Source organism: Heloderma suspectum, chromosome 2 (assembly GCF_057233095.1).
Source record: "Heloderma suspectum isolate Gila_16-S chromosome 2, 16-S_ref, whole genome shotgun sequence".
Lineage (NCBI taxonomy): Eukaryota > Metazoa > Chordata > Lepidosauria > Squamata > Helodermatidae > Heloderma > Heloderma suspectum.
Window position 1 is genome coordinate 87,276,302 of NC_139459.1, and position 72,089 is coordinate 87,348,390.

The following is a 72,089-nucleotide window of genomic DNA, read 5'->3' on the forward strand; positions in this document are numbered from 1 at the left end:
TCATCAGATACAGAAATGTTCTTATCATTCCACTCTTAGATTGGTTCTTGCAATTTTCCCCCTTCAGTGGGGGAAGTCCCCTTCAGCATACCAGAGTATGCTGAAGAGGACTTCCTCCATAGAGGGGGGCAAATCACAAGAACCACCGGACCATCTGTGGGTGGAATGACAAGAACATTTTTGTATCGGATGGGTGGAATGCTATGAGAACTCCTGATACCACTGGGTACAAAATCCTGGGAGCTACGCAAGGCGATCTAATCAGAATTATTAGATTCACTGGCAATCCCAAGTAACTGTGGATTGGACTGTAGTTTCAGTAACTTCTCCAGGATCTGTTTTAGCTCCTAGTGGGTGTAACTATGGATTAAAATAACCTGTGTTTGGCTTAATACCTGGTCTGAGATATTTAAATTCATGCTGTCAACCAACTGCATTTTAAAAAAAGATTAATGTTGGCTTTTTACCAAATTAATGATGCTTAAATAAACTGCACATTAACAGAGTCTCAGTATTGATGCTTTTTAAAAAATGTGTGAGATAGCTTACGATTTAATAGGCATTGCTAGATAGAAGGCCATCTTTAGTTTTATTTTTTGCATTTCTGGTACAGAAAGACACCAATGCCAGCCTCACAAAATAAACGAGTGTGCCCCTAATTACAATTTGCCCTTGGTGGTTGGAACCGATTTCGCTGATTACCAGTAAAAATATGCAGCCTGCATTAAAATGCTCAAGCAGAGTTGGTTCCCATTCCATATGATGGCAGATATCTGGCAATGTCTTTCCACATGGATCTGCATTTTTCTGTGGAAGATGTAAGTAAATCAGCATTGTAACCACTTGGCGTGGCTTCATTACATTGCATGCAGGAGCTAGACAATAGCCTGACCCAATCACAGCTTGAGATTTCTGTTTCATGAGACACAAAATGATCTGCTGCTTCTTTTCAATGGAGGGTAAAGGATTGTAAGTATCTGTTCTCTATCTCCACTGTGATAGACTGGTAGACAAAGGAAGTGTAGAAGCACAACAGGTGCTAATTAGAATGCATGCATGCATAAAGGCAGGGGCGGGTTTGTTTGTTTGTTTTTGCTGTAGGTTGGGATTTTAAGCATACATTCTGGGGTGAGAGGTCCACAGAGGAGTTAGGTTACTTATGAGTTTAACCCCCCGCCCCTATTCCAATGGTACATAATATTGAAGGGCTGCAGAGAGCCAAGCTCTTCTAAGCCATGGTTTTGATACAATGCATGAAGAAGCAGAACAGATCTTTCTTAATGGTGACATCTGCAAACTCCAGAGAATCCCTGGAGCCATTGGCCGCTTCCAGATGTGGCTTTTATTATGCAATTGCCCTGCCTCAAACATGGAGGGTCTGGGGCATGTGTGTCCAGATATCACCCTTTTCCGTTTCTAACCCTCCCATGCTTTCCCACTGCTGTTTCTGTCTTTTTTCTCACCACAGAAAATTAAGGAGCTAAGGAGGAAAAGATAGAATCACTGCAGAATGTTGGTACCGCTAGAACTGTCTGTCTGGGAGCACCCCTCATGTATTTATAGCCTGTGAATCACATCTGAGATGCTGAATCAGCAAATAAATGCCTGGGAATTGTACAGCTTGCCAAGGTCTGTGCTAACATAATGTGCGTGAGAATCCAAGACACATATTATGATCATGGGATGCTTCTACAGACGATAGAACATGAATTCAAACCAGCAGCTGCTATTAAAAGAACTGTATATGAACTATTTCCCAAATCTGGCCCTTCTGCCTGTTCCCTAAAACCAAACATGGCTTTTAGATCATGAAGAGCAAATAAGGAATGCATTCCCCTTTCCAACTCAGAAGCTGTGTTTCAAATGACAGTAGGGTAAGAGTCAATGGTGTGCATTATATCCTTGTGGCTCATGGTTTAGAGTGTGGGGAGCATTCAAAATGTATTGCCCATCCCTTCTACTGGGAGAAGGGGTTGCAGTGACAGGGTCAGGGGCTCAAACTGCAAGGTTATCCTGAAGTGAATTGCTCTATATTCCCCACAGGTATGAAAAAGAGACATTTACTTATATAGAAAAGAGCAAAGTGGTTCACTCAGGGTCACCATGGAGGTGAAAAAGAAACCTGCCCCCTTGTGACCTAGCCCAACACATTTTGCTGCCTGAGGCAAAGCAGCAAATGCCCCCTTCCCGCCTCCTAGTTAAGCTAAGTAATACTCAAGCCAGCCAAGTTATTTTGACACTGGGGCAAAAAATCCAAAAAAATCCAACAAATCCCTCTTCCCGCCACCACCTTGGCAGTAAAAATAGAATAATAATAAATCAAAAAGCGAACAATTTGCTGCCTTTTCATGACACCCAAAATCTGTTGCCTGAAGAGCCACTTCACTACCTAATAACAGGGCCGGCTGTGGCCCAAGCTATTAATAATCAAGGTTGCTCCTGTCTGCATAGCTCCCATTCTGGGCAGTGTTTGTTGGACCCATTATGGTACCATTTTAACATTACTGCAACACCATGGGAAGCCATTTTCCACAGGTTCACCCCATGGCACGTCTGCTACATTAAAAGGCTGGCAAGCAGCCACACTGGCAGGGCTAACTGTTAATATCTTCCTCACAGAATCAGCATAATAGAATCATAGAATCATAGGGTTGGAAGGGGCCTACAAGACCACTGAGTCCAACCCCCTGCTCAATGCCTCCTGATTCCCAGGCGGTCTCCCATCCAAGTACTAACCAGGGCTGACCCTGCTTAGCTTCCGAGATCAGACACATCCAGCCCTTTGCCCTGCATTCCTGGCCACTTTCATGTATTCAGTTCTGTGGGGAAGACCCACCCACACTCACATGGGTGCAAGCCTTTAAATCAGGTGTGCAGAACCTCAGACTCAGGGACCAAATCAAGCCCACCTGGGGTCCCAATCTTGTCCTCTGGTATTCCACGGGTGGCTGCACCCCCTTCTCCTGGTCTCATCCCCTTTCCCCTGACTGCTGGTCATTTGGTGATGTTCCCTATTTTGCAGGGTTTTTTTTTTTCCATTCTCAAAGGCCTAGTTACTGGCATTAAGAACTTTACATTAAAATATGCTGGTATCTTTTGTATTTTTGGATGGTTGGGGCCCTTTTGCCTTTGGCCCCAACCACCACTAGAATGTGGCCCTCGAGAGCTTCTTCAAATTTGGCCCTCAGCCTGACAGTGGTTCAACATCCCTGCTTTAAATGTTGCACAATCACTGTAGGATGAACCCATGGAAAAGCATCCCCCGAGGTGTGAGTGTATTATTGAAATGGAGTGTTGGTAAATACTGTATACACTGATGCTCACAAGTGGGACCTGCAACAAAGTGATGTGGTGTATCCCAGAGCCTGGATGCGAGGGAGATTTCCATGCCCTTCCTCCAGGCTCAGAGAAGGAGAGGGGGAAACTCTACCAGACCGAGTTCCCAGGCACTCACAACTTTGCAATGCAGGAGATTGCTTCCCTTTTTCCCAAGGCTCTCAGAGCCAGGGAACCAATAAGGGAGGTGTCCCTTGTACCTGCACTTTTCCAAAGACCCCCCAGGATTCCATAGCAATGTGAAAGCAGCAGGCATGCATAGTCTTCAGGTACATTTGGTTGCCCCATGTTGAAGACCTAATATTAAAAGTTAGATACTTCTGTGTACCTCACGGTTTTCACGGGTATGGAGAAACCCTCTGTTTTATTTGTGGGTGGCCGCATTTTGTGTCTGATTGGCACAGAACAACCAAGTTTCTTGTCCATGGGAAAGATTTATGACCATAGATAAAACCACTTAACAGTAGAATAAGAAAGCATTATAGCATTCAACAGAAATACTAGGTGGACAGGATCCTATTTTTAACCACAGCATTATAAGGGTGGCTAAATGTAGCAGCAAAAGTAATATGAAGGTGGGCAGGGAGTTGGACTTTTATTTGGATGGGAAGAATATTTGCCATGTTTATTGTTGTTCTGTGAAAAATAATCTGTGAAAAATAATGAAGCCCTTAACCGCTTCGGGCCAGGTTATCTGAAGGATTGCCTCCTCCCAAATGTGCCTGCCCAGACCATCATCAGCAGCCCTTCTCCATGAGCCCCTGCCAAAGGAAGTGAGGCAGGTGGCTACTAGGAGGAGGGCTTTTTCTGCTGTGGCACCCTGGCTCTGGAATGAGCTCCCTGGTGAGGTTTGCCTGGCACCTTCATTGTATTCATTTCAGTGCCAGGTGAAGACCTTTTTATTTTCCCAGGCATTTTAGCATTTTAGCTTTCTAAACTTTTAGCTTTGCTGTTTTAAATTTGTATTTTAAACTCCTGCATTGCTGCTAGGTTTTATTGTGGTTGTATTGTTATATTGTGGTTTTAATGTTCTATATATTTTAAATTGTTTTATTGTGTGCTGTTTGGTTTTAATTTTTGTGAACTGCCCAGAGAGCTTCGGCTATTGGGCGGTATAGAAATGAAATGAATGAATGAATGAATAAATAAATAATCTGGTGCAGTCGACCAAGGCTGAATTGAGAGCCAATGTGATCTAGTGGATAAGGGTGTCAGGGCCAGATGATGAAGACCCCTGGAGATCCCCACTGTGCTACAAAGCTCACTGTGGGGTGTGTGTATGTGTGACCTTGAGCCAGTCACTATCTCTCAGGCTAACCTACTTCACAAGGCCTCTGTGAAATTAAAATGGAGGTTGGAAATCTATGCACACAGGACCTAGATCTCTTTAGAGGTATAGCAAGGTAAATATGTAATAAAATATTAAAATGATCCGCATACAAAATATGAATGGTTCAGCCCAGTGGCAGAATGAACATTCCCCAGAGACATGCTAAATCATGCAGTCCTGTTTATACGTTGTTGTTTTTTCAGTTAAATACAACAGGAGCAAGCCGTCTGATTCTATAATATTTCACATAACAACACAGAAACTTAAATGAATAAAAGACGTTCTGAGTATATTTCGGCTTTCTTCCTTCTTTGTGTGGGTGGTGACAAGTAGAAGTCAAATCCACAAATGATCATTTTTAGACCAGAGAAAAGCAAGCACATTTCAAGTGAAAAAGGAAATTATATTACGGCAGTATACTCTCACCCTACCTATTCAACCTGTACGCAGAACACATCATGCGACGTGCTGGGCTTGATGAATCCAAGGCTGGAGTTAAAATCACTGGGAGAAACATTAACAATCTCAGATATGCAGATGATACCATTTTGATGGCTGAAAGTGAGGAGGAGCTGAGGAACCTTCTGATGAAGGTGAAAGAAGGAAGTGCAAAAGCTGGGTTGCAGTTAAACCTCAAAAACCCAAGATTATGGCAACCAGCTTGATTGATAACTGGCAAATAGAGGTGGAAAACGTGGAGGCAGTGATAGACTTTGTCTTTCTAGGCGCAAAGATTACTGAAGACACTGACTGCAGCCAGGAAATCAGAAGACGTTTACTTCTTGGGAGGAGAGCAATGACAAATCTTGATAAAATAGTGAAGAGCAGAGACATCACACTGACAACAAAGGTCCGCATCGTTAAAGCAATGGTATTCCCCATAGTAATCTATGGCTGTGAGAGCTGGACCATAAGGAAGGCTGAGCGAAGGAAGATAGATGCTTTTGAACTGTGGTGCTCGAGGAAAATTCTGAGAGTGCCTTGGACTGCAAGATCAAACCAGTCCATATTCCAGGAAATAAAGCCAGACTGCTCACTTGAGGGAATGATCTTAAAGGCAAAACTGAAGTACTTTGGCCACATCATGAGAAGACAGGATACCCTTGAGAAGATGCTGATGCTAGGGAAAGTGGAAGGCCAAAGGAAGAGGGGCCGACCAAGGGCAAGATGGATGGATGATATTCTGGAGGTGACGGACTCGATCTTGGGGGAGCTGGGGGTGGCGACGGCCGACAGGAAGCTCCGGAGTGGGCTGGTCCATGAAATTCAGAAGCGACTGACTGAATAAACAACAACAAAAATATATACACACTCACACTCAGACACACCACACACACCAAACACACAGGAGTTCTTCCGTGATGAGTTATTGTGTATAATCTGTCACTATCAGTGGTGCTGAAATCTAGAACAAACTTGCTTTTTGGCATAAATATATCTTTTGTGCTTCCATGCTAAATATCTTTGTGGCTGCAAATGCAATCTAGTTAACAATAGCATGCAGAACAGAGTTTCTTGTAAAGTACATTATTCTTAATAAACCATTATTTGTCTTGGCTTCTGTGGTTTTGTAATTCTTTGGGAAAGCTTGCGTATAAATCTCACAGACATTATTAAGTTATTTCAATTGTGGTTTTAACCATATTAACAGAAGGCATATTTAAGCACAACCTTCTCATGACCTTCAGACTTCTACGCAGTTTCCAAGGTGAATATGGTTGTAGCGACCTTCATTTCCACCCTGGTCCACAGGTCCTTTCAGAACAAGGCATGGCAGGTATTTAAAGCCAACTTTGTCTGCTAATTATAAGGCTCCCATTGGTTTAATCTAGATCAGTTGTATAGCCAGGCCTCCTGAGAAGTTCATCAAAGTAAAAAGAAATAATCATTTTACAGACTGAAGCCATTCTTCCTTCTCAAATGGCATTGTAGTTCTCCTTATGTCCAGAAATATATCTAAAATGTGAGGTACTGATTCCATACTTTTCAGATTATCTAATTTATGGTAGCCAGGGAAATGTAACCATGACATATGAGATGATGATCACACACACACACACACACACACACACACACCTATGTTAAAAATGAATGGCCAGGAGTGACCATTTTAGCTTGAGGGAGAAAATGGCATATGAGATGATGATCACACACACACACACACACACACACACACCTATGTTAAAAATGAATGGCCAGGAGTGACCATTTTAGCTTGAGGGAGAAAATGAATGATTATAAAAGTGAAATGGCCACTAACATATTTTCCTCATACATCATTTCAAAAGCATAATGAATGCGGTCTAGTTGAATCAAAGCAGATGATCATAATCTCTGTTGTTCAAATCCTTCTATGAATATAGGAGAAGGACAAACATCTCCCATACAGATAGAACTATTTCTGGTACTCCAGAACTGTAGGTGGTGAAAGTTCAGTACAGTAACCTTTTTTCTTAAGTCACGCAATTTGCTTTCCACACCTGAAGATGATGCTAAACAGCACTGTGTGGTAAACGAAAATAATGAGCTTCAGAGCTTGTGGCAAGGATGTGACAAACTGCAGCTCTCAAAGACTTCAGATAGGAGTCTTTCTCAGCCCTAGCTGGAGATGTGAGGGATTGAACCTATTATTGAGCTGCAGACCTTCCATGCCTGGAAGTGTGGCAACGTGCATGGGGCTAGCCAGTGCATTTTTGGAGCAGAGGAACCAAAGGAACCCAGAGGAACCAAAGGACTGAAGAGGGCTTTTGCCTCTGGAGATTTCTGTTGCCCTTTAATTAGCACCCAGTTTGCATGAACAGGCATGATGGAGATGGAACATGCAGGGATTATGAATGAACCTAATTCAAATTTCTCAACAACCTCAACATTAGTTTCCTAAGGCTGTTCAAGAAAGCCATGAAATTTAAACTTTATCAGTCAAATCATGCGTTGCAGTTGAATACCACTGGGATGCATGGGTGAGCAGTTGGGAACATAGAAAGTTTAGCATGATGAATTCAGGGCATCTATGATTTTAGCTTTCATATCGCAATTGAGAGTGTGAGGCTGCAAATGGGTCTTGTCTGAATTAGACATTTGAGTGAATATTGAGAGCTTGTAATCATCAAGGCTGGATGAGCTGTTACGCTCCACAGGTTGTAGGATCCAGCCAAATTGGACTCTTACAATAAGGAACGGTAGGGGTGGAAGAGATGCTCCCTTAAAAATTCTTCCTACCCTTCAGAACACAGTGGCTATTACCTTATCACCTGATGTGGGAACAGTGAATTGCCACATTGCTAGGTGGAGAGAAATGCAGTTGGCTGTGTAACAAACAGAAGAGGCAACGATTTATTGATTTGGGTGTGTTATGGTATGTTTGTAGACATTGGCAGCAGAAGTCTCAGATCCTTTAATCTAGCTCTAATTACTGGTCCATAGCTTAAACAAAAAAGACGGGAACACTAATAGCAGGAATATCCCCTATTTCAAGGGCCCATCTCATATTCCAGAACACCATGATCTCATAAGACATAATGGATGCCGCTAATGTCCAGAGCACTTCCAGTGAATATAATGGATGTTCTTGATTTCAGATGTCACAGCTCCATGGTGATCTCTTACTTTCAAAAGTTTGGCTGCTTCCCAGGAGTTGCTCTACTCTTCCCTCTTATAATCCAGAATTCTCAGTCCCAAACATTTCTTCTTTTTAGGGCTATTTCACATGACCATTTTTCAACATACTGAAGTCATTTCAAGTTGCCTTTCCCCCTTTGTGGGTTTGTTATGCTCTCCACAGGGGAGGTGCATGAGTTCCCTGCTTGTGCATTAACCTGGAAGCCCAAAAGGAGGCTACAAGAGTCACATACCTGTTTTTTGGCTCTTCCTACAGCATCCACAACCAGCGTGAAACTATTTCTGTTGGCTTTGTGCTCTAAATAAACAACGGCCTAAAATGCGCATCTAGATCCATCTCTACAGTGCCCTTATTAAGCACGGGGAGCCTGCCCCCATCCCATGCTCACCCTTCCCTTGGTGCTTTGTTTTCCAGAAGGTCAGCCTCACCAGTTCATGAGCATGTGTCAGACATCATCCACCTGCACTGCTAGCTGGAGACTCTGCTAATCTCTGCTAGTCCAAACATTAGCATAAAGCAGGGCTGAGGAACCTCAGGCCTGGGGCCAAATCCAGCTTTCTTGGGGTCCCAATCTGGCCCCTCAGGGTTCCCAAGAAGGCCCCACCCCTTTCTCTGGGCCCAGCCACTTTCCCTCAAATTGTTCAGTGGCTTCCCGGCTTTTGGGCAGTCCCACCCCGCCCCCCATTCTAAAAGATGAATTGCTTCTCCTAAGGCTTTGTGACTGGCAGCTCCATCCCCACTTTAAGAAGGGAGTCTTTAGCATCCCACTTAAACTCAGTTAACTTAGAAAATCATAATCATCACAGTGACGATGATGGGTTAGATCCAGACCTCGTCATACTTAGAGTTGCAAGTTACTTAACGTGCCCCATCGGTTTCAAAGGGTCTCCTCTAAGCGTGACTAAATCTGGATCCAACCCAATAATAATAATACTAATAATACTTTAAAGTACTTAAAAAACCCATTTAAAACACACACACACAACCCAGCTTTGAAAGGAGAAAACAGAAAATACACTGGGCAGAAGGGGCAGAAAGGCGCGCGGGGGGGGGGGGTGGCAGATGCCGAGGCGAAGCTCCCGCTGACCGCGCTCCCTCTGCAGTTTTATCACGGCGCTATCTGTAAGCCCCCCCCCCCCCCGCCGTCTGAGCCTCTGCAGGGACCCTGCAGGCATTTTTTTCTCCTTCTTCCAAGCGCTCCAAACTTTTGCGGCCGAAAACAAAAGGGCAATGTCGAAAGAAGTCAGGGAGCGGAGGAAAGGAGTGGGGCGGCCGTTGTCACATCGCAGGGCGAAAGCGGCTACCACCCTCCCCTGAGCCCGCCCGCGGAGCCCTCGGAGCCAGCCTCACGCGGCTCCCCTGATTCCCGAGGGATCCGCATCAATCCGAATTACGGGGCGCTGCCGTGCAAACGCGGCGGCGGAGAGCGTCGCCCCGGCGCTCGCGCGTCGCCCGCCCGGGCCAGCGGCTCACCTCGGTCTGGCGCGGCTCCGTGCCCGGCGCGCCTCATCCCGGCCCGCGGAACGGAGCTCGCTCCGGAGGCGAGCGCCCGCCCGCCCGCCCGCGTGGGGCCCGGGCCCTTCCCGCCGCCGAGCGCCCGCCAGCCGGGGCGCCGGCCGGAGCCGAGGCGGGCTTGGCTTTCCCCGCGGGTCGCGCCTGTCCCGTGCGCGAGCGGCCGGCGACGTCCCAGGCAGCCGGCGAGGCGAGGCGAGGCGATGCTGCTGCCCCTGCCGCCGCCGCCGCCGCCGCCTCGGTCTCCCGCGGCTCCTCCCCCCGAAATCGCCCCCCCGCACGTCCTGCTTCACGCCGCGCGCGGCATCCCTGTCTGCTCCCTGCCGGGGACGCGCTTTCTCCGGCGACCCTCCTCCAGCGCACCTCCCATCGCCCCCGCCTCTCCTTCCTCTGCGCCCCCCTCGGCGTCCCTCGGCCTCTTCCTCTTTCGCTGGCAGCCAAGGCTGCCCGATCGATCCTAAGGCGCGCCAGCGTCCCACTGCCGTCAGCGGCGGGGCTTGCCATCCTTCCCCGACCGGGCGCCCTCCAGATGGGTTGGACTACAAGTCCAAGCATCCGCTAGGCTGCAGAGATGCTCTCTAGCTCTTGACATGCATGTCTTCATTGGTGAGACGAGCAGTAAAGGAAGGGATCCTTTGCGTACTGAACCAGGGAATAACCTCTATTAAACTCAGCGGGATTTCCTCCTGAGCAAAGATGCGCAAGATCGCACCGTAAATCAGTCGATGGAGCGATTGTCCTGAATGTCAGAGAAAAACACAGGAAGCTGATTTAGAAACAGGCCAGGCTCTTAGTCCTTTCTAGCTCACGGTTTTCTACCCGAACTGCCAGCTACTCTCGGCCTCTCATCTGCCTATATCTGATCCGTTTAACTGGAGATGCCAGGGATTGAACCTCGGACCTTCTGTATGCAAAGCCCATTCATTCATTCATTCATTCCTTTTATACTGCTTAATATAAAAGAATCTAATTGGTTCACATATAAATATTTAAACACATATTTAAATGCACTGTTAAAAACAATTTCAAGCCACAATAACAGTACAGAACAATACAAGGAACAGTAAGATGGATCAGCATATGATTAATTGCAATTATTTACAAGCCAGCGAAGGCCTGGGTGAACACACACATGTGGTACCACTTTCCCAAAGTATTTCTCTTCCACATTCCATCTCCATTAGCAATAGACATATGTGACAGAACAAGGGAGTCTCAGATGTGCTGTTCAGCATGACAGCATCATGTAAGGAAATGATCTTCATGTTGTCTTGTCAAAGCAGCAGGGGAGGCAATCTGGTGCCCTCCAGATGTTTTGGACTACAAGTCCCATTAGTCCAAGCCAACATGGCCAGTGGTCGAGGATTATCGGTGTTGTTATCTAAAACATCTGGAGTTGTTATCCAAAACATGCTTAGAGCAGAACTATTGAAATCAGTGGGACAAGTTAGTCATGGCTTACTTAAGCTCCATTGATTTCAATGTATTTAACTCTACCATGACCAAGTCTAGATTTAACCCATACTGAGAAATTGATACAGTATTTATTTTAGCAGAAGTTCATATAATTACACCCACTTCCATGTATTCTATGAAGTTCTCCTCTGATTATTCCCACATCCTCATTAGTTTTCCCTTTCCCTTTCTCTTCCCCCCCTTTCATTTCTCTACATTTTGGATCCTTATAAGTGCAGATCTCTAGGTCCTGCAGCTGTAATTAAGAGTGTGTGAATGTGGTTTGCTGGCCCACATTCATCACGTTTGTTGTTTTAAGCTAGAAGTTAAAAACAACAAGAGAAACATTTTGGGGTAGTGTGTGAGAAATGATAATAAACGGAATAAAGGAATGCTTTTAAACTGATTAAACTGCAGTGAGGTAGAAAGACTTAAAAAGAGCAACCATATATGCATGTTGTTTTTTTTAAAAAAAAAATAAAGACAATTCCTGACTTCTTTGTTGAGTTTGACATTATGACTTGTATTTACTGAAATGTCTCAAGGGCCCAAGCACAATGCGTAAAGCTGCTATTTTAATAGTTTGTAACAGAAGCATTAGAGGAAAGCAAATACACTGTTATTCTCTGACCTTTACTCCACAGTAGACACTTGGCAGAGGACAAGCTGCTCATGTTAGAGAGACTCTGAATAAGAACAGTGAATTCTGGGGAAGCTACTACACACATTGTCAGGAAGGCACACTGATTACGCTGTGGGGATAGAGATCTCTGAAAAGATGCACAATTTGACGTTCCGGCAGAACGCATCAATTGCTTTCAAGTTTGTATGTCAAAAGAGCTCCTTGAGGAAGAGCAGGACTGCATGGACATGCTGGGCCATTGTCCAGCACAAATGATGCTGGAACCCTTTCATTACACCCATTGATCACCCTGTGAAGGACGGACAGGCTGTAAGCTTGTCAGCTTTCTGCACTTCAGGATCCCTCAAAAAAGGACATTGTTCTTGTGTCCTCTAGTTGATCCCCCCCCCCCAGCACCTAATGTTACTCGTGGATTAGTATAGAGCAGGCTTCCCCAATGTGGTGCCCTCCACAGATTTTGGACTACAACCCCTGTCATCTCCAACCAGCATGGGCAATGGTTAGGGGTGATGGGACTGTAGTCCAATGCATCTGGTGCCATGTTGGGGAAGGCTTGTACAGAGCGCCTTTCCTAAGTTCCTATGTACCTACAGTAAAGGACCATAGAGAGGAGAAGGATCACAGCAGGAAATTCTGCCCCCTGGCCTATGCACGTGCACTAGTCCATCAGTACCATCCCTGCACAGGTACAAACTGTATGCATGGCCAGGGGTCTTGCTTTTTGAGAGTCCCACACAAAGAAACCTATGTGTGTCTGTGAATCTTAGGTTACTCCTTATTGAGCAAAAAGCTCTTGCACCATGTGTATTGGAACAAGAGTTTTGGAACAAGAATTGGAACACAATGTCTCTTTAATAAGCGTTTGTTTAAGCTGGCTAATTGCTGGAGGTGTAACACAGCTAATTTTTCTTTTGAGCATATGTTTTGGCAATGCCCAATACTCGCCTTTTTTGGGGGAGGAGGTTATTATATGGATAAACTTTGTATTGGAATGCTTTAATATTTACTGATGCACATGTCCTTTTAAATTATCTACCTGATTCCTGAAAGTTAACACGCAGGGCTCCTTGACACTGAGCTTTTATTCTGTGATTGATGAAAGTTTGTGGGCTCTCTGTATGAGACCGTGATCATTCAAGGCATCTCCTGCACTAAATGCCCTTTGTTCTGTTTTTAAATAGATTGAAGATAAATAGATTGTTCTGTTTTAAAATAGATCGAAGATTTGGTCTGCTTTGACTGAAGTTTAATGCTTAGAAATCCACATTTTCATATATATATATATATATATATATATATATATTAGAAAGCCATGTTTTCTCATATCCATATATTCATCTATCTATCTATCTATCTATCTATCTATCTATCTATCTATCTATCTATCTATCATCTATCTATAAATTCATATATATGAAAATACAGCTTTCTAAGAATTATACATAAACTTCAACCAAAGCAGACCAAATATCCAAATAAGAATCCATATGCAAGTGGCATCTATAAAAATGAGAAAAAGAAAAAAAAATGTAGCTACAGAAATTTGAATATATCACCTTCAGTGCATGCAAATGAAATGTGTGTGTGTGTGTGTGTGTTTGTTGAAACTGATATATTCAAATTTATGTAGCTACAATTGTTTTCTTTTCCTCTTCTTTTGGTTTTGTTGAGATTTCACAATAAAAAATAACCAAAAAAGAGAGAAACCTATGTGCATGTGTAGAATTTGTACAAATACAGAGAGGTAATCTGTGGCTGATAATGCTTCCATGGACCATAGACCCAAAGATTGAGCATAATCAGAGTGGTGTGTACATCTCCTGGCTCAGCCACACACTGTATAAGCACAGAGTCCAGGCATTGTCCTGTAACTCACTCAGCTCATTAAGGAAAGAGAGAGAGACAAAATAGTTTTAATTGTGGTAGGAATGGTTTGAACACACATTCAGTGTCCTGAAAAACAAGTGTGCTCGAATGCAGCCAATGTGTGTTCAAACTACTTCCACCACACTTAGGCTGCAATCCTATACCCACTTACCTGGGAGTAAGCTCCATTAAACTCAATGGGACTTACTTCTGAGTAGACATATATAGGATTGTGCTGTTAAAATGTTGTATTTGTTCCCCAAAACAAAAATATTGTCAGTTCCATTGAACTGAAGTGCTTGACTTGAGTAGACAGTTAAGCACATAAATCTCATAGATTTCCTAACTTAACTCTAGGTTGATCCATAGATTTGGGGGGTAGGTGTTTCACCATCACTTCCTTGAGGGGCAAAAGTACCCTAATGCATGTGTAATGCCATTGCACTGGATCTTCTCCTGCTGCTGCTGCTGCTGTTTTGGTAACTGATCTCCAGAAGTCTAATCAAGCATGAAAATAATTAAAAGATGTCATCTACTTCTAGCCTTTTTTCTTTAGTGTTCTCCATTGCTACAAAATATTGCATGATGATACCTAGTAGCATGTTGTTGAATTCAATAACCTGGTTGATTCTAGGGTGCCTTTGTATTTCTCTGACTTCAGAAATAAACTTTAAGGGCTGTTAAGAACCCACATCAAAGGAAAGGGAAAATTTACAAGCCCCTAAATATTTCTCCATGTCATATTAATATCCAAGCTGGACAAGAATTCTTGGCTCCTCTCTCCTATTCCTCACAGCCCCCGCCCCATTCCCCCAACCCCTCTAAACCCTTTCCTGTTAAAGCCGTATATTAGTGAGTGTGGCAGGAGCAATGGCAGTGCATGGGGAGAAAGAAAGAGGGAGGTCTGTCCCTCCCCCTTTCCCTGCTCAGTACCCTAGCACATTGGTAAACAGTGCACCATGGCACAAGGTGTGACGGCCCATGGGGGGTGTGGTTCCCCAAGGGTAAGGATAGATGGCTCTGCCAATTTCAGTTTCTCATCTTCCCAATCTTAAGTTTGCTCCCTCCCATTTACACATCAGTTTGTGACTTTAAAAAAACTCAGGTTTGCATGAAAATTCATATGCATTTTCATGTACATTTTTCCTTTGCATGCAGGTTTCTTTTATATAAAGCTCTCTCTCTGTGTGTGTGCAATGTTCACCAATACATGCATTTTTGTGCACACTTCTCTCTAATAGACACATTCTTTTTGTTTGGAGAACTGCATCACAAGTGTAAATACCAAAGGATAAACTGCATTCCTGTGTGCATATTCATTTGGAAAGTGCAAATTTGGTAAGTTCACCTCAAAATGCGAAATGAATGAAACTTTCTGCCATCCTGGCCAAAGGACTACTGCAACTGTGTTTTCCTGGTGAATAACCTGGTTCATTTCCATGCCAATCTAAGGTAAACAGGAGCAAAGTAGCCTGCCTCTCGTTCATTCTCCTGCATTTGTGCATGTGTCACCACACTCCAAAGGGTCAACCTCACTTGGAAACTTTAGTAAACTTGCTTTTTTTACGATTCTGTTTAGACTTCAGCCACTACATTACTGCTTCCTATTCTGATGCTGTGCAGCATGGGTGTGCAACCTTTTTGGGCCAGGGGCACATTTGGCAGTTTGGAAAATTGACCTGGGTACCACCACAGAATGGCTGCCATGGAAGGCATATACACATTGCAACTGTGCCTATATATTCTTACTTTAAAAATTTAGAAGTAGCCTGCAGAGATCTGTGATTTCTTTTAATGTCTCCAAGATTAAATCCTGTGATTGGCGATATGATTAGCAAACAGCAATTTAAGAAAATGGCTGGGTTCACACGATCGCAGAGGGAAACAATGCAGTATAGGTTGTTATCTCCACCCCTGCATGTGCTGCTTGCATGACCGGCATTTATGTAATTACCTGTGCTGTGTTGTGGGTTGCTGTGTTGTCTGAACCTGGCACATGGCACAGCAAGGGTGGTTTCTAACGCACCCCACAACCTCTGCAACAAGCCATAGGTAAATGCTGGTTGTGTGAGCGGAATGCACAGGGAGGGATGGGAGAAACAATCAATACTGCGTTGTTTCCCCCTGTAATTGTGCAAACCCAGCCAATGTATATAAACTGCTGTTTGCTAATCATGTCACCAGTTGCAGGATTTAATCTTGGAGACATAATAATTTTTTTCAGAGATCTCTGGAGGCTACATTTAAATTCTTTAAGTAAGTATGCATAGACACAGCTGCAATATGTATATGCAGTTTAATAAGATATTTAACATGTTTTGTTTATAAATGTAAACTAATCTGTTGCATTGTGCACTTCTTGTGCGGCCCCTGGAGAAGGCCCAAAAATATATGGTACAGGGCCAAAATGCGTTGGGCTACTCTGAGGAACAAAACTTTTATGTTTTACCCTCTGTGAGCCCAGCTGCCACAGATGCTTGACTGCCTGATACAAAGAAGATAGCAGCTCCCCCCTTCCATGCGCAAAAGCCAACCAGACTGACAACTGAATCTTATTTCAAAACTTGTGATGGCACAACATCTTGCACCACACCTGAGGGCAGCAGGCTAGTTTAGGGGACACAGGCAGTGGAGGCTGGTGGCTCCAATGTCAGTGGGGCATGGATCCGCTCTGGGTTTCAGTTAGGCCTCTAAAGGAGCTATCCAAGGTGCTGAACCTATTTTATGGTGATGAGTTCAGAATCTTGAATAGCTCCTTTAGAGTTCTGACTGAAAACCAGAGTGGATTCATAGCCCCATGACATCAGAGCCACCAGCCTTCACTGGGCACAGGGTAGCCACATGGCACACACAGCTCTGCCCTCCAACATCTTCCCACTGCTTCCCACCCTCCCTTGTCTTCTGCTGCCTGAGGCAGATGCCTCACTCTGGCTTCTTGTAGGGCTGATGTAGCCTGGTGGAGGATGGTTTAATTACTGTTTTCCAAATGTGCCTATGCTGTCTCTTAATTCAAAAGTTTAAAAGAAAAGGATTCCACAACCATTTAGAGGTTGGCTTGCACACTGCAGCAGTGAATGGAGGCATTTTGCACAGCACAGACATTCTGTTGTCTCCTGCACCTTCCTCCATCAGGCTGCTTACATGATTGCAGTCCCAGTCCTTGAAGAGGGCAAAGTTCAGAACCTTGGACAAACACAACCAGTATTAAAACCTTCGAGGTGTTGATTTGCTGTGCTCCTTATTTGCTCTAGCTGGGGCCATGACCACACCAGCACATCCATTGTTTTTGACTGACCACTTCTTTTGAACTTGGTCTGCCTTCCAGAATAAGGCTTGATAGAAATCTAGGATCATGTTCAGGAATCTAACTGGGAAATGTTTAAGGTGTCTCCTCAAGCATCACCAAAAAAGAAGACAAAGAGGACACAGATCTGCATGACATTTGCACATGCTGATTTATGTGTACACATGCAAATGTGGGAATAATTACTATAATTTAAATAGACATATAATACATCTCACCATCATGGCGAGGACCGTGACCAGGTGACCTGTGTGTCTGCTCAGTCTGCTATCCAGGAGATAACTCTTGGTGGGTAACTTCAGGGCTGCTACTCTCCCTTCATACGGTTCTTTGGCTTTAAACTGGACAAGGCTTCAAATAGAAGTCACTTTCAAACAGAGGAGTGTCCTCTGTAAAGTAAGACAACGGCCACCCTGAAATGTTACAGTTCCCCTCTAATTTTTCCATGCATTTGGTGCTCACGTTATTCCTTCTAAAATCCAGCTGTTTCTTCGGGGGCGTTAAATCGCAGGAAGTGATATATATCAACCAGTCAGTAAGTGAGTACAAAACATTACATTGGAAGCAGCCCATACTTAGGAAGTGGGATTTGTTTAGGAACCCGAAGTCAGAAGCTATGTGATCAAAGGTGGAAGGAAATAAAATCAAAAGACAGGTAGCCTGACAGGAGGAGAGGACCAAGGCGCACAGAATTGCCAATAGTCACTGAAGTTTGTTATAATGCTGAGACAATTCCTCACTGCCTGTTCTAAATGAAGTGGTTTGTGGTTTTAGTATTTCAGCCCCTTGAACTAAGCTACCATTGTGGGTTTCAGGAAACAGCGCACTCTGAGGTTTATCCAAGGCTCAAATTGCTGGTGCTTATCCTTATCCTTTATGTTAAGCAACAAGTGTTGTCCTCAAGTGGTATCATTCAAAAACTCATGTGTGCAGTGTAAACCATACTGCAGTTTATTTTTACAAATCATGGGCCCTGGAATTTAGAATAAAAGTTTCTCCGTTATACTGGTAGTTAGCTGAGTGATCATCTAGCAAGGTCCTTTGTGACAGGAGAGCAGCAAAACCCATAGCTAAATTGCAACGGTGTGTTGCATACTTGACTTGTGATAACCCTTGACCCCAAAGGATTTTATCGTTCCACCCTCCATCTCCATAAGAAAAAAGCAGCAGACATGTCATTGGTTAAAGCAGGAGTATCAAATGGTTTTTTTTGGGGGGGGGCAGATAACCTCCCAAGGCCTCCTTGGGCCCAATAATATCAAACAGTGGGGCTAGGCCCCTTGACATCAGCCAATGCTTGGCTAAAGTGCCAACTGGAGCTCTTCCATCTGGTCCCTTGGTTGGGGACCTGGCTTCACTGTGCATGGGCTTTTCCCTCCAACTGGTGCACAGAGGAATATCCACTATTATCCCTGATCACTGATTGGAGATAACAGTGGGGATTCCTCTCTCCACTATCCTCAGGTGCAGAGCTGAGGGGGAGAGAACTCACCTGAGGCCCCATGGCCAGACAGACCAGCCTGGTGGGCCAAATTCGGCCCATGGGCTGCAGGTTCCCCATATCTGGGTTAAAGGCACAGATTAAAGATCCTGAAAGGATTTTATAGCAGCCTTCCAAAACCAGGTGCCCTCCAGATTTGTTGGACTATAACTCCCACCATCCCCAGCTAGCATGACAGAGACTATGCTGGCTGGGGATAATGGGTGTTGCATTCAAAGACATCTGGAAGGCACTACATTGGGGAAGGTTGTTTTATAGCATGAGGTTTGCAAAGCTTCTTGAGTGAGTGTGTATCTTCCTTCCCACTTCCTGCAGTGGTTTTCTTTCAGTGACTAGGATCGTCACTGCTTCTTTGTTAACCCTTTGGGCATTGTATCAATATGATGTACTGTATGTCAAAGAGGGCATAATGTTGTGCAGACTAGAACACCTAAAAGGGGCAAGCTCTTCCACAGAAGCACTGTGGGTGACAATACCGGGCTCCAAAACTAATTTAGTACTAGGAACATGCTATCATCCCCCAGACCAGAATGCTCAGGGTGATCTTGAGGTGGAAAACAAAATCAGGGAGGACTCCAAGTGAGGAAGTGTTGTAATAATGGCTGACTTCAATTACCCCCACATTGACTGGATAAATGCATGTTCCAGTCATGACAAATAGGTTACATTTCTCAATGGCCTAAATGACTGTCCTCTAGAACAGTTGGTCACGGGGAGGGGAGGTGACCCAGGATTTAATCCTAAGTGGTGTCACCCAGGACCTAGTACAAGATGTAAATGTTGCTGAACCAATTGGAAACAGTGACCTCAGTGCTATCAGATTTAATATATAAGTGGAAAAGTGCCCAGGAACTCCAATACAGTCACTTTTGAGAGCCAGTGTGGTGTAGTGGCTAGAGTGTTGGACTGGGAGCTGGGAGATCTGGGTTCTAGTCCCCACTCAGCCATGGAAGCTCACTGGGTGACTTTGGGCCAGTCACAGACTCTCAGCCCAACCTACCTCACAGGGTTCTTGTTGTGAGGCTAAAATGGAAGGATTATGTACACCACCTTGGGTTCCCAAAAGAGGAAAGAAGGCGGGATATAAATGTAATAAATAAATAAATAAATTGACTTCAAAAGAGGAAACTTCTCTAAAATGAGGGGACTGGTGGAAATGGAGTTGAAAGGGGGAGTCAAGAGGGTTAAATTCCCTCAAAATGCTTGGAGGTTTCTCAAAATCACAATTATGGAAGCTCAGCTACAATGTTTACCACAGGTTAGGAAAGGTAGCACCAAGTCCAAGAGATCACCAGCATGGTTAATGAGTAGTGTCAAGGAAGCTATTAGAGAAAAGAGAGCTTCCTTCAGAAAATGGAAATCTTGCCCAAATGAGGGGGAAAGAAGGGAACACAAGCTTGCACAAGGGTGATGCAAGCAGACATTAAGAGATGCAAAAAAAGCATTTTGTGGAGCATATCAATAACAACATCAAGGCCAACAATAAATTATTCTTTAAATATATCAGAAGCAGAAAATCAGCTAGGGAGGCAGTTGGACCGTTGGATGACAATGGAGCTAAAGGATTATTAAAGGAAGGCAAGGAGATTGCAGAGAAGCTGAATGAATTCTTCTCATCCGTCTTCACCTCAGAAGATATAGGGCAGATACTTGTGCCTAAACTGATGTTTTCAGGAAGGGAGTCTTGAGGAACTGAGGCAAATAGTGGTGACCAAAGATGAAGTTTTCAACCTTACTGACAAATTGAAAATTAATAAATCACTGGGCCCAGGTGGTATCCATCCAAGAGATCTAAAAAAACTCAAATGTGAAATTGCTTATCTTCTAACAAAAATATGTAATGTGTCCCTATGATCAGCCCCTGTACCAGTGGACTGGAGAATGGCCAATTAACACCAATTTTTAAAAAGGGATCCAGGGGGGAACTGGGAAATTACAGGCTGGTTAGCTTAATGTCTGTTCCAAGTAAATGGATTAAAATCATTATTAAATATAAAATTAGTAAGCATATAGAAGGATGAGCCCTGCTGAAAAAAATAAACATGGCTTCCACAAAGGCAAGTCCTGTCTCACTAACCTTTTAGAGTTCTCTGAGAGTGTCAAACATGGGGACAGGAGTGATGCAGTAGACATTGTTTTCTTGGACTTCCAAGAAGCTTTTGACAAAGTCCCTCACCAAAGATTCCTGAGCAAACCTAGCAGCCAAAGAATAAAAGGAGAGAACTGCTTATGGATCAGTAACTGGTTAAAGAATAGAAAGCAGAGAGTAGGAATAAATGGTCAAATCTCCCAGTGGAGGGATGAAAACAGCAGAATCCCACAGGGATCTGTATTGGGACCAATGCTTTTCAACTTATTCATAAATTATCTGGAATTAGGAGCAGTGAAGTGGCCAATTATTATGATGATAATAAATCATTTAGGGTGTTTTTATTTATTAAAAAGGGATTGTGAGGCACTCCAAAATGACCTCTCCAAACTGGGAGAATGGGCATCTAAATGGCAAATGCAGTTCAATGTAAGCAAGTGTAAAGTAATGCATGCTGGGGCAAAAAATCCCAACTTCAAGTATAGCTAGCGGTGACTGACCAAGAAAGAGCTCTTGGGGTTGTGGTGGGCAGTCCAGGGAAAATGTCAATCCAGTGTGCAGCTGCTGTTAAAAAAGCAAATTCCATGTTAGGCATAATTGGAAAAGGAATTGAGAATAAAACTGCCAATACCATACTGCCCCTATACAAATCTAAGGTTCGACCACACTTAAAATACTGTGTACAATTCTAGTCAACACACCTAAAAAAGGATATTGTAGAGTTGGGAAAAGTACAGAAAAGGGCAACTATAATGATCAAGGGGCTGGAGCATCTCCCCTATAAGGAAAGGTTACAACAGCTGGGATTGTTTAGCTTGAAAAAAAGGAGGGTAAAGGGAGACATGATAGGGGTGTACAAAAGTATGCATGGTGTGGAGAATGTGGCCAGGGAGACATTTTTCTCCCTCTCTCATAATACTAGAACCCAGGATCATCCCATGCAACTGATTGGTGGGAGATTCAGAACAGATAAAAGGAAGTACTTCTTCACATAGCACATGATGGAATTCATGGCCACCAATTTGGATGGCTTTAAAGGGGGATTGGACAAATTCATGGAGAATAGCTCTAGTTTTTGTTATACTTAATATAGGGATAAAGTATTTGATATTAAAACTGAACAAACAGGATATTTGTGTTCCATTGAACTCAGGCAATAGAGAAATAGGCCGTGGCTGTTGCTTCTGGAAAATGCTGCTAATGATTTAGCAACCAGGTGAAACAGTCTGGTTGGTAAACATCCTCTCTTCATGCAGCCTCATAGCACCTTGAACACTCTAAGCAGTTACCGCTATAAATTGTGACAGAAGATCTTGCAAGTTTTCAAATTCACAGACTTCGAAATAAGGCCATTCAAAGTCTATGGCCAAAATGGAATTATTCCAGAGCAAACCGGTTATTGAGTCACCATATGTTATATCTATGCCATAGATTCTATGGGGTCTGACAAGAATATTTCCAGCAACTCTTAACTACTAAAATATGGAAATACCACTACTTTTATAGTAAAAAAAAACATGCAGAATGTATTCTTCTAATAAAGTATTTTCTTGTTTGAAATTCAATTACAGATGCCCAACAGATGCAGAAATGCAATGGACTAATATTATCCACTGTTGCTTTTTCATTATTTCCCACAGTAAGTTAACTGGTACAATAAATATTCCAGGTTCAGATTTCTGCATATCTTTGCTCTAGTCTGGTCATTCCTTATTTGTGTGGAGCAGTTCTATACAAATAAAGGAATATCTTCATAGACGAGCCCCATTCACTGGCAGGAATGGAGAGGCCAGCATGCATAAGGGCTCCTCTGTATGTGCTTTGGTACAGCAAACACTAGGTTGGCCACTTATGCATCACCACAAAAGAGGCCAAAAGAAGATACAGATTTGCATAAAATCTGTGTACGTTAATTTATATGTCTAGATTCAAATTTAGATAGGATTACTATAATTTAAATAGAAATACAATACATCTCACCATAGTGAGGAAGACTGGGTCCAGGTGATCTGTGTTCCTGCTCAGTCTGCAGTCCAGGGGCTAGCTGTTGATGGTCAACGTTAGGGCCCCTGCTCTCCCTTCTGAGGGTTCTCTTTCTTTAAATGGGACTTGGACTGGACAGGCCTTCAAAGGAAAGACGCCTTCAAAGAGAGGACTATTTTCTGTGAAGCAGGACACATGGCCACCCTAACAAACACAGATCTCTTGTAGCTCCATCAAGAAGTAAGTGTTTTATTTATCTGTAGGAAGTGCACATTTCCTCCTAAGCAGCGTCTAGACATAATTCACCGAAAACTAAGCAATTTCCCCAGAAGAAACTGCAACTTATCTTTATTTGGGGACAAACGGCAAGCACCCTTAGGGAAAATAATTTGTCGCTTGGTGAACTGCTGCAAAAATGTAATATGTTCACAAGGGCTCAGCCAGAGAAACTGAAATTCCTATATGAGCAATATAAACAAAATATAAGCTTCATACATGAATGTTCAGTTGAACTTTTGAATTTGCCATATCAGTTAGAACACCACAGTGTGTGCTGATGCTTGGTTGGTGCGTCTTAAAATAGGGTCTGTTTGAACCAACCTCTTTGCGGTCTTTGAGTCGAAATCTTTTAAAAAGAAAGAAGGATTTGCTAGCACCAAGGAAAAGGAAATGATGCTGTGCCTTAAGAGCTGCTGTTTAATGTGGCATCATTCCAGGTATATCCATTTAGCAGCTGTTCTGAGATAAATAAGCCTGAGAAGATTTCAGATGAATGTTAGGCTGTAGGAGCTCAGCATAATCGTTTCACATTTCCCTTGCAAATAAATAAATAAAAATCAAGCAAATGTGCCTCACCTAATCAATGTCAGGTGCTCAGAGAATTCAATACATTTGTTTAAGGAAAAACTTGTTCTATCTAGTTCTCCTTCATTCAAATAATATGGAAATATAGCATGTGAAATTATGAGGGTAGGGCCGGCCCTACCATTAGGCAGCCACCTCAGGGAGCAGATTTTGGGTGTTATGAAAAGGCAGCAACTTGTTAGTAAAAATACAATAATAACAAATTAAATAACTATCAGGAAGGGGAGAAGTGTTTGTGGGATTTGTGCCAAAATAACCTGGCTGGCTTTGGATACTATTTATCTTGACTTCGGGGATGGGGGTGCATTTGCTCCTCCATCTCAGGCAGCAACATGCCTTGGACTGGCTATGATTACAAGGGGAGAATGTACGTACAGCTTGGTGTGTGTGTTTGACATATTGGTGCTCCCCGCCACACCCATTTCTACTGGTTCACAAATACAATAATAATAACAATAAATTAAATAACTAACTATTCACTTTCTTCTCATGGCACCTAAGATCAGCTCCCTGAGGCAACTGCTTCACTCTGCCTAATGGTAGGGCTGGCCCTAACAGGAGAGATACCATGGAATTCCAGAAGACCATTTCACCCACATCAATTGCTGAAGGTAAAGTACTAGCAAATCACTATCAGAGATCTAGGAAAATAAATATAACCCTGGTTTCCCCCACCAACCCCTGTTGCAGGGGTGGATTCCTTAGATGAGGTAGAATGGGGAAGAATGATTATGCTATGACTCAAAACTAGTGTGCCTCAGCCCATCAGCTTCCACATTTCTTGACAGGGCATGGCAAATAATATTTCAACAGGTAGCTCAGTTCTTCTCATCCAATTTCTCCCTGGTCATATGGATCACACAAAAAATGGGATTTTTATTTATTTTTTGCAAACAAACAAAAAAGGCTGGTGGTGGGGAGACTGAAGTTGAACAATATAAATACATAACATAAAGAGTAATAAGAATAATCACTGAAGGTTACTGAATTCACACTCTTGTATTGAATGGCAATTAGGCCCTCAGAGTCTCTCAGACCAGTAGCTGGAAGATGCGGAGTCCTTGGCAGATTTAGCAGTAAGCCTGGTCCAGTCTGTCAGTCACTCACTGGGTAGCTGGAGAACTGCTTCAAGCCATGGGCTGGATGGATCAGACTATTTTTGGTCCATGTCAGTATTGCATGCGTTCATTCATAAGTCCGTTCCATCCCATTTCTGCGTTAGCTGGAGTTGTAGCCCAACACATCTGAAGGGCACCAGCTCTGGGAAGGCTGGAAAATCTCCACCAGCTAGAGATGATGAGAACATTCTCAGATCTCACATCAAACGCATTTGTCTTCATACATTCAGTTCAGGATGGAAGACCGCGCTTGCCTACAATGGGCCCCTTCACACAACCACAGCATATATAGTGAATTCATGTAGGCTTGTCTGTGATACTGGAGAGCTTTCTTCTTCTTCTTCTTCTTCTTCTTCTTCTTCTTCTTCTTCTTCTTCTTCTTCTTCTTCTTCCACATTTCCCAACAACATAAACAAACCGTATGCTTTGTAGGGACTTTAGTGACAGGCATGTGAATACATGTAGGTCATGGCAGAGCCTGCCACCATGATCCCACTCTTCCCCCATGCACATTTACCACATTATACTTATTTAGTGTATTGATAGCCCTCCTTTCTTCCATCACAGAACTCCAGGCAGTGCACAAGATGTTCCCAGGCAATCTTCCATCCAGGCATTGACCAGATCCAGACCTGATTAGCTTCAGCAAGGTGGGTGTGCTGTATACCTTATCCTTGAACTACATGCAATTTGTTCATGTGAAGATAGCTCAAGTCTTGTTCTGAAGTTTATCTCCACTGAACCTCAGCACTTACTTTTTTCTGGTGGGAAACCAAAGTCCACCTTTTCTCCCTTTGGAATGGACAGAAAGGTAAGGAGCTCTTTGCTAACATCTATCTGCTGGATCTTCCACTAGGATTATGCCTTCCCTTTAAGGATGCCTAGGCATCATGTGATGCTCTCTGTTGATGCATTCATGCAGTGAGTCTCCTCCACTAGGACTCAGCTGCCAGTTCTTAAGGGCAATTTCTGCAAACCATGTGAACTAGAGAATCTAAACAGGTTTTTACCCCAAATAAACAATGTGTTTCCCATAGGATTTTATCATTCCATCCTCCATATCCATAAGGAAAAATTGTTAATCCTTTTCCCATCTGCCATTTCTATGTTCCAAATCACCCCAAATGTCTTCCCCCAAACACAAAGGTAGACAGGCATTTTGAAACCCAGATGTGGAACAGGCAATTTGGCATGGAGAAACACCTCGTCCCCTGCTTCTCTGCTTAAGGGCCCAGATGCTTCTCTTTACAATCCTCCCCACTTCACAGCATCACAGCCCCAACCCTTACACATGAGTACGCATAATATGCTGTTAATAGGGATGAGAGAATTTGTCAGTTTTGGTTTTTCTCAGTTTGTGAATTGTCTAATACCTTCTGTTTCTACCTCAGTTTGTGATTTTTTTGTGTCAGTCAGCATGAAAATTCATACACATTTTCATCCATGTTTTTGTATGCAATTTTGCCTGATGTACACACATTTGCAAGTATTTTCCCATAATATAAGGCATTTTGAACATCATTTTCAGTAATATACATATTTGTTTCCAAACTGAATGAATTATTCCCCTGTCCTTCATAACTAGCCCATAAGAACAGCATAATAATTGTCCTTTTCTGATTCATCTATTCATCCATTCTCCATCCATATATGGGTATCTGCCCTATTCAGCCATCTCTCTCTGACCTGGTTCGCACAACATGACAGCCCATCGTGGCGTAATTTACCCGCTGGGGCTGTCATGCTGGGTGCCCACAGGCACTATTTTTGCATGGTGCTTATGGGTGCTTGGGTTGCTGTGGCCTGTTGTGTCATGTGGATCCAGGCAGCAGGGGTTGTTTGACAGTTAGAAAACCTGCAAATAACCCTAAAACAAGCCATGGGTTATTTGAAGGTTGTCTAACCCTCGAACAACCCCTGCCACCTGGATTTGCACAACACAACAAACCATGTCAACTGCCAGCTGGGGCTTGCATATTCAAAATGGTGGCTGGCACACACCGCAGTGCCTCAAGGGCTTATTAACCCATGGTGGCTTGTCATGACGTGTGAACTGGCCCTCTGTCTCTCCTTCCACTTGGCCCCATGCAAGAATACAAGATTGCCATCATGGTTTGGCTCTTTAACCTATTTGAGGCCCTGGAAGTATAGATCAGCCTTCCCCAACCTGGTGCACTCCAGGTATTTTGAACTATAGCTCCAATCATACCCGTCCATTGGCGATGCTGGCTGGGGATGATGGGAGTTGTAGTCCAACACATCTGGAGGGCACTAGGTTGAGGAAAGTTGGTATATAGATCCTCAACTGGGAAGAGAAACATAGTGCTACAGCTGCCTCTCATAGCCTTAAAGGGATGGGGAAAGTGAGCCTCAACTGCTGCACAGAACACATTCTAGCCACGGAAAAAACTCTATAGGAGGTTTCAGTTTACCTCTTAGTCTGCTTTCTTGTTCAGGCTAAACATTAGAAAGGTCACAGAATGTTCCCTATATACAGAAAATTTTATTTGCTTTTTGTGCTTTTCCTGAAAGGCTATTAGATCCCTATTGTGTCCTAAGATAACAACAATAATAAAAATCATAGACACTTCCTGAGAGCATTTCCATTGCTATTTAAAGGGTAGCTAAAATTATATACTAAAATACTTTATTTATAGCATACATGAACATATTACTTTCATTAGCTTAAAGGGCGTGGACAGAAGTGAAAGGAATATAAATTAATATAAACATTTATGTCCTTTTCTAGAACATTATTTTTGTGCTGTAGATGTTGACTTGTTAGCACTGAGGAAGGAAGGATTTGGTCTTTGTTAAAAGTGAGACAAAGTGTGTCTGGGGTATTCAAGAAGGCCTCAAGAAGTATGACATATTTTGCTGTTCTAAAAAGCTAAACTTTATGGTTGGTGAAAGTGTGGCTATTTACTCATGCCAAAAAAAGGGGGGAGGGAAGAAATGTATCACCCAACGAAGAGGACAAAAGAAAGCACAGATTTGCATAAGATTTGAATATGCTAATTTTTCTATAGATGAAGACTTAGAAATGACTGTCATTCAAACAGACACACAATACATTTCACCATAGTGAAGTGTGACCAGGTGACCTCTGTGCCTGCTCAGTCTAATGTCTGGGGCTAAGTGTAGATGATGGGCAGATTCAAGGCCCCTGGTCTCTCTTCCTATGGTTTTTTTTTTTTAATCTTTAAACCAGACTTGGACTAGACAGCCCTTCAAGTAGACGACACCTTCAAACAAAGGACTGTCCTCTGACAGCCCTTCATGTAGGGGACTGTAAAGTAGGACAGATGGCAACCCTAGTTCAAGGTGAAATGCCTGAAACATCCTATGCCAGCATCATTAGCCACCCAGCACTGCTGGCCTGGAGGTGCTTCACATTATCAGCCCCAATCATGGGATAAGTTGTTCAGCAATGTTACATTATGGCTTTTCCATGTGGAAGCTTTTTGAGGGGGAGGTGGGGGGGGGCAAATGAACTCACATAGGGCCTGTTGAATATGATCCAGCCCTATGTATTTTTGTCCAAAAGTCAGATGATGACGATGAAGAGGACGATGATGGTTGCTACTGTAGTTACATGGTCTTCTTTATTTTCTGTAAATGACGAGATGCCCCACAGGAGAATTCACCCATGGTGACTTCTCATTACATGCAAAATCGTAACGAGGTCGGTATCATGTCGTGCCAAATATTGGGGTGAAGTGGCTTCTCTGTTCTGTGCCAAGCAGATTGCTCACAAATGATAACTATGACTCTGTCTAAACGTTTTTAACGTCTTCATATCAATGCCATCCTCCTGTCCTCCCCAGTTTTGCTCTCTACCATGCAGCAAAGAAGTTAATTCTGTGGTTAACACGCTAGTTATTTTCTCTTGAAGTCTCACCACATCTTTCTCAAAATATCAGACCGATAGATGTTTACCACATCCTGTCAACTAGACATTAAGCCATCTGAGTTTGAGGGTGGTTTTGATACTGCATTGCTTCTGTATTGTTGTTCCCTTTCATTTTCTTGACATTTACAAAAAAAAAAAATGTGGTTGGGAAAGCACGGGGAAACTCAGCAATAACATGGCGGTCTCACTTCCATAGAGCAGTGGAGCCAATGGTGCCATGCATTCCACTTTTTGTCTTGAAACCATGGACACTGCTTCCCCTCTACCTTTAAATCTCTCAACCAGGCATGAAATAAGCCAGTTACAGGGCCAGCCCTACCAATAGGGAGAGCAAGGCAATGGCTTCAAGTGGCAGATGCTGTGTGTGTGTGTGTGTGTGTGTGTGTGTGTGTGTGTGTAGGGCAGCACTGGTAGCCCTCCTGGCCATTAATTCTGAGCACTCCTGGCCACTCCCTTCTGTTGGAGGGCAGAACTGGGTGTACTACACAGCCTGCCCTGCACCCCCTAAGCTAGCTTGCTGCCCTCAGGAGCAGCAGAGAACTCTGTACTGTCACCAGTAATACTCGACTGCTAGTCCAGTTGGCTTCTTTATGTAGAATGGAGGGAGACGAAGGTGCCATCTTGTCCTTTGCCTCAGGAAGTAAAATGTTTTGGGCTGGACATGGACAGATGTAGCTTGTCCTGCCCATTCTCTGCATGGCATGGTCACCCACTCATCTCCCAAACCAGCTATAATTGATCAGGGATCCAGATACACCAGTCACTCAGCAAGCTGAGGAAGGGCCAGGGAGGGAACAGGCAGGAGAAGCTGTGGCTGCCTTATCTCCTGCTACATTTGGGAGATCTAATGGTGTATGACTGTTCTCCAGCGTTAAATCTGGCAACTGAAGAAGTGAGGTGGAGGCCGCAACTGTCAAACTGCCCTTATAGGAAGGAGCTGCATGGGTTGTTAGGAGCAACTTTGCTACACAGAACACCACATTTCTCAAAGTGGGGGCAGCTGGATTCTGTGAGAAGGTGTGAATGTTTGCTATGGCAAGATTGTCCTTGGCTCCTTCCAACACATGCCTCTCCCATGAGAAAGTCTTGTTCACAAAGGAAGGGAAGTGAGGTAGCCCCTACTGCCCACGCAGCAGAGACAGACTATTTCCTGCTTAAGGCTGTTGGAACTGGAAACAATCCATAGCCATATGCAGTGAGGAAACACCACTAATGGTGCGAGCTCCAGGTTATTCCCCCCCGCCCGGGGATTTACCATGACAAAGTTTGATAACCCTTGATCTACAGTAAAACTAAGTGCCAAAGCTTGGAAATTCTTAGTGCTTACGATAAATAATAAGAGTAATAATATAAAATATTTATAGCAGCCTTCCCCAACTTGGCACCCTCCAGATGCGTTGGACTGCAACTCCTACATTTCCCATTATGGGAGTTGCAGTCCAACACATCTGGAGTGCTCCAGGTTGGGGAAGGCTGATTTATAGTGTAATAGTACATGGAGATCACCAGCAAGTGAATTCAACAAGGTGATGCTGTACAAAGAACTCTTCCCCCTCCCCTCAAATGAAATGTGGGTACATCTGGATCATTTTAAACTTGAAAGCAAATATTTATATTAATATTTGAAGGCAATCTTGAGATTTAAAGACTCACATTTTGGAGCAAATGAAGTGGGTGATTGATGCATTGGTACACTGAGGAGTAGTGCTGGGGATGAGCAATAAATGTTATGTATAGCTGCTCCAGCTTCCTGTTTGCCCCCTGGACAGCAGTTCATATGATCAGGTGTCAGAATTTCAGCCATCCATGCTGGTACCTTGGGACAGGATTCTCCATCAGGACAGAGACATAGAATGGAGGTGGTGGTTTCTTCCTATCCTTTCTGTGGCCTGACTGCGTGTCACATGGGGTAATTGTAGCCAGGGCTGGCGTCAAGGGTAGGCATGGTTGGGCAACTGCTGAGGTCCCACACCTCTGCAGGGCCCATTGACAAGAGTCCCTGGAGTTGCCCCCATTCCTCAGCATTGCAAATGACTTGCTCCCTTACCTCTCACTCTGGCCCACATTGGGGGTGAGAAGGAGGAACAGTAGATGCCACTGCCTACTTGCTCACTGGCTCTCTACCTGTCAGGCAAGTGGCAGCAAAGATGAGAAAGAGGATGAAGAGCAATGGCAGCAGGTGACTATGGTGGTGAGAAGGTAGACTTAGTGAGGGAGGGGGCCCAATGAGGATGTCTTGCCAACAGGCTCTCAAAAACCTCAAGCTTGCACTGATTGTAACTGTAGCCAGGCAGAGGGCAGGTCTCTTCCACCTTCTTGTGCAGCCATATCCCTGTTCAGGGGAGACGTGGATGTAAATGGAAAGATGAAAGTGGGCGACGTCTAGTGAGTATGGGAGAACCAGCTTAGTGACTGCAGTTGGGGGCAAATGCTTCTAGCTGCACCACTACAACTATAGCTGATCCATGGGGTGGCCTTGCCAGAGAGATTGCCGAGTTTGCAAAAGCAGCTTATTTTGCATGCACGGAAGCCACTATTTCACAACAAACATGATTGAATTTATGCTGATTTCTGACGTTTATGTATGCAAAGAGGAAAGGACTATGATGAACATCAGCTGATGAGATAATCAGGATGGGAGACTACAGGTAACGGTAAACACTGACAGTGCCACAACCAACATTTTTTAAAAGGCTGCTTCCAGGCCATTGGAGCAGCTCTTGCTAAGAAAACGGAGTCGTCGTTTAAAAATATAACACGTGGAGGTCTGAATTACATGTGCATTGAACAGTGGGCAGGGACATAGTTCAGCTTGAGCTGCCAAGCCAGAACTCCCAACGTGCCCAACCACAAGTGGTAAGAAGCCCAGCTACTGTATAGCTGCCCAGAGCAAACTGGTGCCTGTGTCACATTTCATTTGAGCCCTCGCTTTTAAACAGCCACGTGTTACATTCTTCTGTTATAAAATCTTTTCTGCTGTCTTCAGAACTGAAGCAAAGGCTTAAGCTGGTACAGATACATCATTTTTGTAACATAGGAAGCTGCCTTATAACAAGTCAGGCAATTGGTTCATCGAACTCAGTATTGTTTAGTGCTGTGCTGAAAATGTTTCCCACATTATTGTCAACCATGCTTGTTCAATTGCTTTCTTTCCAAAAGAAATTGCTTTCGAAAAGAAATGGAAAAGAGAAGACATTTTGAAGACATTTTCATGGGTTGGGTTCAGGGTTCTTGTGCTCACCTTGCATATGAGGCGGCCAAGGAGGGTGCATGAGTATCCTACCTTTCATTGTACAATCAACTCTCCGCACTTTAGAGACAAGATGTATCCAGAATTCATTGTCAGAAATTTAACAGTTGGAAGATCCTGGGGAAGTTGCTGAACCTCTAAAGAATGCCGACTGGAGCTCAGCCGAAACTTCTCAGAAGAGATTTTTCTCAGAAAAGTCCTGAGATGTTTTTTTCTTGCCTCCCTAGAAATAAAATGTCACCTTGCCAAATTTCCTCAAATTTCTTCCCCATTTTTGGGTGAGTTTCACCTTCCCTCCCTACCACAATGCCCCAGAATGATGCTAGGTATGGGGTATTGGGGAGAATGCAAAATGGGGGCCAGGCTGCCAAGCAGTTGCTGCTGTTGGCACTTGCAATGGCAGTGCCAACAAACAAACAAACCAACACACACACACACACTTAGGGAAAAGAAGCAGCAGCTGTGCTACAACCCCTGCCAACAGTGAGCCCTACCTGTGAGAAATTGTTGGAGAATTTCTCCTCCCACTGGAGAAATTTGGTGAAATTCCCCCCCCCATTTCTTTCCCCACAAATAGGGTGGAGAATTTCAAGAGGTCATTTGTGCACAGCTCTAGTATTGTTTATGCAGAGTTTCAGAGAGGAGTTTTTCCCTGCTCTGCCTGGAGATGCCAGGGAATCAATCTGGACCTTTTGCATGCTAAGAATGTACTTCATCACAGAGCTACAGCCCTTTCCCAGAGGAGAGCAATTAGTCTTTTAAATATAATCCTGAAGTTATCATAAAACTATCTCCATATAGCTATACAATTATTATAACTTTGCCACAAGAGGCATGCAAGAAGCATTTCAGAAAAGAAATATCATCTTCACTCACAATCAAACCTATTACCAATACGCAAATCGTGATGTACAGTAATTAGAGCACTCTCAATGAAAAATTGCATAAATGAAATTAAGAAATTGTGTAATGTGAAGAAGCCTTTTTTAAAAAAGTGTTCGCTAGCAAGGGAAGCACTGAAATGGAGGACATTGACAAGGGGGAGATATAGGTATGCTTGGCTAAATATCAGGCAGTGGTCTTGCACTCTTGCACAAGAGAGTAAGACCCCCCCTTTTAAAAAAGCTCGTGAATGTGTTCCTGCATTCATAAGGGCTCAGAAAATTATTTCCTTTTTGCAATCTGGTGGGGAGGTGGGGGGAGCTGAAAGGGGCAAGAGAAAAGGAGCTTTGGGGCAGGTATGTAATTACTTCAATGTAATGTGAAGCAGGCTTTTTAAAAAAGGTGCTAGCAAGGGAAGTGCTGAAATAGTGGATGAAATTGACAATGATATTGACAAGAGGGGGATATTGATATGCTGGGCTAAATATTGGACAGGCGGTCTTGTGGCCTTGAGCACGTGTGCAAGACCCCCCCCCCCAGTTTTGATGCCAGGGAGGGGTTTTCCCTCAGGGCCTGGCAACCCCAGCAGACCAGTTTCAGAAATGGTGCTGACGTAGGGACCAAGAAAATGAGGAGTTCTGCTGCACAGGCACCTGGGATATATGCTGGAAGCTGGTGGAAGGACTGAGGGGGAATGAGGGGAAAACAAGCCATGGCAAGCCACAGAGTGCCCAATTGTCTCTTGGGATAGTGAGCGAACAACCAGCCCATGGTGGCTTATTCTCAGGGTGGCTTAGTGCGACATGTGAACCCACCCAGTTTTTCTGAAGCTCTAAAAGCACATTCATTCTTGCTTGCAGCAGCACGGGGCTCTTCGCAGAGAGGCTTCTGCAGCCGGGCAGCTCTTTCTGAATCCCTGTGGGAGTTCAGGAAGAACTGCTGGGCTGGAGAAGCCTCCCTGTAAAAGTCTTGTGCTGCTACAAGTGCACAGGGTATTTTTAAACTTAAAATAATAATAATAATAATAATAATAATAATAATAATAATAATAATAATAATAGAAAGAAGATCCCTCTGCCACAGCCTACACATAAACAGGTAAGCAGAAATCCTGTCCCCTTCTCCAAGCAGAAAACGATTTGAAATTCTCACTTCCCCAGCCTCTTTTGTCAGAGTTTTCCTTTTGCCTCCACCCCACCACGAACTGCTAAAATGGAAGAATCGAAACATTCAGCACAGCACTATTAAAAAGGTCTTTGCCTGCCAGTAGAATGATAATAGAGGTGGAGCCAACCAAGTCTCCTTTGGCAGGGAGTTCCACAACCTGGGAGCAGCCACTAAGAAGGCCTTCTCTCATGTCGCCACCGACACCTGTGAAGATGGTGGTTTCAAAAGAAGCCCCCACCCCCGATCTTCAGACCCAGAAAGGCTTGTATGGTTGAAGTTGGTATTTCGGGTGGCATGGTCCCAAGCCATATAGTGTTTTATAGGTTATAACCAGCATTTTGAGTTGTGCCTGGAAACAGACCAGTAGCCAGTGAAGCTGTTGTAATCAGGGAGTCACATGCTCCTGGCACTCAGCCCTGTCAACAGTCTGGCTGCAGCATTTTGGACCAGCTGAAGCTTCTGAATGGTTTTCAAAGGCAGCACCATGTAGAGGGTGTTTCAAATGGAATATAAATAAGGCATGTGTGACTGTGGCCAGATAGGACATCTCTAGGAATGGGTGCAGTTGGTGCACTAGCCTTACCTTGCAAACACACTCCTGGTCACCACCAAAACCTGGACATTCAGGTTCATGCCCAGTCTAGGAGTGCACGCACACTGTGAGCCTAAGTCTTCAGGGGGAGTGTAACTCCATCCAGCACAGGTTGAGTCCCTGTTCCCTGATCTGCCTTTTGACTAACCAGGAGCACCTCTGTCTTGGAAGACTCTTCAGTTTGTGGCCATCCAGATGTTTTAGCCTACATCTCTCATCATGCTTCACCATTGACTATGCTGACTAGGGCTGATGGGAGTTGTAGATCAAAAGACATGTTGGGCCACAACTTGCCCAACCCTGCATTAGATCTTAGTATTATATCTTTTAAAAATTAGTATTATTTATTTTTCGAACTGTGGTGCTGGAGAAGACTCCCCTGGACTGCAAGGAGGTCAAATCAGTCAATCCTAAAGGAAATCAACCCTGAGTGCTCATTGGAAGGACAGATACTGAAGCTGAAGCTCAAATATTTTGGCCACCTAATGCGAAGAGAAAACTCTCTGGAAAAGACCCTGATGCTGGGAAAGACTGAAGGCAAAAGGAGAAGGGGACTCATCTCAGAGGATGAGATGGCTAGATAGCATCACTGATGCAATGAATATGGACTTGAGCACGCTCCGGGAGAGAGCGGAGGAGAGGAAGGCCTGGCGTGCTATGGTCCATGGGATCACAAAGAGTCGGACATGACTGAACGACTGAACAACAACAAAATTATTTATTTTATTTCCTTCTATTTTCACCCTATACCTGTTACATGCAATAGTCCAGGAACATCAAGAAATTATAGTAGATCAAGGCAGAAAAATACATAATGCATTGTTCACATAAACTAGAGAGACCGATATACTACAGGCAGAGTGTTATAAAGTTGAATATTACCAACATACATAATAAATCGATACCAATCCATAGAAAACATAGCTTGTCTCCTACTTCCTTCCGCCAGTTGTAACTTATTTGTTAATTTTTCTGATAAGGCAATCTTCCAAACCCGAGTCCACTAGGCATCCAATGAAACTCCTCTTAAGTCCCTCCAAAACTGAGCAATAACCAGTCTAGCTGCCACCAACAAAAACCCAGCCAATGGCTTAAAGGAGCCATTTCTATTATTTCTCAGAAATAATCCTATGAGTGCCAACTCCAGTGTTCTCTCGAAATGCTGTCCAAGTAACTTATCAATTTCACTAAAGACTTCAGTCCAAAACTTTGCCACTTTTGCACAGGACCACACATATGCTGGGTGGATCCTGGTTTCTTACATCCCCTCCAGCACAATCTTGACACTTCATGATGAATCTGAGCTAAACAAATGAGAGTCATATAGCATTTTTGAAGAACCTTGAAAGCTTGTTCCCTCATATTAATAATAATGGTATTTTTTTAAAATATTTGGGAGATATTTGAGGAAAATAAAAAGGAGGAACCATCCTACCTGTTTTGGGTCTTTGTGATTATGTGTGGCATCTGGAAGAAATCCTGTCCAGGACAACCCCAGGGTTGGTGGGAGAGTCTGATAAACCATGGTTATCATTTCTGCTGAAGTCAGGAAATGCTGATGCTGGACTTGCACCCCACAGACAACATGTTAGCACTGGTCAGAGCTTAAGATGGGGGTTATGCAGCTGAGCTACTCACTGCACTCACCACCCCAGGGACAGCTTCCTAATTCAGTACTCCCATGTGTGGTGTGTGGCTAGCTGGCTGGAAGGAAAATATAGGTTACTCCCAGGTATTTAGGAACCAAGTGGGTAGGTTGTGTCCCATGTTTCCAGGAGAGCTTTTTGTTTGTTTGCTTTAATAAAGGAAGTTTTTAGAGGATTCCCTCCATCATGAGAACCATTAAAAAAAACCAGCAACAACCACCACCCATATCAGGTTGGATCCAGACTGGATTAGTTATACTTGGTTCCCGTTGAAATAAATAGAACATGTTAACTATGGATGACTTTTCACATTGATTTCAATGGGACCTATGTGTGGAACTAACTTAGTCTGAATCTGCCCCATTGTAATTTTAAAAGCAATATTAAAAATCCTTAAAATATAAACCAAAATAAGAAACCATCTTACCAAGGCAACTGTTGACATGGTCTAGTAGATCTCCATATATCTCCTTCAGTGGATACGACAGCACAATATTCTCAGCTTTACACTAGAGCTGTGCACAAATGCCCTCTCTTAATTCTTCACCCTATTTGTGGACAACGAAACTGGGGGGGGGGGAACACAATTTCACTGAATTTCTCCTGGGGGAGGAGAAATTCTCAGACAGTTTCTGGTAGGGCTCACCATGGGCAGGGCGTGTAGCACAGGTTATTTCTCCTTTCCTAAGGGTTTGTGTGTGGGGTGGGGGTGGGGGTGGCAGCCTGGCCCCCCCGAGAAGAGATTGTACAATGAAAGACAGGACACTCCCGCCTCGCCTCGGCCACCTCATAACTAAGGTAAGCATAAGTAAGGTAAGAACCCTGAACCCAACCCATGAGAATTTCTCCAAAATTTTCTTCTTCTTTGAATTTCTTTTTGAAAGCAATGGGAAAGGTTAAAAAAAAAAGTGGGAGGAATGTTCAGCACAGCACTACTTCACACCCTCGTGGCAGAATGCTTTTATTTATCTACTGCAGCCTTCCCTGAGCTGGTGCCCTCCCAATGTGGTGGACTGCAATACCAGCATTCCATTGGCCGTGCTGACTGGGAATGCTGGGAGTTGCAGTCCCACACATCTGGAGGGCGCCAGCAGGAAGGCTGATCGAGTGGACATAGGGCATGTTATAAATCCTCACACTTCCCTGCACCCATAATTCCCTGACAAGAAGAATCTGGCCTCACTTTTAATATACTGGAGATATAATGCTACATTAGGCTTTCATTCTTTACTTCTGTTTCTACATGGCCATATCATGTGCAACATCTGCATGTCAGTAATATTGGCAGAATGTCTCTGTGTTGTTCTCTCTCAATTTTGTTGTGCACTATAACAAAACCAGTACTCATAATGTGTTTGTGTTATGTGTCCGGGGTGGTGGTAGTGGTGGTACTGTGGTTTAGTTATTTTTTTTTAACCTTGGCAGCTCCTATAGAGCTGGGACTGGGAGTAGCAACAGTGGGTGGAGTTTCTGCTAAGTTGTCACTTCTGTGAGCGCTTAATTAAAGAACAGTTGTGTTTGAGGCCTGCTGATTCTGAAGTCATTCCTTCTAACTATACAACATTTTGTGGTGGCGAGGATGGGATCCTGAGAGCTGTACAGGCAGCATGGACTGTGAATCCATTTACACAGCTAACTGGTAAGCAGTCAGCTAGACCCACTTAAGAACTTGAGCAACTCCTGTTGTTGTTTTTTAAGAGAATTAAAATCAAAATGGCTGTTCTTGGATGTATCAAAGAGTTTGATGTTAGTCAACCTGCTTCCTGGGATTCATATGCAGAATGGCTTCTATCCTGAAGCAAATAAGATAGCCAATGCTGTGCTCTTAACTGTTTGTAGGCCACAGACATTTGCCATACTAAGATCCCTCACTGCTCCTGCCTCACCCAAAGCTAAGACATTTGATGAACTTTTAGGATTATTGAAGGTACATTTCTCACCAAATCCTTCAGTTATTGTGCAGAGATTTAAATTTCACAAACAAATGCAGCAACCTGGAGAGGGCATTGCCTGGGTTTCCTGATACTATAGTCTCAGACAATGGGACTGCTTTTGCATCTGCTGAATTTAAAACATTTGCAAACAAGAACCATATTCGGGCTGTCACCACTGCACCATGTCATCCCTGAGCAAATGGCCAAGCAGAATGGATGGTGCAGACAACAAAGATGCCCTGGCCTGAAGCGCATTGCGGAAGGAGACTGGCCAACACGCCTTGCCAGATTTCTCGTTGCTCAACACGTTACTCCTTGTGCAACAACAAGAGTCAGTCTCGCAGAGTTACTTATAGGGCAGCATCTAACAACTTGCCTTGACTATCCCTACCCAGATTTAGCTGAAGACTTACACAGCAAATGGGAGCAAGCTCTGGATGCTGCCTTCTCAGCTCCTTCTCTCCGTTCATTTGCCCCACAAGATCAGGTGTTTGCTAGGAACTATGGTGCTGGACCAAGGTGTCATACACCTTGTATTCCTCTACCATTAAGGTCACTGGACCTGTGTCATACAAGGTCCAGTGTGCAGATGGGTCAGTGTGGCATCACCATGTTGACCACTGAGAAGGCATTCTGGCCAGAGTGGACTGCCATCAACAGAGGTAGCTGAGGAAGATCTACCTGGAACTGATGTGTTTCTCTCACTGCCAGCTGAAGCACCAGAACCACTAAGTGATGGGAGCAATACACTGTCCTTGCCTAAAGCAGTTACTGAAAGGAAGTCATCTGAGCAAGCTACACCTACTAGATGAGTGCAGAGACTGTGCCATGAAAGGGTACCTCCTCGTTGGTTGGAAGACTATGATAACTAAGGTGGGGGGAGGAATGTTATGTATCCTGGTGTGTGTGTGTACTGTGGCTTAGTTATTGTTTTGAACCTTGGCAGCTCCTGTAGAGTTGGGAGTAGCAACAGTGGGGTGAGCTTTGGCTAAGTTGTCACTTCTGTGTGTGCTGAATTAAAGAACAGTTGTGTCTGAGGCCTGCTGAGTCTTACAGTCATTCCCTCTACCTATACAACAGTTTGCTTGTTTGTTCAGCAAGGACCTATGGTAGCTGTATTTTCATATGTAGATTATTCAAGAAATGACATATGAGCCACTGTGCCTAAAATTAAGCAGAATGCAAAGGAGATGGGGGGTGGGAGTCACAACTCAACATGATGCAGTGCAATTCTAGAAGCTGTAAATCATGCTATAGGTCAGATGACAGAAGTTATACGTCAAAACGCCCAAATAATTTGTCATAGTACTGTCTATTAATGCTACAGCTTTATGACTTCAAAACATTTGTATCCCAATCCCAGAAGAGATAGTTCAGCCCTGCAAGACCTTGAATAAATCCATACCATGGTTGTTGTCTTTTCACTGCTAGAAGAGAACACAAGGAGAGATTTATTTGAAGATTATGTTAAATATTGAAATATTCTAATCTATGTGGCTTTAATATGCAAACACTGGGAAGGGTTCAGTAGTGTGCTACTGCTAGCACTATTGAAGTTGTGGTACTGCAGGGATGGGGAACCGCAGGCCCGGGGACCAAATTCAGCCCTCCTGTGGTCCCAATGTGACCCTCCAGGGTTTCCTAGAGGGTCATGCCCCCTTTCCTTTCCTCTGGTCCTGCCCACTTTTCCCCAACCACTCTTTGGTGGTTTCTCAGTTTTTGTGAAGGTTTCCCTCCATTCTAAGAGGTTGAAACGCCTCTCCTAAGGCTTAGTTCTTGGCAGTAAGAGCTTTAAAGCTACAATATGCTGGCATTTTTTGCCCCACCCCTTTTGCCTTCATTCCTTCCCCCTTTGCCTTAGGCTCCACCCACTACTTGAGTGCACTCTCCAAGAGCTTCTCTGAAACTGAATTTGACCCTCAGGCTGAAAGACGTTCCCCAGCCCCACACTGTGCTAGCAAAAACCAATGCGTGTGTAATGCCAATAGCACTTGCTAGCCTGACAGGTTTCTTTATAATATATATAGGGAGGGAGACCAAAAGTCAAACAACATTGTAGTCAGTGTTCACCAAGGGGGTGTCTCCATGAATGATTTACTGTGAACTGGCTGCGTTTGGAGGTCGTTGGGGATATATGACATCGTGGCCATCTAGCAGCCACCCTGGAGCTTATCAAAGAAAAACCAGATTTCCTGAGACTGCTTAAAGTCCAATTCTTTTCCTTAAGTCAGGTTCAAACCAGTTAGTGTCTACTCAGAAGTAACTCCCATTGTGCTCAGTGAGGCTTGTTCCCTGAATGCGCACTTCAGAATTTACAGAGATTCCCCTCAATTGAAATAGCACATTTTAAAGCACTAATTCTTTAAAGCCTGTAAAGCGCTTTCCCCAAGTTGCAATTCTCCACTGTTTGGTTTATTGCTTTCAGAAGTAACTAATTCACACCTTCGATCCTGCGCAGCATCAAGTTAGAAAGGGGGCTGGTTTCCCATCCCTTTGTTTCCCCTCCCCGTAGGGATGGCAGAGAATTCTGCCACGGACCTCGGTGAGGCCGAATGCCAGTGCATTCGGCCCCCCGAACTCCGTGGCAGAACGGCCTGCCCCCCCGTCCCCCCGCGGATCCCCTCCGGGACGAGACTCACCTGGGGCGGATCTTCCAGGTGGCGGCAGCGGCGGCGGCTGGTCTTCCAACTGGCTGCTGCCGCCATTTCCACTCTTGTAAAAAAAAAAAAGACGTGATAGGCTACGTAAAGATTTACGTAGCCTATCATGACTAGGTTTAAAAAAATAAAAAAACACGACGTGATAGGCTACGTAAATCTTTACATAGCCTATCATGGCTGGGTGGGTTAAAAAACAAAACAAAACCGAGTACGCAAATGGCGGTGGCTACGGCCGCCACCATTTTCATTCCTTATTTTTGCCCGTCTTAGTCTACGTAAATATTTACGTAGGCTATGACAGCAAAAATCAAGGGGAACACAAATAGCGTAGCAGGCGCTATTTGCATCCCTTTTTGATTCCCCGTTTTAGCCTACGTAAATATTTACGTAGGCTAAAACAGTGAGTCAAAAAGGGATGCAAATAGCGCCCGCTACGCTATTTGCGTTCCCCTTGATTTTCGCTGTCATAGTCTACGTAAATATTTATGTAGATTAAGAGGGCAAAAAGAAGGAACGCAAATGGCGGTGGCCATAGCCGCCATTTGCGTATGCAGTTGTTTTTTTTTTTTTACCCAGAGCCCTCTGGGGCCGGAAATCCGGCTGTGGATGATTCTGGCCTGGCTGGGCCTCGCCGGCTGCTCCACGGAGCTGCCATAGAGCACAGCCGGCTGTGGAGGATTCCGGGGGGGAGGAACGGATCGCCTCCCCCCCCCACCATAAACATAATCTGAGAAAGGTAAGTGACTTTCGTACATCCCTACCTCCCTGTCTTTCTCAGCACAAACATATGTGTGTTTACTTGGAAGTAGGGATGTACGAAAGTGACTTACCTTTCATGGATTATGTTGATGGTGGGGGGGAGGCGTTCCGTCCCTCCTCCTGGAATCCTCGAACGGCCGGCTGTGCTCCGCAGCAGCTCTGCGGAGCAGCCGGCCAGGCCCAGCCCGGCCAGGCCAGAGCCGTCTGCAGCCGGATTTCCAGCCACGGAGGGCTCTGGGTAAAAAACAAAAACAAAAAACAACCGCGTACACAAATGGTGGTGGCTACGGCCGCCGCCATTTGCGTTCCTTCTTTTTACCGTCTTAATCTACGTAAATATTTATGTAGACTATGACAGCGAAAATCAAGGGGAACGCAAATAGTGTAGCGGGCGCTATTTGCGTCCCTTTTTCATTCACCGTTTTAGCCTACGTAAATCTTTACGTAGGCTAAAACGGCGAATCAAAAGGGGACGCAAATAGCACCCACTATGCTATTTGCGTTCCCCTTGATTTTCGCCATCATAGTCTACGTAAATATTTAAGTAGATTAAGACGGTAAAAAGAAGGAACGCAAATGGTGGCGGCTGTAGCCGCCGCCATTTGCATACACTTTTTTTTTTAAACCCACACCCTACCATGATACGTAAATCTTTACGTAGCCTATCATGTCTTTTTTTTTCTTTTTTTTAAACCTAGCCATGATAGGCTACGTAAATCTTTACGTACCCTATCACGTCTTTCTTTGTTTGTTTTCACAAGCCTGGAAATGGCGGCGGCAGCCGGTTGGAAGACCGCCCGCTGCTGCCGCCGCTGCCGAAGCCACTGCTGGAGCCGCCGCCGCCCAGAAGATCCTCCCCAGGTAAGTCTCATCCCGGGGGGGATCCGCGGGGTGGCGGGGGGGTGGCAGGCCATTCCGCCACAGATTTCGGGGGGCCGAATGCACTGGCATTCAGCCTCACCGAGATCCATGGCGGAATTCTCTGACATCCCTACTTGGAAGTAGCACACTCCTGAAGTTACTGAGATTCCCATGAATTGAAATATCGTATTTAAATAACCTAATGTTGAAGCTTCAATTGATTGCAGCAGGGCAGCGAGAACACTGTGTTCTTTTCATGATTGTCACTGTAAGGAAGTAATTAATGCAGGTGGTGGGTGGGAGTGGGGGAGAGAAAGAGAGTGATTTCCTGGATTTTATCCTGGATTTTAATCACTCAGGATTTTATCAAAGGAGAAAGGGGGGACAGCCTGGGTGGGGAGCCTGTCTTGTTGGTTGAGCAGCCCCTGCCAGTCAGATGACTTTCACTCCACCACCACCCCTGGAAGTATGTTCTGTGAAGTGACTTTTACTGGTGTGATACACTCACTTGTGGAGCCCTGTGTGGACCAAAGCTGGTTCCTTGAAAACTCCGGGGAAGCCATGATTGGCTTCTCCTTCTGTCTCCTTCTGTTGTCGGGGAACGGCAAGTCTTGGTTATCGAGTTGGAAACACTTTTCATTACAATGCATATGTTTGACATCTGAATATTTTTGAACATGTGGATACCAGTCTTTAGACAATCAGATCTTTCAGTTGCACTATGTCTCTGGGACATTGTCTCTTACACTGAGGTGGTGGAGTTCTTGGGAAACCCTAAGCAAAATCGAGCAGACTCTAGGACCTTGGAAGGATCAGATCACACAGCAGTGCCCAAACTCTAAGAAGCTGTTTAGGCCAGGGAGGGGAAATAAAATGGTTTCAGAGGTCATTGTCAGATAGGGATGATGTCTAGTTCCTCCTACAGACCTGGGAAGGGTACAAGGGGCTGAGGAATGTCTGCTAAATAAAGCAAAGCCTCATGATCAGAACAGCCCCCACCCCTATGAGATTAATGGTGGTTGTAAAAGGGAGGTGAGGGGGTATATCTGACTTCCTCCCTAAAATGCTAACTTTCCAGATGAGCCCTAAGTGCATGAACAACCAGGGATATGTCATCAAAAGCATCAGGGCCATACCGTCCATTAAAGAAATGGAACCATTTGTCTCTGCCAACTAATTGCAGGGAGAGGTTTGAAAAACCCATGCCTGATGTTTTGGAAGCTTACAAGGTTTTTAAAAAAATAATATTTACAATATATTTAAGCTTAAGACATGTAAGTTTAGCTTGCTTTACTTACGTTTAGCTTTTGTATCTTTTACATTTCCAGTGTTTTATTCTGGTTTTGTTTTAATGTGTTTTTATCCATCTGGACTTTTGAGAGTAGATAGGGTTTATATCTGGGTTTATATACCCAGAGTGGCTGGGTGACCAGCCAGATGGGCGATTAATAAATTTAATAATAAAATAAATAAATATAAATATAAATATAAAGGAAGTGAGGCAGATGGCTACCAGGAGGAGGGCCTTTTCTGCTGTGGCCCCCCAGCTGTGGAATGAGCTCCCCAGAGAGGCATGACATTGTACTCCTTTCAGCTCCAGGTGAAGACCTTTTTATTCTTCCAGTATTTCAGCATTTTAGCTTCCTAGTCTTTTAGCTCTAGTGTTTTAAATCCGTATCTGAAATCTCTGCATTTCTGCTAGGTTTTATTCTGGTTGTACTGTTATATTGTGGTTTTAAGCTTTCATATTTTATATCATTTTATGCTGCATTCTGTGGTTTTAATTTTTGTGAACAGACAGAGAACTTCAGCTATTGGGCGGCATGGAAATTAAATAAATAAATAAATAAATAACGAAGCGGGGCTGCAATCCAGTGTAACTAACTTGAAAGCAGGCCTCACTGAGCAAAGCGGGACTTGCTTTTAAGTAAATATGCACAGGAATGGACTGTAAATTACTTCCTTAATGCATCCTAATAGGAAGCTTACAAGAATGCAGTGTCTGGCCCATGTGAAATCAGTAGGTCTCTTGAGGCTTTGATTGGGCTCATAATGCTCTTAGATAAATTTTGTCTGATTTTCTCTTTGCTTTCCTTTGTCACTTTACAGATACACCAATTCAAAGTTGGGTTGAATTCCTACCATTTTGATTCATATGTGCTGAATGCATGCTTTCAATCATTTCAGAGTGATGAAGGATCAGAAACAGGGTGTCCTACAAAAGCTAGTGGTGAATTTAGGTGATTTCAAACTTATAAACAAAGGCAATAGTTTAGCCTTCACACCATGTCTGTCTAGACAGCAGCAATTAACAGTAATTAGGGGCTGCATCTGCTGTTTGCCATGCTCTTCCCTTACAAACGAAGCTGAGAAGACTCAGCTAGAATGTTCGACTGCCTTTGCGTTTCCTTAGGGCCCCTTTCCCTTTAATAATGTGCCTTGAAAGCAAATTAATGGACTCTTTCTTCAAGACTTCAGGTCAGGAATTTTGTCAGTAGTTGAACACATTCGCCTTGAGTTAGCCTTCCTTCCTCACCCCACACCCCTTCCCTTCCTCTTCCATGCTGAAATGACCCATCTAGAAATTCAGGGGATAATCTCTGATGCAAGACAAGATACTGCAGTTGGAGACTGAAGGGAGGAAGACCCAGCACACAGGGGTGGCTCCTTAGAGCCTTGCCAATTTAGTTGCTGATTTGCCTTGCTCTAAAGCAGCTTTCCCCAACCTGGTGCCCTCCAGATGTGTTGGACTGCTCATCAGCCCTCGGGCATGATAAAGGGGTTCTTTGGGGCAATGTCAATTCATATTTCTGGTAATAATGAATGGACTACGTGAGTTTTGCCCGACCCAGTGCCCTCTAGATGTGTGGACTACAACTCCCATCATCCCCAGCCAGTATGGCTAATGCTGATCCTTCATTGTCATGCTGGCTGGCCATTCGGCAATGGCCATGCTGCCTGGGGTGATGGTGGGAGTTATAGTCCAAACACATTCAGCGGGCACCAGGTTGCATAAGGCTGGATTATGTTTTAGGGCCAAAAGATGTGTAAAAAAAAGGTAAAGGTGTCCCCAACCAGTCGTGTCCGACTCTAGGGTGCGGTGCTCATCCCCGTTTCTAAGCCGAAGAGCCAGCGCTGTCCAAAGACACTTCCGTGGTCATGTGGCTGGCATGACTGAACACCGAGGTGCACGGAACGCTGTTACTTTTCCCGCCGAGGCGGTACCTATTTATCTACTTGCAATTTCTTGCTTTCAAACTGCTAGGTTGGCAGAAGCTGGGACTGAAGATGGGAGCTCACTCCGTCACGCAGCACTCGGGTCTCGAACTGCTGTGCCGACCTTCCAGTCTGCAGTTCAGCGTCTTAACCACTAAGCCACCGTGGTCCCTTTAAAAGATGGGTACATGTTTAATAATACTGAAAGTGAGCCAGGCTGGAAGAAAGCAGTTGAAAGCATCCTGGTGTGACAAGGTAAGGTGGACGAGGGAGCTGGGGTTCATTTGCCTCCCTCGTGTGCTCACTTTGATATAAAACTGGGGTAGGCCACTTGTGGTCCTCCAGATGTTTCGGCCTGCAACTCTTGCCATGCCTCACCATTAACCATGCTAGCTAGGGCTGATGGAAGTTGTTGGCCTAAACATCTGGAGAGCCACAAGCTGCCCATCCCTGATATAAAAGGTAGGCTCTCTCACCCCTCCTATAGAGCTAAACAGGCAAGTGCGTCTTTATTAATTATTTGGTTTGGCCCCAAGCTACAAAGCAAGAAGCATGTGTGAGCACTCATATAGGGAAGGGAGTTTGAAAAGCCAATGCAGTATATGTGAAGAGGTTTCTCTGAGGAACAGGTCAGCAGGATGAAACTTTTAATAAGTAAATGCCGGGCCACAAGATGACCTTTATCTGAAACAAGAACGACACTATGTTTGGTTTTGAATGCTTTGGTTGGCAGTGCCAGTCTGCCTGAGGGAAATGTGCTCACTGAAAACAGGTGTGGTCAGTTGGGTAGACTCAAAGTTCATATAACTAAAGAAAAAAGCAAGGGTAAACAGGCCCCAAGCACACTGAATCCACTTCACAGATTTCAACAGCTTATGTTTATTAATGGTTAAGAGTTGATTGTGACCCTTTCAGTTTTGGGGTCACTCTTGTCTAGTTGTAGTTTGTTTTTCAAATGAACAGCAGAAGATATTGCAGAAGTGTGCAATGGTTTCTGCTAGGATGCTTCAAACAGATAGTGCAGATGGATGTGGACAGTACCCACGCACCATTTCTCTGGGCTCTGGTACAAACTCATTGCATAGCAGCCTTCTCATCCCTGATTAAACAGAAATTTTGCTACTACTCAAGTGATTCCCATTTTTTCTGGATGTCATGAGTGGTAATCACCACTCGCACAATTACATGTCCCAGGCTGAGTAAAACAAAAGACGCCGAGTCCATAGTAGAGCCATGAGGAAGAAAGAAATAGTGGAACTATCACATACAGTCCTGTGAAGGGGAGAGCAGGGCCGTTTTGGAGGAGGTCTGGTGAGGGAAGCCTGACCCCATGTGATTTAGAACCATGTGGTCATGCATGGAATCTGTATGTGTAGAGAAATGTAGGCCTGATTTACAGTTACTAGAGCTGTATGGGAGATGCCTTCCAATAGGCCTGATCCCAGATTGCTCCAGTAACATCTGTAAAGAGAAACCATGTGGGTCAATTGAATGATGTTGTTCCTTTATGTGTAGCTTCAACATGTCAATTATTTCAGCCTTGTGAAATAAGGTAAAAAATCTGGATCATAAAAATTACAATTCGCATTGGGCCTGATTCACTCAACCACATGTTTTAAGGCAGGATCTCTTCTATCTAACAAATCATCTCAACCATCCAACTTTTTATTGAAACCTCCTTCCCATGCCTTCTGGAGAACTAACTGCTTTGTTTGCACATAATCAAATGAAGGATTTGAGAACAGAATCTGGATATAACCAAGCACCACATGGTCAGCGCTATACTATTGTATACATGGTGGACGATGGCACATTTCTTCTTTCAGTATATGGTTCCATAGGCATGCATAGCAAATTTCATTAGGGTGTGCATCGAAGGAATTTAAAAATTTTTTTTAAAGGCAAACATTTATTGAATACTCAGTCATAAAAGACATTATTTTTATTCATCAAACAAACTAAAGAAGCTAAAACTTAACTAAACTTCTTTTAAAAATTAAGAACTAAACTTTACTTTAGAAATACAAACTTAAAAAATGAGTGACAGGATACCTTTTTTTTGGTTGTTTTTGCGGCCACTTATATAGGTCAAAGAATTTTCTGGAATAGTAGTCAGAGGGGAAGGGGAGGACCAATGGAACTGTGGTGGTGCAGTAGTGGGGACACATGCTGTGAGCAAATGTGGGCTTCCTGTACATTTCTACAATGTTTATATTATGCAATTCGGCGCTTATTGCATAATACAATAATACATACTTTAGAACTAAAAGAGCATATCATACAATTAAATTAAAATGCAAAGCTGCTTTTTTTTTGGTTTGAGACATTACGCTGTGCCTGGGCACACCTGGCATACCCTGTATGCATGCCTATGCATGGTTTATTATAGGTGATTGAGAGGGAGGTGATCTGTTTCTCTCCTAAGTGTGAGATGAGATCCATGCTTTTTAAGCAATAGGGGTGTTTTCTCAATACAATACATTGTATTATTTCGTTTACAAGACTATTCTCAAGAACTGGGGGAGTCTTTACTATCATCATTCCATAAAAGAACAATAACCAATTTTACAGCCTATAAAAGTTAACATTTCAGTATGCTGCTGATATATCCGCTATTTGCAATCTCTGGCAATTTATATTTCCCTTGTGTGTCACCCAGTTGCCTGGAGGCAGAAAGGAATTACGGGAGAAGGGAAGAGTTAGAAGGCTGCATTAATTTCTTAATAGGACTCTACTTAGTGGTCTGTAAAATATTCATGCACTGAGAATTGATCTTTGATTTATATTACCTCATGCAATACTCTGAGTATGAATCATGCTGCTCTAGGATTTCTTTTCTTTTTCTTCTTTTCCCCAAGAAAAGACAGGAGGAATTATTGAATTTGCCTGTGCACCGGGATGCTTGCTCTACTGTTCTCTCAGGAGAGCTTCCTCCACTACAAATGTAAAGTCACTGTCAAATTCCCACTTATCCTAGAACCCACCTATATCCCATGGTATCTTCTTTGTTCAGCTGCCCATAGCTTCTTGACTATGCACACCATTAATCAAATTTGGACAAAAAGGTCACACACAGAGGTGTTCTCAGTGGCTGTCTACCCACAACCGCAAAACTATCACCCTCAAGGTTTGCCACTGTCCTGGCCTGAGTATATATCAATTCAATGATCAAAAACTCTGCCAGTTGAAGACCAGAGTTAAGGATATCTCATGCAGTGGAGGCTGGTGGCTCCAATTCTGGTGGGGCTATAAACCCATTCTGGGTTTCAGTCAGAACCAGCCAGAACTCTCAAGGAGCTATCCAAGGTGCTGAAAGAATTTTGGGGATAGGGAGCAGCACCTTGGATAGCTCCTTTAGAGTTCTGGCTGGTTCTGACTGAAACCCAGAATGGATTTACAGCCCCACTGAAATCAGAGCCCCTAGCTTCCACTGATCTCACGTTGCTCAGGTTCCATAAAGCCAGGAAATTAGAAGCTTAGGCTGAAGCCTTAACAGATGTGTCCCATGATCAGTGATGGTGTTGTGTAATGTCACAAATTGTGCTTGCTTACAATTTACCCTCCATGCACCCACACTTGTCCTGGGTCTTTCAGGCCCAAATCCAGATGGGGAGGATGGCGTGCCTGAGACTAGCAAAGATAGCCCAAGTCGTTCTGGTCCTCTGTTGCTTTATGATGCATCTGAACCTGCTAGAGGAAACTTCCTGAGAGTTGACCCATGCCTGTTCGTGGCTTGTAAAGCAAGCACAATTTGTGCCACTGGACAACATCATTACCACAACTTGTGTTAGCAAACGCCATAGTTCAACTATGCGGTGTGTGAAGCAGTCCTGCCTTTTGTCTGTCCTCAGTCTCCCACCATTCAGCTTCATTGGATGATTCCATGTTCTAGTATTCTAGAGAGCGGAAAAATTCTCTATCCACTTTGTCCACACCACACATAATTTTACACATCTCTGTCTGTCATGACCACCTCTACTTGCCTTTTTTCTAAACCAAAATGCCCTAAACATTATAACCTTCCCTGAAAAGAGAATTTCTTTAGCCCCTTGCTCATTTTGGTTGCTCCTTCCCACAACTTTTCCAGCTCTACAATATCCTTGTTGAGAGATGGCCCTGGTTTGTTCTGGGAGTGTTCTAGATTGCACTCTCGGCCGCCTAGCCAGTGTCCTACGTAAACTGTTTGTGTGCCATGCCCTTTAAACTTACACAGCATGGTGTGGTTCTGTGGCAGATGTGCAGTGGTTATTCCGCAGATGCGTTGATGGGGAAAGTAGGGTGGCCATGTGTCCTGCTTTACAGATGCCAGTCAGCAATTGAAGGGCTGTCCGAGGACAGCCCTCTATTTGGAAGACTGTCCAGTCTAAGTCTGGTGTAAAGAATTATAAAAAAGGAAAGCAGGGGCCTTGAAGTTGCTCATCGATATTTTAAAAATTATTTTATTTTTAGTTATTATTACATTTATATCCTCCCTTTTTTCCTCTTGTAAGGAATCCAAGGCAGCTTACCTGGTCCTCCGTTTTACCCTTACAATAACACTGTGAGGTAGGTTACGCTGAGAGTCAGGGACTGCTGGCCCAGAATCACCGAGTGAGCTTCATAGCCGAGTGTAGACTAGAACCCAGATCTCCTGAGTCTCAGTCCAACACTCTGAGCAGACTGAGCAGGCACACATATCACCTGGGTCACAGTCTTTCCCACTATGGTGAGATGTATTGTATTTCTATTAAAATTAGAGTAATTATTTCTAAATTTGCACCTATACATATAAATTGGCATATACACATTTTATGTAAATCAGTGTCCTCTTTTGTTCTCTTTTTTTGGCGATGCATTTCCTCTTTCTCGATGATGCATAAATGACCACCCTGGTGAGAAGGTTTCTATGAAGGCAGACATTTTGGAAAAAAACCCCTGCTCTAAAGTGCTGTGTAAATTATTGATAATAACTTGATCTCCAGCAGAGATCCTGCCCAGCTACTAGAGATCCTTTCAGCTGGACATGATGGGGACCAAATCTAGGATTTTCTGCATGCAAAGCTTCTGCTCTATCATGGAGCTATGCCCCCCTCTCCAACCACTGACCAAGTTAATCAAATGAAGTAACATCAATAACAACATGAACCAAAATGGATCCCTTAAGCCGTTGCCACACTCTTGGGGCACAAGAGTAACCATTCCTTTTTTTTCTGTGTGTGCTCCCATTGTTCTTGAAACTTCCACTTGATCATAAACAGTAGTCTCATCAACAGTTCTTTTTGAAGAATTCAGTAATACTCCTTTAACTCTGAAATGAGCGGAGTCTGGCTCTAGTTTCAGCAGCAGGAGAGGTCATATATTTGTTGTTGACAAAAGTGTGTCCAAGGAAGTAACAGGATTAATGGTCTGGCTGTAAATTTAACTGGCTGTATTTAGTTCAAAATTTACATATCAGTGGGAGGTGGATTTGCAATCAGACCATTAGATCACTGTGAGAAACAGCTCTTTGACTATCCACCCAGTGAGTTCCTTGGCTCATACATAATGGGTAATAGAAATACTTAAATGTCAGAGGACTTAAATGAAGACATCAAGACTGATAGGATTAAAGTGCAGCAGGGAACAGTTCTACACCATTCATATAGCATCCAGTGGAAATCTACTGTTTCCTGTTACAAACAGGGAACCCAAGAGTTCTATAAAGTTCATCATAGTTTACTTATTAATTTATTAATTTACAACATTTATATACCACTCCTCATCTAATAGTTAGATAACCCTCTGGCAAATGCAGCATGGCTAATCTGTACACTTGCTGCTTACCAGGAAAACAGGTGTAGCCTTAGGAGAAGGTAACACATTTGGGCCACTAATCCCTTGTTATTGATTCAGTGATATAACGTGGTGTGACCATTTGCAGCTTTGATTGCTATTAAACACTGGGAGACTTGAGAGCATGAATCTGCTTCTGGGGCTTTATCTGTTTCCAGAGCAGCAGCAGGTGACTCTCTCAATGCTACTCACCTTCTGATCACCCTGCTGCTATAGAAGCCCACACAAAATCAACTCTGGGTGGCTTGTACATGACTCATAAACCAGGATTCCATAGATTCCCAGCCGAGGACAAAAGACAGTATCAACAGTACTCTGACCACCGTGGGTTGAACCCTGCAACCATTTTCATAAGGTGATAATATGATGGATAGAAGCACCAGAAAGTTCACTTGTGATTAAATGCAACTATGCAATATCCAGAAAACAATAATATGTTATAGCTTTCATAAAATCCAAGGGTCATTTGGTTTATGTACATACTCTGTCCCTTCCTCACTCCTTCATGTGAGACCTCTCTGATAACAGGGCTCTGGACAGAACTTAAATCAAAAGGTGCTGTCAGGTCAGGACTTTGGGGCAGAGGCCTAGGGCCCCTCTCAGCAGAATGAGCAGGAGGGGCCTCAAACACAGCAGGGCAGGCTTACCATCCACATTATGAAATAAGAGAAATAATACACATTACCATCAAAAAAAGAGGTAGACCATTAAGTCCAGAGTCTAAAATTACTTAACTGCACCACTGTGCTAAATCGTGAGGAACAATGATTCCATATACTTCACTTTACTGGCCAGCTCTATTGCTGCTAACTTCTCCTAAGTCCGTGCTTCTTGAAATGACAGTGTACTTTTTGTTCATGTGTGTGATGCATTTTGAAGAACAGTAATAACAAAAATTCCAGATGTGATGTTTACAGATCTCTTCCTTCCCAATTCTAACATAGTTCACCAAGGGAACTGATTCATGCAGAACTGACATCTTGGTGCATATTGCTTGATTGACTGAATGTTAACTCCTAAATCTTATGACATGAAGAATGGAAGGATCTCAGAGAAATGGAGTGTCTACTTGCAGCTGTAATCCCTCTCCTTTTTGCCTGGGTGCCTTCAATGATTCTGAAATCAGTTCCACGTCAATGAGACACTAGCTGGTTCAGACAACATGATAACCCACACTCAAGTGTTGAGTATGGGTTGAGTGTGAGCTGTCATTGAACTGTGGGTTGTCGTTGAAATGTGGGTTATCATGTTGTCTGAACCCAGCTATGATAACAAACCATGGTTTGTTAACCACAAACAACCCACATCACAACCCAACAACAAACCATGGGTTCTCTTCATGGGTTGTTTGTGCTTAACAAACCATGGTTTGTTAGCACGGCTGGGTACAGACAACATGTCAACCCACATTTCAATAACAACTCGCAGTTCAATGACAACCCACACTCAACCCATACTCAACCCTAGAGTGTGGGTTATTGTGTTGTCTGAATGCAGTCACTCACTAGTAAGTGTTTTTCATAAGGGACATGGTCCCAAGGCTTCCTATGGCACAATCCTAAGGGTGGATAATGTGGCTTGTAGGGTGGTGGCTAAGAGCCTTGCACTGCTGATGGGACACAACCCCAGCCCCATCTTGGTTAAAGCAGCAGCCACCCATGCCTCCTGCCCTTGCCACAGTGCTACACTAGTGGCACTACATACCTTTTGTATGGGGGAGTGTGACACAAGCCCCTCTGGTCCCTTTGTGTTATGTCTATAACCCTTGTTGGTTCCCAGGAGATACAATGTAGAGGCTGACACAGATCTCTGCCAGTCAGTTTCCTTTTATAGATTGGGGGTTGGGGTATGACAAGCAGGGAGGAACCATACCACTGTGCTCCATGTGACAAGGTTTGGATCTCAGTTTTATCCTTGGCTAAATACAGTTGCTGTTGTCATGGCCGAGATCAGGGGTGCAGTACCTCCAGCCCAGGGGCTAAATCTGGCCTGCCTGGGCTATCAGCCTGGCCCTCCAGGGTTCCCCAGATGGGACACCCCTTTCCCCTGATCATTGATCATTGGGTGGTTTCCTGGCTTTTTAAATGGTGGGTTCCCCCCCCCATTTTAAATGTAGAAATGCCTTCCCTAAGGCTTAGCTACTGACACTACGAACTTGAAACTAAAATATGTTAGTATAGTTTGTATTTTGACTCTGTCCCTTTTGCCTTTGGCCTCACCCACTACTGGAACGCAGCCCGCAAGACTCCTCTGTAATGGAATTCGGTCCTTGGGCTGAAAGAGGTTCAACACCTCTGGCTAAGATAGATAAAGTAAGTCAGGTAAGCATATGTATGAAGTCAGAGGTAGAGGGCCTGATGCCCTCCAGATGTCTTGTACCACAATGCCCATCAGCCCCAGACCACAAGCCAATGTTCAGAGATTTATGGGAGTTGTAGTTGAAAACATCTGGAGAGCACCAGATTGTTTAACCCTGTATTAGATTTCCAAGTATTAGCAGGGGGTCAAGGTCTCAGTTTTACTCAAGGTAACATCATCTTTTCTGGTTCCCTCCCTTTCCTTGAATCACTCAATTCTGTATTTCCTCTTCTCCTTGCACTCTTCCAACATTCCTTGCTGGTTCACGTAACTTCTGTTTATGTTTCTTGCCTGTGCTATTTACTGGGAAACATAATTCTCTCTGATGCTTGTATGACGAAGCTCAAAGGAACATCTACTGCAGCCAAAACAGGTCAAAGCCCTCTGAAAATGAAGAGGAACGACTTGTGCTATCATCATCCTGAATGCCTTCTCAGTGTCTTAGGCTTCATATAATGTAGGGCCGGTGGTGTTCCATTTAGTATACAGTGTGCATTTCTCAAGCCATGCTTAATACAAACGGAAGATAAATTTACTCAGTAACTCAAAGGCCATGGGTTTTTAACTGCATCTTGAAAAAGATCATTATACTTGTTCAGGCATAAATTATGATGGGTCATCCATTACATAAATTATCCAAACAATTATTTTAGTGATGTGGTCACCATTTCTTACAGTCCCTGGGAAACCAATGTAGATATGGCTTATAGCCCAGCCTTCAGATCTACAGAGTGATTGCACAAAAGCTTCTGTGTGACAAATATGTTTGTCCTGCTCCTGTGCAGTGCTATAGCCAGCAACAGTATCTCTGGGGACACATGGAATTCTCACTATCACACATGATAGTGCACAGAAACAGCTAGGTGGGCCACATGAAAACCATGGGCTGTACCTTTTGCATCCCTGACTTTAAAAAGGATGACCTTCTTTGTTTGCTCATTTAAAATAATTATAACCTGCCTTTCTGCCTGACAATAGGCTGTAAGGTGGATGACAATAACAGAAAATTGAATATAATAAATATACCTTTTTTTTTTAAAGGCAGCCGTGTCTGGGGGAATGCTGATGTAAAATGTCTTCTCCTCTTACCGCTGCTGTGGCTGTTCCAACTGCTACTCTTTGAAGGTTCTATGAAAACCATGGAAAAGAATACCCCCCCTCCCCGAGCTAAGATGCATCACATGTTTGTGTTCCTAGTGGTGGGGCATTTCCTCACTTGACAGTCTCCAGCTCTTGGCTTTAGTCTGAAAAAAGGACTAAAGATGAATGGTACATGAATTGTTCATCGTTACACCGTTCTCTCAAGGCAGAGAATCCAGCATCTTGATAGCCTTACTATTTTGGATCTATCTACCATTTTGAAAGCAAAGCGAAGAATTCGCAGCAGCTGGAACACCTGGGCTGGGGTGAGGACTGTTCCCATCTCAGGTGCAGAGCTGTTTCTGCTGCTTGAAGCCATTGTAGCGAAGAAAGGGCAGTTCAGGGCCATGCTTATATCACAGCAGGCCAGTGCAGGAGGAGCCCACCAGCCTTGTAACTGTCATGGATGCAAAGTTCTCCTGGTGGCTATTGCTGAAGAAGGGTCTATTGGAGTGGAGGATGATACCAGACAAGAGCTGGCAGTCATACTTGGAGGAGCCCTCAGTGAGAGAGAGGGCTACTTTATGTTATTGTCTGTTGCCGTGGGCCTTTTTGGAGATCTGTGTGGGTAGAAAGGCAGGATACCCATGTTTCTAATTAAAACAAAACAAAAACGTTGAAATTCAGACGTAGCATTTGGTTTGATTTCAGAAAGTTGATTTTTAGAAAATCAATGCCTTATGAATGTCAAAAACATGCAAACAAGCTGAACTATCTGTGCAAAATCATTTGAAACCAATGTAAGCTAATTGTAGTGGTTTCTAGGGCTTTTGGAATAAAAATCCAAAATGAGCAAAGCAATGCTACCATTCAGTCCAGACATATGGCTACAATCATGATGGAAAGCTCTTCTTAAGAACGCCATTTAGTTGCTATAAATATTTTTGAACGTGTATATATGATATGCATTCTTAGTCACTAGGCAGCATTTTTTTTTACTGTCAAAAAGAATAGGAGCCAGGTTGTGTGACTGGTGGGTATGGCCTCCCCCATACCTGGAAGTAGGGATGTCTGTCCCCAGGAAACCCAGCCCTTTTGGGGCCAGATGGATTCCCACAGTGCCCCTGACTTGGCTTCCATTTGCAAGCCTAGCCCGAGGTTTGTTCTCCAAATCCGGGAACTTTTTTTTTGGGGGGGGGTGCCATAAAAAGGAATTTGCACAAATTATGGCTGTAATTTGCACAAATTCCATTTTACTCAAAACCCCCAAAGCAAATCAAAACACGGAAATCTGCGAGCTGGTCTGACTCAATGCAGATCAAGTTGGGCAGTTTGCAGGAAAGTGAGCCGAAGTCTGGGTGGGGTGGGGGTGAGCTGACTAAAGCTCAGTGAGCTTAACCTCCTGGATGGATTCCACTGACACCCTTACCTGGAAGGGAGCAGTCATGCCAGTGCATTGTCCCACTCCCCTTTGTCCTAGACTTGATGTTTTTGGCTTGTTGAGAGAGTTAACCACCCTAACGTGTTTTTAGATCTTCTGGTGAAACAGCAACCAGGTTTATTACAATGATTTATTTGTCTTTTGGCCCAAATGGAGCCCCAAAGGTAACTTACAAGCTGTCATTGGTAATACAGGCAGGCACAAAGTGAGTAATGGAGATACACCACCTTGGTTGTCACAGCTGTGCTATATTTGTATTATTGTTTTATTGTAGGAAATGAAAAAATGAAAAATTAAGAAAACGTAAACACCCACAGGATGGTTTTTGCAACGTAACAGTTGCCTCTCAACTCCCATCGTTGGACAAAGAATTCTGTTACGTATTCTGTTATTAGCAGAGCCTTTTCCCATAAGTAGTTTTGAAAAGTGGGACAGAGGGACTGTCTACTGATAATGCAATTGTCAGAAACTGTGGTTGGACTTGTAATCCTATGAGTAAGCAATAAGCGCTGAAAGAAATGGCACATTGCTTTATGTTTGGAAATTGTTTGTGGAAGGATAAACTGTTATTGTCTGTGTGAATCATTTGATTCCTTGGGGCACAAATATGGGAATCTTGTACTTTCCAAAAATTTCCAACTGCTTGTGCCAAACTGAATTGGTCCAATGCCCATTAATATGAATGGGAAAATTCTAACTGATTTCAGGGCACCTTGGATCAAGACTATTAATTGGTAATCACCACTTACAAGAGAACTTTTCCTGATTAAGTGGTAATTAATTCTACATAAAGGTGGTATAAATCCTGAATGCAGATCACAGTGTAAACAATTCCTTTTATCAGCTTATTAGTGTTGTGTTTAAAAAGTTAAAGGCAAAATATTTATTTGCTTTGCTACATGACATACACGAAGTATAGGATGACAGCTTGGGCAGTTTTAATTCAGAATACCAACTGGCAGAATAATTACAGCCTGGTTGCCATTTTTCTGGACCTTTTAGATAAATCTCAACCTCAAAACTGATGGTCAGTTTCAAATCTGCATATATTTGGATAAATGTAGACATGTAAATTAACAACTTTTTGAACTGATCATCTTTGGCATAATATTTCTCTCTGAAATCAATTATTTCTGTATTGAGACAGTTTGGGGTGTTTCTGAATAGTGTTTCTAAAATGTTGTATTTCATCTTTGCCATCCCAGCTTAATTTGTACAGCCTTCTCTTCCTTCCAGTGTCCAGAATAATAAGATTCAAGTGACACAATGCTCTGTGCTGCTGTTCAAGTAACTTGCTAATGCTGCCATGTATCCCCAGGCTAATTTTTTTGTAGCTGGTTAATCTTTTTATTTATTTATTAATTCCCGTGTTTGGGTCAAGACAAAAGACCTGCCCTTCATCATTTACAATTCCCTTCCTTACACTGGTATTTCAAGGTATGGGGTTGGATCAAACTTTACTCAGACTCAGAGTAGACTCATTGAAATGAATGGGGCTTAAATTAATTATGACTCACTTAATTCCCATTGATTTCAATGGTTCCACTCTGAGTATGAATAAAACTTGATCCAGCTCATACGATATTGCAGTTATGTCTCAGATTACTTATTATTTGAGAAATCAAGGAGGGGGATATATGATGGGTTAATGAGATTTTGTGGCAGATTGGAATAGCTGATTTCAGGATGCCATCTGACCTTTTGTATATTTTCTTTGTTATGAATTGTGGTAATTAATGAATAGATAATGAATTCAGTGTGAATAATATATAATGTGAAGATTTTTAGGAATCATGTACAGTATATTTATATGACTTGTTTATTTTTTGTATATTTCTACATTTGTAATAAATCGCTTAAAACAACAACAGCAACAACAAATCCCTTCCTTGCATGTTGTGACATATAGACATGCAACAGATAACACTGTCCTTGTCTCTTTTATAGTTTAATTAAAAATAAATAATTTTTCATCATCTATATTATATTGTACTTATGGTAGCTAAGCCTCTGATATTGATTGGCTGAACTGGTGTGATGGCTCAGAATGTTCAGTTGCTCACAAAACAAAGTAGTTTACAGTCCAATTTATGTGGGGAAAGTGATAGTTATTTGGCTGGGATTAAAATCTCACACAGGAGATAGCTAAGGATGGGGAAGCTGCTGGTCCCAATGAGCCCAGAGTAAATGAGGCTGAAGGGAGAGGACAGAGTTGATAATATACAAAACCTGAAGGAAAGGAGATGGGGGATGAAGAAAAGGGAGATGAGGAAGAGGCAAGAAAGGCCTAACTGGAGAGGGAATGAAAGTTCAGGAGACAGGAAGGGAAAGAGGAGTGCTAGCGAGGCCAGCAAGAGTGTAGTTGAAGTAGATTAAGGGCGCAATCCTATGGCCACTAGTCAGTGGCTAGATGACCATAGGATAGGTCAGTTTCCAGGAACTGACCTCAGAGTCCACGTTCCAAGGTCGGTTCCCGGAGAACCCACCCCCACCCCCTCCCACGCCACCTCGTAGGCAGTGCAGAAAGGCCCGCATTCAGAAGAACAGTGCAGAGCGGAGAAAATGGGGCATTCCCAGGGGCATGTCAGGGTGGGGAGGTCGGAAATGCCTGTACGACACATCCTATGTGTCATCTGCCTGCCACTTGGCATGCTCCGAGGTCCCACACCTAGACAGCTGAAATCAGCTGTCTAGCCACGAAAGCTGGGTGAGGGAGCGAGGAGGAGATCCGCTCCTCACCAGTCCTCCTGCCCTGCACTGGATAGATGGTCGTCCCCAGGCTTGGAGGCGACCGTCGACTCACATAGGATTGCTCCCTCCATTAGGCAGCAATTCAAAAACCAGACACTTGTGAAAGCTAGGGGCAGTATCCACTTCGATACCAGGACTAACATAAATTACGTCGTGCTAGCATAAGCGACATCGAACATGATGCCAATGTAATTTGCTGGTACAACGGGTTTCCTGGTGAGGTCACTTGTGGACACTAGGGCAACATAATTTACGTTAGCACTGGTGTAGACTTGGATACTGCCCTTGGGCTTAAATCCAGCAGGACTTCTCCTTGCCCTCCTCCCTCCTGCAGCTCCCTGCACACCTCCCAAATCTGCTCCAGGGGATCCCCCAATCCTCTGGGACAGATTTGGTGGTCGTGTCGGGGGCTACAAAAGGGAGGGGGAAAGATTTTGCCAGTAGTTCTGTTTCACTGGTGGATGGTCAGGGCTGGATACAAGTCTTAGGTTGGGAAGAAACCATGATATGATGAAAAAATTGTGACATTGATCCAGTAATTTGAGGAGAAGCAATTCCATGAAATGGCCTGTCCCCTGAACGTGTTTCTCCAAATCATATCACTGATTCTTTAGCACATTTACTCAGGAATAAGTCGCATTGACTCAATGGGGCTTACTTCTGATTATGGCTGGTTTGCACATTATGACAACTCGTGGGTTCTTTAACTCATGGTTTGTTGGGGACAGGCGTGAGCAAGCACTCTGGTTCCAGTGTGCTTGTTGCTTCTCCTTTCATTTAACAACATATGATCACCCTGTTTGTAAGTTCTTATCACGATGTCTGAACCCAGATACTCTAGGTTGTTTAGGGGTTAACCCAGAGTTAACCTATGGTTTGTTGTTGGTTCCAGTGGATACTTTTTGCTTTTTTTAAACCTCCCCCCCCCCAGGTGGTGGTGGTGGAATTTTAGGACAAAAATGGGTGGACGGAAGGCTTTAAACAATCCTCTCCCTAAGCACCATGGTCCCAATCCAAATTGAAGCCATGCACACTGGCAGAAGAGTAAATAAAAGTAGCACACATCACTCCACTATGCGTGCTCAAAGGAACATTTAGTTTGGCCCTGACAGAGGAATTTTTCCAATTGAAGCTTTGACCATCACAACAACATTGTGACCTGAATCCAAAGGGAACAATAAGGACCAAATACAGGGGAGCAACTGAACTTCACATATTGATTTGAACTAACCCACTGGTTCTTTGGCCACAGGGTTCTGGAGGTTTTTGTTATCCTTATTATGCCCATTTGTTGTGCAGTAGTCATTAGAGCCATTTCATTTTGGGACCTGGTGCCAGATATATTTTCATTAACTACTTCCCCACAGTTGGATCACTCTGTGGGAATGTAGTCCTCATCAATGAGAGACTCCATGGTTTCTCAAAAATTATTAATGGAAATGGCCAGCCAAAGGTTTCCCAAAAGGATTGAAGAATTATTTTTTTGTTACTTAACAGCGACTGAAAAATTGTAGACTTTGCAATGTTGACAAAAAGGAAATGGTCTGCAGATGTTTTCTCTATCCCAATGTATAAAGTGTGTGGCAGCCTCTTTTTTATGGATTGTTCCTTTCTTGCACTAATGGGAGTGCACAGAGTCCCCTCCAAAATGTCCCTGTGAGGCAGAGGGAACTTCACAGGAAGTGTGCATCAGTTGGAATGTTACATTCAGCTTTGGTGAGAGAGTTGCGTCTTATGTGACTCATCTGCTGACCAATGGAGTGAACACTCAGGGCATCGTGGGAAATGTGATCCTGCCTTCCAGGCAGAAATCACTGACCTGATTGTAAAATCAAAGGCTAGTTCGCTTGTTGCACTCCAGTCACTTCTGACATGGTGAGCCTCCATGCCAGGAATGCAAAATGCAGCATCACTTGCCACATGGAAACACACCACAGTGACATGGATAGTTTCTGCACCAAGAGATGATTCCTCCAGCAGCATCAGGCATTGATTTTAAAATCCTGTTTATTTAATATCAGCTTCAAGCTGAAATTCCCTGAAGATAATAAACCAGAGCTGGTGATTGCTCAACACTGTAGAGATGGAAGCATGTGCTAATCCAAACAAAGAATGGATGTTGTGTTGTCTCTTCTCTAGAATACTTCACAAACAGTAGTTTTCATTACCTGGAGTCATAGTCAATGGTCTTCTTAGCATAGCACACAATCCTTTACTTAAACCCCATTGAAATCAGTGGTACTAAAGCCTATAGCTAGAGATGAGTGAATCAGCAAAACCCAAGCATGTCAAAGTTCTCTGAATTCCATCTTGAAATTTGTTCCAACTTGAGTCCATAACAGATTGCGAGCTTTGTTTTATTCTTTCTGCATGAACATCAGTGCATATTATTGTGCATATTTTTTCAAATGTATGCATCAGTTGTGTGCATCTTTGAAATGTATCCATTCTTTTCCCATTGATTAAAGTGTATTTGTATGCATTTTTCAAAAGTACGCATGCTGTCAAATGCATTTTGGGGGGTCTGCAAATCACGTTGCAAGCTCAGAAATGTACAGGCTTCAACCACAGATTGTGTCCGAGTCCATGTTCAGTCCGGAAGGTGCAAACTTGGTAAATCCTGATCCAAACCAAACTGAAATGAATTTCTCATATATCCCTATGTATAGCAACCTTCCCCAACCTGGTACCCTCCAGACATGTTGGACTACAACTCCCATCAGCCAACATGGACAATGGTCAGGGACGATTAGAGTAGTGGTGCCCTCCAGATGTTTTGGATTACATCGGAGAAGGCTGGCCTATAGTTATGTGCTTAAGTTCTGACATTGGTTTCAGCTGGACATAGGCACACCAAACTTTCTCTGGATTGTGTCCACGAGTTCAAAGCAGGTTTCCACACCCAGATATGTTGTACTAGGTGCACAGAGAAGCCTCCATAGATGGGGGAAAGTGTGGAGGATCCTCTAGCTCTGGATTTCCTGCTAGATGCGGGTTTGGATTAGATGTCCTACAAGACTTTCCACCCTGAACTCTATAAGTCATGTATTACCCAACTTCAGCCCTCTATGAATCTTGCGCACTAGGCACTGTATATCCCAAGCAGTTAAATCCTTCTCTGATTGTTCTGAACCACTTTTCTCTCTAAGGAAGTGTGTCAGCTTAAAATTGTCTTGGAATTAATGAACTACCAAGCCTGACATGATCTTTATTGCAGAAAGTAAATGAATGGAGCAATTTAAGAGATCTGGCCTTCTTCCCTTCTCTGCCTGCACCAGCCAGTGCGGCAGCACAAGTGTATGCTATAATTCTCACTTTAAGTACAGAGCATGAATTCGGTAGTGTGTCATTTAGTAAAAGGAAAATGGCCAAGCATATATTGCAATCTGGTGTACATTGTCTTTAGAACTGCTTACAAATCATACACTTCTAAATAGTTAGGTGCTGTTTGCTAGCGGTTCAAGCGGGCTGGATTAAAACAACATAGTACATCTGCATTTTATCAGTTGCTTTTGATCTTCTGCCATGTGGGGATGCACAAAAATATTTTTGCTGAACATATCAAACTATTAAGGAAGAAGCACAAGCCATCTGTATAGGCTTAATTTCATGCCATAGGGCCAAGCTAGACATGATGCCATTTACACAATTAGCAATTGACTGGATGATCTTTTAAAAAGTAAAAGCAGGTGTGCCTTTCCAATCTGGATCAGGACCCTAACTCTTTGCCTCCCACTGCAGACCTGAGCTGTACTGAGTCCTGCACAACTGCTATTTGTGTTGGAAGGAAAGCTTGTATTAGCATGAATGCAGGGCCGGCCCTACCATTAGGCAGAGTGAAGTTGTCGCCTCAGGCAGCAGATGCTGGGAGGCAGCAGCAAGGTGTGGGAGGAGAGAGCTGTGTTCCACAAGGCTTGCTGTGTACCTGTAAGGTAGCCTGCACCCTGAGGTGGAATGGAGGATGCTGTCCCATTATCAGTGTTGAAGACGGATTCATCTACCAGTGCAGCTGACTTCTGAACATGGAATGGGACAGCACCATCTTGTTCTTCACCTTAGACAGCAAAATATCTTGGGCCGGCCCTGCATGAATAGGAGCTTTCCTTCCAATGTCAAGACCAGACGTGGGGCCCCCCAATCCAGACTTGGGACACAGCAGGAGGTTAACCCCCCCCCCCATGGTCCTGATCTCAGAGTAGACCCTGTGTGCATGCTATATAATTATTATTTTTTAAAAATGTCATGCACAGTGCTCCAGTGCTTAAATTTGAAGTGGAGGCTCTCATCACGACAGTCCCTACAGCCATAGCCCCAGGGGAGTCCAAAAATGCAGGCACTTGTGTCAGTTCATATGAACAGACCAGTTCTAGCAGTTTTCATCTCCACCAGGAGCAGATCCTTTGTAAAGCTAATGGGTCTGAATTGCACATTCAAGTCCCGAAATACTTTGCCTTACAACAGGGGACAATGTATTGTTGCCGGGAAAATTCATTTTCCCCAGGCTACTGTGAGGATTACAGCTAAGCTCAGAGGGAAAAGGGAACAGGGAATTCTGATGAGGAAAGGCAGATGACATGATACCCACGTTCCTGCTCATCAGAAAAGTAGAACTGTGTGCAAATAGCATCTTGAAATTCTCCACCTTACTTGAGAGCAGAGAAATTTGGGAGACAATTTCACCGAATTTCTCCTGGGAGAGGAGAAATTCTCAACAGTTTCTCCCAGGCGGGGCTCCCTATTGGCACGGCTCGTAGCACAGCTTCTTTCTTTTTTGGTAATGGTTTGAGGTGGCGGGGGGGGGGGGTTGTGCTGCAACAGCATCAAATCTCTTGGCAGGCTGGCCCCCAGTTTGCATCTACTGCAATGCAGGTGGGGGCAGTGTTGTGCCCAGCTCCAGGGATGAGATTGAGTTAGTGCTCTGCCAAAATCTGTCCTCCAATTTCCTGAAAGTGTTCTCCCCGCATGAAAGAGGCTTCCATTGTTCTGACTCATTCAGGATGTTTTATAATTTATTTTTGTGGTGCTTTTGAGCTTACCTAATTCCAGCTAGCCTCTCAGGCTGCCTACGTGTCCTGATCTGAAAAAGCCCTATGGAAGAAATTACCTCATAATGTCTTCCACTAGACTTTAATTGAAGTGTAGGAAGCTGAGGAGGCTGCCGGCTGCCAAAGAGATAATTGTACAATGAAAAACAGGACACTTTGCTCACTCCTCGGCCACCTCCTAAGTAAGGGAGGCCCAAGAAACCCAAACCCAACCCATGAGAATTTCTCCGAAATTTCTTCACCATTGAATTTCTTTTCGAAAGCAATTTCTCTTCTATCAAATTGAATGGGTATGGTAGAAAAAAAATGTGGGAGAAATGTTTGGCGCAACACTATCAAAAAGTCCTGTCACTTCAGCCTTGTAAGCCATGGCTCCACTGTTCAACCAATCAGCATGTCTAGTTGGGCTAGTTTTCTATTGACTTCCTGTAGAGGCAAAATGGTGCAAAAAAGAAATATCTTTAGAACCAGAAAATGCAGCTGATCTCCATAATAGAAATTACACTCATTCAACCTGATCCAGCAGGAATAATGCACACGTGAGATTCCCTTCCTGGACCAGGAACATCATGCACAGATCGGATGTGAACATGCACATTCCTCTCATTTTCCTTCTCCTTGTTATCATATCACTGGCTATTGGCAGTGACAGAACTAAGCCAGAGAGGTGACACTTTGGTAGCAGAACTTCATCATGAGCGCATGTGGCAGCTCTATGACTGGATCCCAATTCTGTTAGTCCTGCTTTAGTCTCCTTGAAATCAATGGGACAAGTTAATCATCATGACTTATTCAAGTCTCACAGTTTGCAGTGGAACTAAAGCATGACTATCTCAGTCTAGATTCAACCCATAATCCAGGGAAGGGCAACTTCCGGCCTATGGGCCCAATCTGGCCTGTGCTGGGGCCCAATTTGGCCCTCAGAGATTTGAGTACCCTCCCCAGGCCCCACCTCTTGAGAGACTGGGGATAAGATGGGGATTCCCCTGCACCACTTCCCACGCTGCTCCCATCCTAATTGGGGTGTGTGAGGGGCACGGGAAGGAGTTCGACTCAGCTGTGTTTTACAGGAGCCGGTTCCTGTAAGCCCTGGCCAAATCCCTATCTCTGTGAAGGGAGTTCTGTGCCTCTCTCTGCTCAGATAGTTTTTTGTTGTTGTTGAAGTGGGGGTGGGTAACATCATGGGAGGGGCAGGGCTTTGGGTATGAAGACCCCCCCCCTAACATCATCCAGGCTTCCAGCTTGGTATGGGGGTAAGCTGACCCCTGGACCAAAAGTGGTTGCCCTCCCCTGCCATAATGAGTTTCAATTCTTTTTTAAAAAATTTCATTCTAATAATGTTTATACCACCTTTCAAAGCAAATGCCCTATCAAGATAGTTTACAAATAAAAAACATAAAACAAGTACAATACAATAAATTTCACTGAAACAGCACCATAAAACATTCCTTTTCAAACAACCCCCAAAATAAAACATATCAGCGATACTTAAACTTGCAGCTTATAAAATGTAGACCAGCATCATTATTCAATGAAAAATGGAGTGCAACATCTGCGTTTTTAAGGCCTATTTTAAGAAGGAAATGATCACATTTCTTCTTTGGTTGGAAAATTATTTCTGACGTTGTCAAAGAATGTGCGGAAAAAAACCAATTGAAAGAAAATCAATGAACAGTGCAGTCCTATACATTTCTTTAAAGTAATATTTTTTCTGCACATTCTTTGTATAGTATACATTTTTACCCATCAATAAGTCCCCATGAACTTCAATAGGGCTTATTCCCAGGTAAGTGGATATTGCAGCCTAAATACTGAAATTAACTAGCTTCAGTTGTTTGAAATCTAAAATGCATTAGGAAGCTGCCTTACCCTGAGTCAGACCGTTGGTCCACCTAGCCCAGAATTGTCGACACTGACTGGCAACGGCTCTCCAGGGTTTCAGGCAGGGGTTTTTCTAGCCCTACCTGGAGATGCTGGGGATTGAATTTGGGACCTTCTGCATCCAAAGCAGCTGCTCTACCGCTGAGCTACTGTCCTTCCCACATTGATCATTACATGTAGATCTTTAATACAGTAGTGAGAAATGAAGTACTTGATTAGTTGGAATGAGCAAAAATCTGATTTCTGAGATTGAAGGTTGTCAGAACATAGAAAACTGTGACAGCTGATCAGAATTTTGGTATTAACAATATATAAGATAAAACTGCCTTTAGTATGGCATTGGCAAAAGACAAGAGGTTGGATCCTGATTTAGTCATAATTAGAGAGCAGAACTATTGAAATCAATGGGACTTAAGTTAGTCATGAGTAACTGATTCCAGTGGGTCTAATAATGAAATCTGGATCCAACCCAAGAACAACAGGTGTAAAGAGAAGACATAAAGAACTAGGATTCTAAATATTACATTCGTCTTTCAGGTAAAGAGAAAATGATGCATCCAGAGAAGATCAACCAGGATGGTAAAGGGTTTGGAAACGAAGTCCTATGAGGAAACTTTGAAAGAGCTAGGTATGTTTACCCTGGAGAAGAGAAGATTAAGGGGAGACAAGAGAGCAGTCTTCAAATTAGGGATGGCCATTACTGGGAAATCTGCCCCTTTTTTCCTCACTGGATTTTCCCAAATGCAAGCCAAGCTGGGGAGCCTGTTCCTGAAATCTGGAAACTTTTGCATTTTTTTTTCTCTGTAAAAAACATCATTTATGTAAGTTGCAGCTGCAAGTTGTATAAGTTACACAATTTTCAGCCAGAATTTGCATAACGTGCACAAATTGCTGGTGTAAATATGCCTAACTTGTGCAAATTGTGGCACAAGTTAGGCATATTTACTGCTGCAATTTGCACAAGTTATGCAAATTCTGGCTGAAAATTGCTTAAGTTACACAACTTGCAGCCCCAACTTGCATAAAGAATGTTTTTTACAGGGAAAAAAGCGAAGGCCCATGAACTGGCCCGACTCGACACAGATCAAGTCAGGCCAGCTTGTGGACAAGTGAGCCAGAGTCCAGGGGGCTGGGTAGCTAAAAGTTTGGCTGACTTGACCACCTGGATGGATTCCTCTAACATCCCTACTTCAAATATCTGAAAGGCTGTCATGCAGAAGATGGAGCAGACTTGTTCTCTGTTGCTCCAGAAGGCAGGACTAGAACCAACGGGTGGAAATTGCAGGGAAGCAGATTTCAGCTTAACTTCAGGAGAAAGTTCCTAACAGCGAGAGCTGTTCAGTGTAACAGGTTGCCTTGGGAGGTGGTGAATTCTCCTTCACTGGAGGTATTTAAGCAGAGGCTGGATGGCCATCCATCAGAGTCTGCACTGAGCAGGGGGTTGGACTAGGTGATCTCTGAGGGACCTTTCAACTCTATGATTCTGTGATTCTATAATAATTGGGATTCATGTTTTTCATCCTTCTCCACCAACTGGTGGGTGGAAGAGATGGAGGGAGGAGGAAAGAACTGGCCAGACTCAGTAATATTTCCGATCCCTCCCCTAAAGCAGCTGGTGGGAACTGGTGGGAACTGAAGAGGCACCACAGAGCTGCGGAGGGCTTTGGCAGTCCAGCAGAGTTCTGTTCTCACGGATTCTCTTAATGTAGAAAAAGCACACAACTTGCATTCAATTATAACTGTAAACAATCTGCCTGTGGTTTGCTGCTGTAGGTGACGATCAGTGTTGGTGCTTCCTCTAGCAGAGCTCAGGGATGGTTTCTGTGCATTCATATTTTTCCCAGCCATGTCTCACAGGACTCCTTGCTGATGACACAGAGAATGTATGTAGGGTAGCATATTCCAAAAAGACAAGTCAAACCTAGTACGGCGAAGCTCTTTCAATTAGCTCCTGGAAAAGACCATGTTTACAATGCAAGCTGAGCCACTCTCATAGGAAATGGTTGAACTCTCTTTTTTTTATGAGCACATCTGCTTAGCATCTGAATTTCTACATAACTTGAAATTGAATAAAGCTCAGCGCTAAACCATGTCAGACCATATAGCCAGGGCCCCACCGCAAACTGCATTCTGAAATGCTTCATCTGTTTTTCAGTGGAACAATGAAAATGCCAGGGAAAACAATTTCCACGCTACATTTGATATACGTTCAGAAAACCCAAGGACATGATACAGAGCCTAGTTCTGTAAGAATTCCATAGTAGAAGAGTAAAATATTATTTTTATGGAGATTGAATTTCACTACAGTTTATCTTTAGAATCCAGGCTTATTGCTGAATGTTAACAAAGCAATGCCACATGCAAATGATGCAGATTTGATGTTTCCCAGCACAGAGCTTCCCGATTTTTGCCTTACTAAAGACCAATTTGCACAACCAAATTTGCATAGAAAGAACTAAGGTGGAGCAGATTGGCTCTGAGTTTGGTTTGTGCTGAGGTTGCTTTGCCATACGTACAGCTTGCAACTCTTCCCACATTAAATATGATACCACAAAGCTGCCAAGATGGTTGAGCACTGGAGAAGCCAATGTAGGTTGAGGCTTTGTGAGCAGGGTGCATATTGAAGTAATCATGCTGAAGCTTGAGCATATGTGAACTCTGCATGGGTCCTCTGAACCTATGTGACTAACACGCCAATTTGAATGGGTTCCAAGCCACTCCATAGCATGAAAAATGCTCTTTCGGCATTGCAAAGCTGACAAGGACAAAGCAAAGTTTGCCAGATTGCTATCAAGCCTATTTAATGTATGTATGCACATCTTTTTTATAAAGCTAATTATACGCCTGCACCTAGACAGATAAAATAAATTGTATTTATTTAGAATAATTAACATAGTGAATTATGTTACTTTAGAATTCAGGCTGACAAAGAAATACAGTTTTGTTTTTACAAGTAGATATTTTAGCACCTGGTATTAATTGGTCCAGTTAAGCCATTAAAGACTGTCATCATTTTAAATTCTAAGAAAGTTAAATGAATCACCATTAAACAAAAAGTCATGGATGAAATATTGCCATACTTCAGGGTGGGGAGGGTTTTTTTTTCTTTGAGAAATATTGACAAATAAAGTGGTATAAAAGCTATAACAGCCTTCCCCAGTGCTTTGGATTTCAACTCTCTTCAGCCCTGGCCAGCATAGCCAATGTTCAGGAATGCTGTGGGAGTTGTAGTCCAAAACATCTGGATGGCAGCAGCTAGGAAAGGCTGGCTTATACACAGGATCACACACGTGTGCCACATTCTCTCACACAAAGAGACACAAATATAACCCCCAACCCAAGTCCAGAAACATCAGGCTTATGGGATGCACACACATACAAACCCAGTTGTGGGTGATGGTCGGTGGGTGGGTGGGAGAAACCCACATCCACCAAGGGTGCTTCTAAACTGATGGCTATTAGGGTCCCCAATCAAAGGGAATTGTGCAGCTATTCCATCTTTCCCTGCTTAATGGAATTCCAGCAGTTAAAAAGAAAGAAAAAAAGACTGAAGAAATGGTAGGAAAATACAGGAGGGTTACAAGTGGAAGACGATGATGTCCGGACTTTCTGGAAAATTCTGCAAATGAGGCAGGGCAATAGCATGATAAAAGCTTCATCTGGAAGCACTCCAATAATCCATATATCTCCCTCTGGGGAGGGAGTAGGGATGTATGAATTGTGCAAATTCCATGCTGTCTGTGTTTCATGGATTGTCAGGTGCCTTTTGTTCCATTGTTTGCTCATCGAGAGAATCAGCATTTTTTTGTTTCCAAATTTGTGCAAATGTGCATTTGTGCAAATCCACATGAGCAAAAATATGCAAATCCACCCCCCCCCCCAATGCACATTTTCACGCTTTAGCCTATGGGAGAAATGCACATTTTTGGCCGGTTTTTTTTTTTATTTTGCATATTTTCCTACGATGAAATGTGCACAAAATTCAGGAAAGTTAGAAAACTGGTCCACAAGTCTGTGGAATCCACCCAACAGGGGAAAAGGCAGTCCGCTGCAGAATCCACAGGTCGGATTCATGAAAATCCGAATTCATGTGGTTCTGTTGGAGATTTCTTCGACATCCCTAGGAGGGAGGGAATGGTTTCCTTAACATCCATAGCAGATTGTTGTTTAGAGTGATGGAACCTTTCCCCAGGTCTAATCTTAACTGACAGCTGATTGGCAGTGGGAATGGCCATTATGGGGCCACTGCAGATAGGAGCTGTATTGTATCTATGAATAATGTCCATGGAACCACAGAATTCTGCAGGAATGAGGAAAACAGGTGCTGTTGTTCCAAGACTGGGCATTAATAGATTTCTTGTATCATTCTGTTAATAATAATGAATCGGAGTCACAAGCTAGAGGAGGGTGCAATCTAATTCTTGGTATCTCCAGTAATGATGGAAGGTACTGTTCCTAACGAAAATGAAAACAAAATCAAATATCTCATGCTTCATTTGGTATAGCAAATGAGAAAATATATTTTATACTCACCTCTAGCAAACTGCTCTGTTGCAACCCTCATTTCTATTGGTGGGGCTCCTCATACAAGATGCTGCTTAGCAACAGTAGATGGGCAAATCCTATTCCTTACTCAACAAAAGTAGGTGGGCAGATCCTGTGGCTGAGCAAGCTCAGTAATGCTCCAATCACAACATGGCTAAACTTTACAGATGTTAGAGCTGCATGTGGTGCATTTTTAATTAGCTACCACATGGTCAGTGGCCACCTGTACTATATCCTATAGCTATCCTGCACACAGGTCAAGCAGAAGAAGTGCAACTGATGAGCTAAAACCAATGGTTTCTCTCAAGCTTATTAAGCCCAAGTTTACGCATTCTGTCTAAAAGGATATATAGCAGCCTTCTCCAACCAGGTGCCCTCCAGATGTTTTGAACTTCAATTCCCATTAACCCAATTCAGCATGGTCAATGTTCAGGAATGCTGTGGGAGTTGTAGTCCAAAACACCCAGTTGGGGAAGGCTGCTATAGAATCTGTGGTGCTGGATCATGTTGACATTGTATGTTTATTTTCTTCTGCTGTGCTTCTGTCATATGTATAAACTTCATCTTGTTTAAGATGTAAACTGGGTCAAGTCAAACTTTAATCATCTTTGTGAGCCACATTTTATTTCTAGTTGGCTAGAAGGGCCCCCTGAAGAAAATAGGGTTGGTCTTATGGCTGCAGTCCAGTAGCTAAGTGAAGTACTTTGAGAATTGTTGTCTAGGTCTGTAAGACACTACAAAGCCCCTGTGAATTGACAAGGTTTTCAGAATGCACTATTATAAAAAAAAATAGTTCCAGTAATGCACAGGAACCTTGGCGTGACCTCCTGAATTAGCTTAAAAATCTGGTAGACTTGTGGGACCTGTACCTATCACAATTGTGGATTTGATACAGAGCTACTGACCCAGGGCCCATCTACACGGAGACGCTTTCCAATACAATTCAGTTTAAAAATGCATTTTCACCCATTTGTATTTGCTCCTCCAGTGGTACACACAGCCAATGAACGCAGCTTATGAATGAGAAAAAAAACTGCTTTCATGCGGCAGACTGCATGAGAAACTGCATTAGTTCAGGCACATGGGGAGCATCAACAAGCTTCCTTCCTTCCTTCATTTTCAAGTCATTAAACTTATGCGCAGGTCCGCGGCAGCGGATAAGCGGAGATTTAAAACAAAAGGCAAAGCAAACCCCAATTTCCACCCCTCTCTCCTGTGCTGAGTAAGTACAATTGAAGACAATGTGACTTACTTCTGAGTAGACATTATATCGGCCGTTTTCAGCTAGTTCCTTGAGGCAAGGAAATAAAAAAGTCAAAGGAGAGAACTGGGAACTGGGCTTGAGACAACATTCCAAACTTTATTTTTCAAAGACTGGGGCAGGGGAAGAGGCTTTGCATTTGTTCTTCAGTTCACTGGGAAAGCAAGGAGAAAGAGAGGGGGCTTCTCTCCTCAAAGCTGTTGCTTTTTGCCAGGTTACCCCACACTGAGCAGAGCCATCTGAGATGTGTATGTTATTCACAGATTCACACCTCCGTACCTGCACATTAGGAAACACTCTTAAAGCACACACACCTGATCTTGGTCAGTGGAGGGTGGACTGGACACCAATGGGTTAACTCCTCTCCAAGTTAACCCTTTCCTTTCAGGTCCACCTTTCACAAACAGCAACTTTTC